This window comes from Haliotis cracherodii, unplaced genomic scaffold (assembly GCF_022045235.1).
Source record: "Haliotis cracherodii isolate W230 unplaced genomic scaffold, xgHalCrac1.p SCAF_14, whole genome shotgun sequence".
Lineage (NCBI taxonomy): Eukaryota > Metazoa > Mollusca > Gastropoda > Lepetellida > Haliotidae > Haliotis > Haliotis cracherodii.
The window spans coordinates 8,218,278-8,290,366 of record NW_027266269.1 but is presented as its reverse complement, the minus strand read 5'-3'; the positions used below and the strand labels follow the sequence as shown (position 1 = coordinate 8,290,366).

Below are 72,089 nucleotides of genomic sequence, written 5' to 3'. Positions count from 1 at the left end.
CTGTCTTCTGGACTCGTTGCCGTGTTGTATAACGATTTCCTTTCCATCCGCGGCTGTAACATTTTGACCGATTCCTTTTGTTTTATTGTATGCCACACTAAGCTTGTCCAAGTAAATTTTACAATGATACCTTTAGAAACGGTAGACTGAAAATGGTCCAACATAACCTCTTCATCAAGGTTGCAGTGGCACTCGCGTTAAAATGCTGATCGGAATTCTGTGAACATTCTTGACAACTTCATGCAAAGTTTTAGATTCATTGACCTTTTGCTTTTCGGGAGATAGAGGCTAACAGTAGACACATAAGAGAGCCAGAGTAACGTCCCTCAGGCCTGCTATGGTCCTATGTTCAAATCCCAGATTCGTACTGTGGTTTAATAGGTTTGTGAGTACCATGTCCGGGCTCGTGGGTTTCTTCTATGACCTGCACCACTGATCTGCCACATTAGCCGACAAGCTGTGACATGACTGAAATAATGTTCAAAGCAGCGCAAAATAGAAGTCTGTCAGTTTAACTGGAGAGGTCTGAGGTGACATTCAAGATTATTTCACTGCTATAGGTGAGGTGAAATGGGGTTTAACGTCGCGTCCAAGATTATTGCAATTATAAAGCGACGTGCATGTACGTGTGTGTGGCTGTTTGTACTAGTCCGGACTGATGCTGATTTATAGTGCTAGGTCACTGAGATACCACGCCGCAGTTTAACATCAATACCACACTCAGTCACAGTATACCGACTCCGAGCCGACCAGTCCTTGTGTTAGCCCCTTAATGCCGAGCCAGACGGCAACAACAAGTACCACCTTTTAACGTCTTATCGTAAGACGCGGCCGGGGATCGAACCCCGGACCTTACGTTCTACCACCAGACCACGGAGACGGTCACTGCTATAGCGACGTGTGTGTGTGTGTGTGTGTGTGTGTGTGTGTGTGTGTGTGTACGTGTACGTGTTTGCATATTGTATTATACATTTAAATACCATTTATCCAGACATCTGTCATCGCTGCTCAAATGCTGTTCTTTATTTGTTCCACAATATTGGGATCCATACGCATTCCAGCTATCATTCTCATCTCCCTGGGGAGTATACAACCCATGCTGCTTACAGTCGCTAGACGTAATTTACCTCCACCTGATATATCGGTTACTCATTCTCTGCTGGGTGAACAGAGGCACCCTTGAACTAACTAAGTCACTTGCCCAGGGTGACACCACGTCTTGACACTTGTGTTTCCGTGTTCATATTCATGTTTCCACCATCTGGTCATCTACCAATGGATGAGTGGGTTCTTTTGAGTTCACAGGGTGTGGGTACTGTTCTCTGTAACGACATGTTGGTCCATAGGCTGAACAACATTGGTTGGTTTGTTGTTTAACGCCGCACTCAGCAATATTCCAGCTATATGACGGCGGTCTGTAAATAATCGAGTCTGGACAAAACAATCCAGTGATTGATATCATGAGCATTGATCCACACAATTGGGGTCGATGACATGCATCAACCAAGTCAGCGAGCCTAACCACCCGATCCCGTAAGTCGCCTTTTACAACAAGCATAGTCACCTTTTACGGCAAGCATGGGTTGCTGAAGACCTATTCTACCCCGTATCTTCACGGATCCTGAACAACAACCCAGTTACTAGCAGAAACGATCTTAGCACCTGGTGCTTGCTTGTCTGGCAGTTAGCCTGCTCGCCCACTTCAGTGCCAGCCCACTGAGAAACTCTGATCCAACCAGTCCTGGGTTTATTATCCCCTTAATCCCGAGTGCCAAGAAGGTTAGCATTTGTATCATCTTCTAGTATAAAACAGTTTGGTTTCGAACCACCAACCTTCAACGTCCAGGTAGACGTTTCATCAACTCGACCACGAAAATCTTAAACACACATAGACTTCAGTTTACAACAGAGAGACAAGGTGCCAGGACACTGTGTTTGATGAAGGTGAGCTTAAACGTAAATCAGGTGAGCTACAATGTCAATCATGTGAGCTAAGACGCCAACCAGCTAAACATAAAACTGACATAATTTCTGCTGCTTCAAAGTTGTTTTATCATGCATGTAGAGCAGGGACAGAAAAGGTCAAAAGCAAGCAAAAATACTCATACAACAAAATCATTCTGAAATAGTTTTAAAAACAGATACGAATTCAAGAACACCATATGTATATATATCAATACATACATGGAAACATATTTTGATATTTATTAACTTAAGGTGCATCAATATTTCCACACCATATACAAATTCATAACATAAGTAATTTTTACCAATATATATTGGTACACAATACATAAAGAAACAAACAGAAAACCAGGAAAGGTTGGTCCTACATTCAACTCTCAATAAAAGGCTGCAGATAGAAAATATTCCACATCAAGCTGGTTTGGTTTAATGCTGTTCGTTTGTTTGTTGTTTAAAGCAACACTCAGCAATATCCTAGCTACATGACTGCAGTCTATAAATAATCACGTCTGAACCAGACAATCCAGTGACTGACATCATGTGCATGGATCTACCTTACTGGATACGATAACATGTACAACCAAGTCAGCGAGCCTGACCACCCGATTCCGTAAGTCGCCTCTTAAGACAAGCATAGTCACCTTTTAGGGCAAGCATGGGTTGCTGAAGGCCTAATCTACCCCGGATCTTCACGGGTCACATATCGTGGTATGTAGGCTTGAGGAAACCCAAAGTGATGCAGATCTCCGACCTTTACCACTATCATGAAACGTGAGAGCATGGGTATGGTGCTGACAAACCTAGAGCCCTAATCGGGGAGAACTGGGATTCGAATGCGTGACTTTAGGTTTCAGGCATGCCAAAGGGACTGAGTGAGTGAGTGAGTGAGTTGGGTTTTAACGCCGCTTTTAACAGTATTCCAGTTATATCGCGGCGTGTCAGTTAAATGTGTGAGGAAAGCCCGAAGTGATGCAGGTCTCAGACGTTTACCACTTCGGTGAAACCCACGAGCACGGGTATGGTGCTGACAAACCTTGAAACATAATCGGGGCGAACCGGGATTCGAACCCACAATCATAGGTTTCTGGCGTGCCCAAGGGACGCAACTCTGCATAGCGAATCGCGGCACCTTAGACGACTGGGCCACCCATGCCCCCCAAAGGGACTGAACTCTGCACAGTGAATTGTGGCGCCTTTAATGACTGGACCACCACTGATGATCATGATAGATCATGATAGTTTCTTATCAGCACTGGTAGTTTAAGATGGCTGAGTCATGGATCAAATGGAAGTCCTAGCGAGTTTTACGGCAGCCTTTTAGGACCGTTGGTCTTTTTCTTGAAATTTCTTGAAAAGTTTCAATTTCAAGAAGTCATGTTGAAATTTCAAGATATATTATAAGTTGAAATTTCAAGATAATAAGTTGAAATGTTAAGATTATAACTTGAAATTTCAAATTAGTATCTTAAAATTTCATCTTATAATCTTGAAATTTCAAGATACTACCGGTAAGTTGAAATTTTAGATGCTATGTTGAAAGATACTAAGTTGAAATTTCAAGATGTTAAGTTGAAATTTTGTGATGCATGCTATATTAAAAATGAAATTTCAAGATAATAACTTCAAATTTCAAATCAGCATCTTGAAATTTCAAGAAAAAACGAAAAAACCAAATGACCCTAAAATGCTTCCATACTTTTTAAAGGCGTCGGAAAAGTTAATGTCATTAAAATATAGTTTGTACAGGGACTGGAACTGTTCAATGTAGCACTTAATTCGTACCTTATATATACAGGTAATATGTCTCTGTATTAGTCACTATCAAACATGTCAAAACATAAACTGGACTCCTAATTCCACAAAGCAATCGTAGTCAAGTCTTTGTTAAAGTAAGGGAATTATGACAATGACAGTCATAGGTCAGCGTTAAAGGATGAGACTTGCGATCACCTTAGTGCAATGACAGTCGTAAGTCAGTGTTAAAGGATGGGACTTACGATCACCTTAGTGCAACGACAGTCGTAAGTCAGTGTTAAAGGATGGGACTTTTGATCACCTTAGTACAATAACAGTCATAAGTCAGCGTTAAAGGATGAGACTTGCGATCACCTTAGTGCAATGACAGTCGTAAGTCAGTGTTAAAGGATGGGACTTACGATCACCTTAGTGCAATGACAGTCGTAAGTCAGTGTTAAAGGATGAGATTTACGATCACCTCAATGCTACGACACCCATAAGTCTATGTTAAAGTATGGGAATTACGATCACCTTAGCGCTACGATAGTGGTAAGTCTGTGTTTATGCATGGCAGTTACGATCACCTTAGCACTAAGATTGTTTTGCGGGACAGGGCCCAGATTCTTTAGCATACACAATTTCCCTTTATGCAGCCTTGTGTGAGAGTTGACTGTATATCACACATGATAAAGAGATTTGGCACTTTGTATCAACAGACTAGAACAGTAAAATGGCAAAGAAATAAGGCAAAACAATAGAAAGAGCAAAACACTGTAAACATATACAACAAAAGTATTTGAACACTTAACAGTTCAACAATCTTCTAATATATTACGCAACATTTGCTGAGGACCACACCTTTGACTACAGATTCCACCTCTCTATTCTATCGGACTCACGTGAGATGTGCGCATGCGCTGATTCATCAGTTCGTGTGAGTTGATTCATCGGAGATGTAAATCAGGAGAGAGAAGACTTATCAATTTCTCCTACGGTTCCAGGACGTGTCATCAAGATTCTTTACATTCAGTGTGTCTATCGCCAAGATGGGACCCGATTGCTAACAACAATTCTTGAGTGGGTCTCTTCAAGAACTCTAGATCTACTTTTGAAGTTTTGACTGATACGGCTACTGGTCATGGTCAGCCAAGGTGGCGATGCCACTGGCAGAAGGGGTCAAGGGACCAAGTAGCACTACTGGTGACAGCGTGGCAAGAGAGACTATTGGCCTATTTGATTTTGATTTTGTTGAGAATCTCACTGAGATTTCGAACGATTAATTTGGTCCTTAGCAAATGTGGAGAAGTATATTGGGCATGAAACAGAAAAATACACTTCTATTTGATGGAACCGATTCAGAAAGAACTTATGGAGAGGGTTGAGGGAGTGACATGGCTGTTTTATCACTGTGTCCTGCAAATACCCTGAGCTAGTCAAACCAGTGGTCAATGTGATGAGCAACATGTCATGGGGATAACAGTCCTTCCTGTCACATTGCAAGTCTTATCTGTGGAGGACTAAAATGTGTTTGTTTCTATCCCTGGTTGGATAACATCAGTTCCTTCAAAACATTCACCCAACGGAAACCCAATCCATCGTCATGGATAATGTCTGCTGAGAACAGATTGCATGGTACGTTTCTGATTACATTATAAGGTGTTATTTATCACTGTCAAATAGTGATGATTGGTTTGTTGTTTAACGCCGCACTCAGCAATATTCGAGCTGTATGACGGCAGTCTGAAAATAATCGAGTCTGGACCAGACAATCCAGTGATTGACATCATGAGCATCAATCAACGCAATTGGGATCGATGACATGCATCAACCAAGTCACCGAGCCCGACCACCCGATCCCGTTTTTCGCTCCTACGACAAGCATAGTCGCCTTTTGCGGCAAGCATGGGTTGCTGAAGACCTATTCTACCCCAGATCTTCACGGGCCCAAATAGTGATGACACCAGGTGTTCGTGAAATGATGCGGGTCCTGCCACATCCCCCATTCTCTTCAAACAAACATTAGCCAAAGCATTAGGCAAATCAAAGACCAGTAAAAACAAAGACAATACAAGTCATGAGATGCAGTTACCGTATTCGACGTAATAAGCACCCAGGGCCCTCTCAAAATTAGAAATTGGGGGTTCTTATTAGAATATTATTTTGGTGAAAAAAACAGAGTTGAAAAATCGTAAATTTCGGGGTTTATGCTCACAGCCTGAAATGTTTACATACGCCATATATTTTTCCAGAATTTAATTGCCCATAATTGAGGATGCATATAACACACGAGTGCGCATTATACACGAATAAATAAGTCTTGTGTACATTGATCAGTCAGAAGGGGTCCTAACTGGGATCGTGCATTAGCCAATATATTAGCAAATATCGCCGTGGGCGCTTATTAGAGCGGGACGCTTATTACGTCAAATACGGTATATGAAGTGATCTATTTCTTGTCTCTTTGTTGTTAAACAGCAAACTCAGCAATATCATACCTCAAAGTGAGATTGACCAATCAGAGAGCAGAACTACTAACCCCACATGAGCCGTATACCGTCAGTAAAAATCCAGGATTGTTGTTACTGACCTAATATGAGACCCTATACCGTCAGTAACAGCCATTTTGGATTTTCCAACACCCACCTCACATCTTTCACATGAAAATTCTAGTACAGAAATTCGATATTCGACACTGTTCTGTTTTAATATAATTAATTTTGATGTGCAAGGACGTTAATGCTTTTTGGGATCACCTTCATGACTTTAAAAAAGATTATATAAAGTTAAAATTATCAACAGGGTCTGACCTCTGAGGTTTGAAGAGTAGTCTCCCTTTGACCCTTTACGTCTTAGGTTGTAAGTCTTAAGTTTGATTTTTGACAAACATACAAAATAGTGTAAACCTTTCGGCATAATAAAATCTTTAGTTGCAGTATACTGTGTGAAATAAGGTTAGCCGAAAAATAAAATAAGCTCAATATTTTTCGGCTAACCTAAAATTACACCATATATTTGGCAACGAAAGACACCATAAATAATAATAATAATATTCCAGCTACATGACAGGAGCCTGGAAATAATCAGGTCTGGACCAGACAATCCAGTGATTGAAATCAGTAACAACAATCCACGCCATCTGAGTACGATAACACACATCGAACCAGGTCACTGAGTCCGACTACCCAATTCCTTCTGTCCCTTGTAACACAGCACGGGTTGCTGGGGACGTACTCTAACTGGGACGGAGGATGAGGTAACGTAGCCCTATACTGCAGGTGACATAACAACAGGCACTTCTCTAGGTCACAAAACTGAAATGACTCAATCTCATTAAAATCAGACCGCTAAAAAAAGATCTGAAGACATCCCATTAGGGGTCACGTCAGAATGACCTTTCATCCGACCAATCAGAGCGTCGCTTACCAGATTATGAAAGTGACGTTCGGAATGTCATTTCTAATCATCCAACCTCGAAAACTTTAACAAGGGGTAATCCGAACGATAGTTACGGGTTTAACGACTGAATCCTTACAATCTAGACCATCTATTAGCCATTCCAGAATGTTCTTTTGTTTAGGTTTCAAATTTGTAATCGAGAATTTGTCAAAATATGTTAGGAAGCGTAGTCGCCAATTTAAAATTAGTGCCCTAAAGCACGAGAAAGCTTTCTTCTGATTCGTAATTCCATTGGTCGGTAAAAGTTCACGCAAGGTCAGTCTGAAGTGACTCGTAAAGGGATGTCCTCAGATTTTTGTTTAGTGGTAGCGAGAATTAAGATCTGATTTTAATGAGATTGGAAATGACTCAACAATGAACACATGCACTGGGACATTTGATAAGGTGAATACCGTATTTGACGTAAGAAGCACCCCCCTATAATAAGCGCCAATGTTGACATTTGCTCATATATTGGCTAGTGAACAATCCCAATTAGCACCTCTTCCAATTCATCAATGTACACAAGACTTATTTATTTGCATACAATACGCACTTGTGTGTTATATGCACCCTTAATTATGGGCATTTAATTTTGGAAAAAATATGTCTGTCGTACATAAACATTTCAGGCTGTCAGCATAAACTACGAAATTTATCCTTCAACTGTTTTTTTCACCAAAATAATATTTTAATAAGAGCCCCCTATTTCTAATTTTGAGAGCGCCGTGGGCGCTTATTACGTCGAATACGGTAATACGCACTCGTGTGTTACATGCACCCTTAATTATGGGCAATTAAATTCTTGAAAAATATATCTGTCATGCATAATACGCACAGACCTTTCTTTTGTATCATTTCAGGTACATAAACCTAAAAATTTATGAATTTTCAACTGTTTCTTTTCACCAAAATTATATTCTAATAAGAGACCCCTATTTCTAATTTTGAGACACCCTGGGCTCTTATTACGTGGAATATGGTTAACATTATTTGTTCTCAGATTATTAGTTTTATTTATTTATTATTGCATACTAAGCAGTATTATTTAGTCCATTCAGAACCGACTGTGTTCATCGACACTAACATTATCAGTCATCCTCTGAGGTACTCCTCTACATTTGTGAAGCCAATCTCATTAAAATCAGATATTAGTTCTCGCTACTGCTGAACAAAGATCAGAGGACATCTCATTACGGGTCACGTCAGACCGATCTTGGGCGAACTTTGACTGACCAATGAAATGACCAATCAGAAGGCAGCTTTCTCGTGCTTTATGGCACTAATTTCAAATTGGCGACTTCGCTTTGGAACATATTTTGACAAATTCCGATTAAAAATTTGAAACCTGAACAAAAGACATTCTGGAATGGCTAATAGATGATCTAGATTGTAAGGAATCAGTCGTTAAACCCATAACTATCGTTTGGTGTACCCTGTGTTAAAGTTTTCGAGGTTGTATGATTCAAAATCACATTCCAACTGTCACTTTCATAATCTGGTAAGCGACGCACTGATTGGTCGGATGAAAGGTCGGTCTGACATGATCCCTAATGGGATGTCTTCAGATCTTTTTAGCAGTAGCGAGAACTAAGGTCTGATTTTAATGAGATTGTTGTGAACCAGACATACTGTCACTCTGGAATGCTATGACGTCAAATGCTTTCGTGATAACTGAACTCGCCTAGTTACAAAATGCGAGAACTACATCAAAGTTTTTCTGATAAATATTCAAATATTATATTTAATAAACGTGACATTCATAACCTAATATCATGATTATTTTTCAAATTTGGGTTTGAGAAAAAATAAAGATACTTATAACGAAAATTATTCCTTAGTCAAAAATATGAAAGATTTCCAGACTTTGAATCCCATTTATCAATGTGTTTCAACGAATCAAATTGCAGCATACACTTCCATCTATTAATGGAGTCATAAGGCATTCATAAGTAAGGCTGTTTTATTGCTTTGTAAATCAACGGCCTTATTCCACTTGCAACTCAGCGGCCATATAGATTACCAATGTGTTCAAAATATATTATGGGTCAGTGGGTCCAAGGTATGATTTCAAACACCGACCCCAAATGCAACTTTTTGGAGTGTAGTTTTTTCAGGTTTGGGGAATAATGTTACCTTTTGTTTGTTTGTTTGTTTGTTGTTTAACGTGCACTCAGCAATATTCCAGCTATATGACGGCGGTCTGTAAATAATGGAGTCTGGACTAGACAATCCAGTGACTGATATCATGAGCATCGATCCACGCAATTGGGATCAATGACATGCATCAACCAAGTCAGCGAGCCTGACCACCCGATCCTGTTAGTCGCCTTTTACGACAAGCATAGTCACCTTAACTCATGTATGTGTGAATAACGGACATGAGGGTTTATCTACAATTTTCTTTCAATCTTAATCTAGGGACTGGCCAATTTTTTATGGGAGAGAGGAGGGGGAGAGGGATGTGAGTGAGATTCGGAGTGTGTGTGTGTGGGGGGGGGGGTGGGGGGTGGGGGGGGGGTGGGGGTGGGGGGGGGGTGGGGGTGGGGGGGGTGGGGTGCGGAATGTTGTTGTCTTGTTAAGACAACATGAAAGAGGAGGGGGGTCACCAAAATGAATCACAACTGAGAGGGGTGGGTAGGGTGGGGTGGGGTGACGATGGAGGGGGCAGGGAAAGTGAGGTCATGAAAAATTGTTTAAAATAGGTTGAAATCAATAAAATGTGTTACAGTCCTAAGAACAAATTTCACCCACACCCACCCCTCCTATAAGTTATGACTGCTCCCTTGATTGGGCTTTGTACTCTTTGAGGAAACTGACATCAGAAATCAAACTGTTCCTCAGGCACTTTACAGTGATACTTTGGTAGATTGCCCCTGCATGGGTGGGTACCGTATTCGACATAGTAAGCGCCCTGGGCTCTCAAAGCTAGAAATAGGGGCTCTTATCAGAGTTGAAAGATCGTAAATTTTGTGGTTCATGCTGACAGCATAAAATGTTTATAAACAAGAGATATATTTTTCCAGGATTTAATTGCCCATAATTAAGGGTGCATATAACACACGAATGCATATTATACACGAATAAATAAGCCTTGTGTACATATATCAATCGGAAGGGGTGCTAATTGAGATTGTTCACTAGCCAATATATTAGCAAATCTCGGCATGGGCGCTTATTACGTCGAATACGGTACCACCTTCCTGACAACTTTCCCATATTTGGGTATATGGCATAGACTGAGTATACATCTTTCCTGACAACTGACTCACACAAAAAAAACAGGTAGCATTCTGCATCATCCAGGATCTAGCTGAGGTTAAAAAAGCACCTGACAAAACATTGAAGACACAATACGTTAGAAACAAAACAGTTAAAAAATGTAAATAGATCCACTATGTAACAAATACAAGGATTACAAACGTATCCATGGTCTCATTCGTGAGATGTTCTTTATACAGAGCTCCAGATAACTTTTTTAGCAATTGAGTTTTTACTCGAAGGTTTCTATTTTAATTGGGTTATTACATTTTCTACTGGGTAACCAATATTTTTTCACTCATCTGTTCATCACTCTATTGGGTTTTTCCCAAAATGAGTAAGCATTTTGAGATTTACAAAAAAATGAAATAATGTTTTATATGTATATAACTTCTGAATATAGGCTTGACTCTGAAAGCAAATTAGCTCGTAATTGTGTTTTGGAAATTAGCTCCATTGTATGCAAGCTGAAAAAGCTTCATTGGGTATTTATGCCTGCTGTTTTCAAACAATTGAGTTTTTCATTTAATGCATGCCTTTCTGTACGCAAGTTAATTGAAAGTAATTGGGTTTTGAATAGTTTTGGGGGGTATTTTACTCAATTACACAGCTTATCTGTAGCTCTGTTTATAACATGAAACAAACACACACAGGAACATCCCATCTGTCATAGCAAGGAGTGTCAGGAAACTAACGGAATCTAGACACGTGATTTCAGAGATCACACAAAGTTCAAGTGTTTCAAGTCCAGGGGCAGTTTCCTTTAAGGCAAGGGAGGTAACAATGCATCAAGGGGAGGTAAGAAGCATCAAGGGAGATAAGTCAAGCTTGAATTAAAATAGGAGAAAAAAATATGTGACATAAAATATCTGTCACATCTAACTGATATGCAGTCTCAATACAAAGGTCAAGGGATATGCCACTCAACGATTGATAGGGATATGTTTATCTTTCCATAAAACACAAAACTGATTCTCCTTCCTTATAAACCTACTGGCTGTTTGTGTAACTCGATATGGAGTTTATGAAATTGGGGTAACACCTTGCAGGAGGGCTTACAATCATTGTAAACCCTTGATAGAACAAAAACTACGAACAGTCTACGAGACGCACGTGCAGATTTCGCCATTGCGAGACGTACATGCTGCGGTCACCAGTTTCATTGAACCGAGTTCACGACTGCAGGCGATATTTCATCTACCATACAGGTTATACATTTGAGAGTTTTTATTATAATTATTTAATTAAAAACGTTGTATTTGCGATATGTCAGTTTATAAGTTGGACAAACCATGTCTCCTCGAGATTACTAGAGATTGTAAACCCTCATGAGAGGGAACGTCCCTCATGTGAGGGTTAACAATCTCCAGTAATCCCTCAGAGACATGGTTTCTCCTACACATAAAACACAAAACTGATTCTCATGTGTCAAATATATATCCAAATAAAATGACTAATCTGCTTATCCCCATCAAAAGTAGTACATCATAAACTAGAATGTAGATACACTATATAATTGAGGATATTAAAGCACATATCTGAAATATTAACACAAATTAGCAAAAAAGATTATGTTCAGTATCGTGAAAGATTTTTTTTCGTTTAGTTATTTCTTCGCAAAAGAATAACATATGTTACTTGTTTCCCTGAATGTTAACTGGCCTTTAAGGGTAGGGAGACACGGAAATTGTATTTATGGGGGGAACTTCGATATAACGTAGCTGACAATTTGTCAATTTGCAACAATAAATCAAACTTTTCCTAATTTTTATATTTTCTGATGCTGCCAATAATTGTTTTTTCAAATGTTGACACCTGTAAAAAGCCAATGTCCAAATGTTAAGGTACGGAACATACTTATTACAACACATGACAATGTAACAGAATAAATCTCATCCACTAGGGACATAAAACAAATAAAATTGCAAAAAAGGTGATTTCTGACTTAGGCAATGTATTGCATGTCCTTATTTCATTGGGTACTCAGAGGACTAGTAATGACGACTTTTAAAGCGCGGCCTTACTTCACTGGGTACTCAAGAGAACTAGTAATGATGACTGTTAAAGCGCGGCCTTATTTCACTGTGTACTCAAGAGAACTAGTAATGATGACTGTTAAAGCGCGGGATTATTTCAGTGAGTACTCAAGAGGACCAATAATGATGACTGTTAAAGCGCGGCCTTATTTCAGTGAGAACTCAGAGGACTAGTAATGATGACTGTTAAAGCGTGGCATTATTTCACTGTGTACTCAGAGGACTAGTTATGATGACTGTTAAAGCGCGGCCTTATTTCACTGGGTACTCAGAGGACTAGTAATGATGACTGTTAAAGCGCGGGATTATTTCAGTGAGTACTCAAGAGGACCAATAATGATGACTGTTAAAGCGCGGCCTTATTTCAGTGAGAACTCAGAGGACTAGTTATGACGACTGTTAAAGCGCGGCCTTATTTCACTGGATACACAGAGGACTAGTAATGACGACTGTTAAAGCGCGGCCTTACTTCACTGGGTACTCAAGAGAACTAGTAATGATGACTGTTAAAGCGCGGGATTATTTCAGTGAGTACTCAAGAGGACCAATAATGATGACTGTTAAAGCGCAGCCTTATTTCAGTGAGTACTCAAGAGAACTAGTAATGATGACTGTTAAAGCGCGGCCTTATTTCACTGTGTACACAGAGGACTAGTAATGATGACTGTTAAAGCGCGGCCTTATTTCACTGTGTACACAGAGGACTAGTAATGATGACTGTTAAAGCGCGGCCTTATTTCACTGTGTACACAGAGGACTTGTTATGATGACTGTTAAAGCGCGGCCTTACTTCACTGGGTACACAGAGGACCAGTAATGACGACTGTTAAAGCGCGGCCTTATTTCACTGAGTACTCAGAGGACTAGTAATGACGACTGTTAAAACCACGGCCTTGTAAAGCAAAGCATTCCATCCTCACACTCTTCAGTCACCGCTTGGAGAAATATGAAAACCATAAACAGAAGTAATTGTCATTATGTACTTATCATTATCGTATTATTATTAATAATATGTATAGTGCACTTCCTAATCCATAACTGCTCAAATACGCTCAGATCATGATGTATCTTATTATTACCCCAGTGATTGGATCAGTGAGCTCTCGATTTCATTCTCAGCTCCCTAGGGAGCATACAACCCAAGCCGCCCATGTGGCACTAGGAGGTTAACAGTCACACTGCCATCTCATCCTACGGGGTACCCATTCACTGCTGGATTACCAGCAGAGTATTTCTTATCGGTTATGAATATACAGAGAATCTCTGCTGTGATTAACTATATCAACACTATCCAGAAAAGTTAAAAAACTATTGCCCAGGAGTATAAAGTATCAAATCTAAATGATGAGCGTTGGTAATTTGATATCAAATGATAAGGAGCGTGAGATTCTGATGATCATCCAAAATTATTATTCAAACATTTTCTGTTATTGCAACAGACGTATCCAGTGTCTGGTAAAAAGTACAGCTGACAAGCTTCAGAGGCGGAGAGATTAGTGATGTCACTTGACCGTGATTGTCATGGTATCCGATCAAATGCAAAGCATTGTGATGTAATTTGATTGTACTTTCAAGTCCCGTTAATCCGACACTCGTTAATCCGACAATCGGCTTTATCCGACACAAGCGATGGGAACCGATTAAATCAGAGCTATTCAGACCCGTTAATCCGACAGTCTCGCACTGCAACTCTGACACACCTAATTTGCAACGAATTGCTGAAATCACTCATTAGTCTGACACAATAATCCGACACAATGATCAGCATACTCCGTGTTCATCTGCCTGCGAATATACAGCCCTGTGTTTTTGATGCGAGACGAGTCGGCGAGTAGCTGCATATTACAACGGCTGCAGAGATAAACTTGCTTCATATACAATATACAATATACAATTACTGCTTTAACTAAAAGCAGCTTTCTTAAGCATTGCGGCACTAGTTTCAAATTAACGACTTCCATTCTAGACTATGCTTAAAAAAGTATTTTGAGTCAGTCATACAGTCCTTAACAGTAGTTTTGTTGATACTACCTAATTTTGTTTATCCGACATACTCGTTAATCCGACATAATCATATGCAACCAACAATGTCGGATTAACGGGACTTGACTGTATCTCCTAAGAGATATCGCTTGCAATTTCACTGTAGCTCCCGGAAGATATCTCACCCAAGCGATATCTCCATGGAGACTGGTTATAGATGATAAATTACGTTCCTCCATTACTCCAATCTCATTAAAATCAGATCTTAGTTCTCGCTAAGCTAAACAAAGATCTGAGGACATCCCATTAAGGGTCACGTCAGAACGACCTTTCATCCAACCAATCAGAGCGTTGCTTACCAGATCAGGAAAGTGACAGTTGGAATGTGTTTTCTAATCATGCAACCACGAAATATTTAACACAGGGTATTCCGAACGACAGTCATACAATCTAGGCCATCTATAAGCCATCAGAATGTTCTTGTCATCAGTTTTAATTTTTTTTAATCGAGAATACGTCAAAATGTGTTTCGAAGAGTGGTCGCGAGTTTGAAACTAGTGTTGTAAAGCTCGCGAAAGCTGCCTTCTGATTGGCAAACGTCGATTAGTTGTCAGTCATTTCATTGCTCGGTCAAAATTCGTGAAAGGTCGTTCTGACAAGACCCGTAATGGGATGTCCTCAGATCTTTGTTTAGCGGTAGCGAAAACTAAGATCTGATTTTAATAAATTGTCCATTACTCATGAATACAATTGGGCCGATATGCAGTGTAGTCGCTATACGTAACCAGCGAATCAGGTTCAAGATTTAAAAGTTCCTAGAATCAAATACTTACAAGTGAGTGAGTTTAACAGTATTCCAGTTATATCACGGCGTGTCAGCTTAATGTTGGAGGAAAGCCTGAAGTGATGCAGGTCTCAGACGTTTACCACTTCGGTTAAACCCACGAGCACGGGTATGGTGCTGACAAACCTAAAAACATAATCAGGGCGAACCGGGGTTCGAACCCACAATCATAGGTTTCTGGCGTGCCCAAGGGAGGCAACTCTGCACAGCGAATCATGGCGCCTTAGACAACTGGGCCACCCGTGCCCCCAAATACTTAGAAGACTATTATGACAAGGAATAGTAAAATATAGCATTTTGAGGTTATATGTACTTCTCATTGCCACCTAAACATAATCATATTAACAAAATATGTCTGCTTGTGACATTCCCTATGATGGTGGGAGTGTTGAGTATTAATGGTGGTATCACAACGAGGTAACAGCCCTAATAAGCACAGTAGCTGTGCTGTCTATAGACAAATATATAGCAAGAACTTGCAAAAACAAAGAAACAGTTGTCAAACATTAATAGGATGTAAACACTGGCCAGATTTCAGGCATATAGAAACAATCTCTAGCAGTAACGAGGCGATAAAACACATTTGCAGAGCTCCAGATAAGCTGCGTATCTGTGTAAAATGCGCATCAGAAATGCAGAAATACGCAGTAAAATAAAATCCAAGCACATCAAATACGCAACGAACATTACAGATACGCTACAAAAATAAAACTTGTGCGTATCATCGAAATATTGTGAAGTAACCCCGCATATTCGATTAGCAAATCACCAACTTATTTTGAAATTATAAACTGGCATTCCGTCAAACTTGCCAAACTCCACGATGACAGTTACATCATGATCATTTGCCATCACACTTTCTTGTGGAAGTATCGTGGTATTTGTGAGTCCTATAAAGCTCTTGAACCCACACGACACCAGTTTGCAGGGACTAGATGAATAGTGTTTTAAAATATTTAACATAAATACCCACATGTGTAAAAACTAGAGGGTAACAGAAATTTGAATACCTAGATAGAATTACTGATACCCAATGATTTTGAAATGCATGGGTAAAATACCCACAACACCAAAAGCTTATCTGGAGCTCTGGATTTGCTCTCACAAGAGCAATCGTCTTTAGGGCTGATCATTTGATTTTCTTGGAGAAATTGGGGCTGGGATTGGAGGGCTGGTAAATCCATAAATTAGAATAATTATTATGCTAATTAGGGCTGGGATGGGTAACTGGGGTACCCGGGTCGGGTGGGTACTGAGTAGGACCTGGGTACCCAGAGAACTACTCGGACATGGTAAGTGATTATATAATTGTTTAATTGCAAAAATTATCTAGAACACTATGGTTACACTATAAGTGACAAATGTTCACGTTTCTTTCTGACTTTGCACACATTCCTTCTGACTTTATATGTTTGCATAATGATAAAACATCAGTCAACATCAGTGTATGCATGACCAGATCGGATTATACGTGTATCTAAATTTATTTTGACAGGAATACGGTCAATCTATTCCCAATCGGACATGCATTAACTATCTCTTGAGACCAACAGTGGGTTCCCGGGTAGAGTCGGGTAGTATGGAGGTGGGTACCCGGGTAGGAGCGAGTAATATGGAGGCGGGTACCCGGGTAGGGTCGGGTATTATGGAGGGGGGTACCCGGGTAGTAAATTTGGACTCATCCCAGCCCTAATGCTAATATACTTATCCTGATGAGAAGGAGTGTGAGGGTTTAAAGGGAGGTAACTCCGATGGGTGACCCTGTGGAGATGCACGTTTTGGGTTTTGTTTTATGGGATCAATTAGGGAGAGGTAAATTTCCTATGTTGTATCAGAATCAGGGTAATGAAAATCAAGGTCGTGTGATTGAGACCGCAAGAACCACGAAATGGATCTAGTGGTTGGTGTAGTTTACAGAAAAGTGAGCCCGGGATATATAAACGATGCAGGATAAGACATAATTAATTTCCTCAGGTTTTCCCCCAAAATATTTTTCACTAGATATGATCGATGAAAACATGAAAAAAATTAATTTTCTCATCTCGCAGAAAAAAACACCTTAATGTTTTGAAAAAGTAACTGAACAAAATATCACGTCTCTTAAAAATACCCCTGGAACCCTCCTTCTCATCCCTCGATAGTATCAGGCATAGTAACAGTAGTTAGCATTAAAATCAGATCCTAGTTCTTGCTACTGCTAAATAAAGATCTGAGGACATCCCATTACGGGTCACGTCAGAACGACCCTTCATCTGACTAATCAGAGCATCGCTTACCGATCATCAACGTGACAGTCGGAATGTGATTTCTGATCATACATACAGCCTTGAAAGATTTAACACTGGGTATTCCGAACGACAGTTAAAGTCTTTATGACTGAACCCATACAACCAAGGCCATCTATAAGCCATTCCAATATATTTGTTTGTTCCGTTTTCAAACTTTTTATTGAGAATTTGTCAAAATATATTTCAAGGCTTAGTCGCCAGTTTGACACTAGTGCCATAAAGCAGGAGAAAGCTGGCTTCTGATTCGCTAATGTCGACTTCTTGTCAGTCATTCCATTGGTTGGTCAAAATCCTGATGTGACCCATGATGGGATGTCCTCTGATGTTTGTTTAGCAGTAGTGAGAACTAAGATCTGATTTTAATGAGAATGGCCCCTATCAACTTGATTTTACTTTCTGGCCAACGCTTGAGGCCCTTATACCTTTCATGTCTTTGATAAGAAGGGTTGTCTTAATTTAAGTAAACTAAAATAACACTGTATCCCATTTTGCCTGTGATGGGCACTTAGTTGAACATCCCAGTGTTAACACTGCCGATTCTCGGTCCTATATATATTCCAATATCATAAGAATTAATATAACAGATTAAATGACTGAAGTAGTCTTATGACTTTGAAATGTTTCATTGATTTTTTTGTGTGTGACTTACACCTGCACCTTATTGACATATCTCTATAACTTGTATAAAGCACTTGTTTGTTGCATGAAGTGATCTATCTGGAAGAGGTTGATGACACCGTCGATGATGTTGTGTCGGAGGAGGCATCGTCGATGCTGTAGCTCATGATGATGTCCTGAAGCTGTGACGACGCCCGATCCATGGACTCGGTACAGAGAGCGATTCTCTCGCGATGCCGAGCGTTCATCACATCGTAGGCGAGGTCCCGCACAGATCGACATGTCTGGACGTTGGCCGACACGATGCTCATACAAGCACCTGCAACAGAGGAACTTTTGCTATATGGCAGTGTAATTATTCTTAAACAAGAGTCATCAGAAAGATGACATATCCCCCCGGCAGCTGTCTGTAAAGTAACCACTAGTAAATGTGCAATTCTGTATGTAATGAGTCAACAGTTGAATGTTCTTTAAGAAGCATACATTGTTTACCCACTGAATGGTTTTCGAATTCTGGCCTGGAAACGAACCCGTTCCACAATGGAGTCTAGGTCCAACTTCTTTCCATAAAAATTCATACAAAAAAATATCAAAAGGCACCACTTCAGTATGTGCCTGATAGCTGTGGCAAGTTTCGATCAAATACACTGAATGGTTTTCGAATTCTGCCCCTGAAACGAACCCCATCCCCAATTGAGTGTATGTCCAACTTCATTCCATAAAAATTGAAAAAAATAAAAATTAGAAAAATTCTAAAATATCAAAAGGCACCACTTTAGTATGTGCCTGAAAGATTTGCCAAGTTTCGATCAAATACACTGAATGGTTTTCGAATTCTGCCCTGGAAAAGGAAATGATTACTGACAGACGGACAGACAGACTGGCTGATCGCAATATCCCCCCGCATTATATGGGGGGAGGGGGGATAACAATGATTGTAACTGTACTACATTGTTTCTGTTGAGATTCAGTAGAAGTTCACTGCATTGCAATGGATAATGATTAGTCGTCAGGAATGTAGTACTATTTAATATAAGTAGTGGTGAGGAAGTTATTATGTTTAGATGCTTGAATTATCTGTGAACTTCCGGAATAGCACGGATGGGTGTCAAGCGTGGAATATTCTGTGATGTTGAAGCGACACTGGAATAGTCTGGCACTGGGTAGAAAGTGCTGGATGCTGGTTAGATTATATAAGTGGAGCCGATGCATGCCTGTCTCATCTCACATTGCATCTCACATTGCATCAAGACCAGCTTTTGTGTGAAGATCACTTTTCACCCTGGTGTTCACCCGAGGCCTATCTCGGAAGCATGACCACTGTTGCGGCAAGTTGATTATTATTCTTGTCAATGTCATTTCCACTGCTCTCACTTTTTACTGACCACTGCTATCATATTATTTATTGCCATTGAATATTGTACTACGAATCTGTTGAGTACTGCCATTGTAAATGCTCTGCAGTAATTCGTATTAATTAGTAAACCTAGTAATCTTTTTAATACAGTTGTTAAATGTATATCATTCGTTGGTTGGTTTTTCATATAGACTTCTGGGCTAACATATTGTTTCAATTTGGGAATCGACAAATAACACTTTGCTTTCAAAATAATTGCTTTTGTATAGCGACATGCATGTGTGTGTCTGTGGCTCCTTGTACAAGTGACCCAGGAACTTTCCGGGGTAGAATAGGTCTTCAGCAACCCATACTTGCCGTAAAAGGCGACTAACGGGATCGGGTGGTCAGACTCGCTGACTTGGTTGATGCATGTCATCGATCCCAATTATAACTTATACTAGCTGGTGGCGCTACGATTGAGCCCAGAAATTCCAGTCTAGTTTGTCAAGGGTGAAAATTGGACTTTTACACTCAGTTAACCCCCTTGCCTTGGGAAGATGGACCACCCAATCTCGATAGTCGCCTCATACAGCAGGCATGGGTTGCTAGAGAACTTTTCTAACCCAGAGCTTCACAGGGAAGTTTTCTTGATGGCAAGATTAATATCAGAAACACAAACGGGTCTGTAGCAGTTGCTTGGAGTGTTATTACTGAACCTTGTTTACAAATCTATGGCTCTCCCATACACACATGCTTAACATATCTCCTACTCAACAAACACAGATTAGGGGTTCAAACATCTCACCCTCTTGCCCCTAACCAGCGTTTCCTATCAAGTGTTGACAGGTTCGAGATACACTGCTGTGATGTAAGTAATGTACACTGCCTTATCAACAACCTGGAGGAGCAGCGCCCTCTATGTCTGGGTCAGGGGTCAATGCCCGACTAACACGGTGCCATCCAATGCTAAAACAAAACGTCCAGCATAGAGTTTAAATTAAATTAAATTAAATTAAATTAAATTAAATTAAATTAAATTAAATTAAATTAAATTACATTAAGAATATGTATACCTCATTTTTGAATTAACAACTGCACAAATGCGCTTAGACTGTGATTGATCTAGTCAAAGGCTTTCTTTAACAGTGAGTGAGTGAGTTAAAATGTAACGTCGCATCGGCATTATTACAGCCATATAGCAACGAGACCAAGTTTAAGATGTTAACAACTGAGTCATTTAAGCAAAGGAATATTTAAAATCAATTCATGCATACCATATTTAAAAACAATTTATGAAACATATTTGAGCATAACAATATAATACATTTTTAAAACACGGGCTATAGGCCACCAGTGACAAAAGCTAGGCCACCCTGCTGGGGATCATGGGGACAGGTTTTGAGATTCTTTTTAAAGTTTGTCAGATTTTCTGTTTCTCACCTAAAGGTAATAGACAAATCACGTCGTTGAAGTAATGCAAACAATTACTTGTCAATCTACGAGGAACTGAATACATAAGTAGTCTTAAAATAATCTGCCAGGCAGTCGGTCAGGGGGAGGAAAATTTTACAGAGCCCAAGAGAAAAGTTACTAGCCACGGGCAGGTGGGCAGGCAGTTATTTCAGGCACTGTCTCTGGGCTCAGGTTTCAGAGAAACTAGCGGGCATTCTTCGTACAAAGTTTCAGCTTTCGAGTCCTAGTTTCAGAGATGTCGAAATTGCAAAAAGTAGAAATTTAGGTTTAAAACTGGATCAGAATTCTGTGAGAACTCTCCAGAGAAAATGCAATGTTTCCGCTTCATAGACCTTGTGATGAAGTCTGAGTGCGGTATTCATGTTAAACTGCAGCATGGTATCTCAGTGGGGTAGCACTATAAAATTGGCATTCATCCGGACTAGTACAAGCAACCACGCACGCACGCACTCACGCATGCACGCACGCACTTTGTAAGTGCAATAATCTTGAACACGACATGAAACCCCATTTCACCTCACCTCACCATTAAAAAATTCCTATTTTATGTTTATATGGTTTATATGATTAGCGTGATTGGTCAAGGTGATAGTATTTCCCTAAAAACTGGACCAAAAAGAGAACAAGGCCTGTTAAAATACCTGTGAAATTTAAGAAATTATGAACTTAAAAAAAAGAAAAAGTTTTGAACAAAACACTTTTTTCCCAGTCTGCCTGCTAAGGGCGATTAGTTTTTTGACTCCTAGATAAATCCATGGACAATGCAGTTCGAGATTTCCTCAATGACAACCCAGCTCTCACACAACAATTATACACCAAACAATACCGCTTTCCTCACCACACCTCCAGCTGTTATCAACACACAAAGTGTGCATTAAATATAATCATATCTCCGTAATCGTTAGATCTAGGTCACGGCGAGGAGCATATTGCGACCACACCCTTGTCATTAGCTGAGAAGCTTGATCAATAACAGGGATCTACTTCCTCCTAACTTGGAGAGGCGACCAGGGTCGACTTTGTAACTGTGGACTACACAAGTCAATTTCAGTTGTCTTTGAATGTCAGGGGGCCCTGGGGGCCTTGAGATTTGAATCTTTGAACCCCTAAATTTTATACTTTTTTATATATATATATTTTTTTATTGTTCTCAGAGTTGGAAATTAATACAGTATTCAGTCTTGAAGGCATATTTCAGGTTACAATGATACAAAAATACAATCCTTTAACTTATAAAGGTTATTGAAACAATTTTGTACTTTATCAAAATTAAAAACTTGGAACACAATCAGAAACATAGCATGTATCAAAAAGTTTGAATGTTTAGAATAAAAGTGAAATTTTAAACTATTTATGACAAGGAATTTGAACACTTCTAATGCAAAATCTTTTTTTTATTTTATAGTTTACAGATTTGGTGTTCACACATTATCTAAAAAAAAAAAAAAATTATTTGTTTTATAGATATTTTTTTATAAAAATTTGCATGAAGTTGTTGACTAGATCAGTAGGTATATTCATGGGAAAATAAATAAATAAATAAATATCTTCTTTAAATTAAATTATTTTGTAAAGTGGGAAGGGGGTACATGATCCAGGAATCATTTCTCTTCATGTCTTGTTTTATTAAGAATTAAACATTATTTTAACTGGAAAGAAAAAGGTGTTAAAAAATCTCATTGACCGTCGCACGGGACAAGTTAGTTTTCAGTTTGGGCAAGAAAGTTTGCTGTCACTACTTGTCAGTGGGTAAGCGGGTCATTTCAACTTGGAGGTCAACAAATCTGTACTAAAGTATGCACTTCGGCCCCTTTATTACACTACCTCATTATAAAGGGTTTCAGTTTAAGCATTGATTTGGTTTGTGTGTTGTTTAACGCCGCACTCAGCAATATTCCAGCTATATGACAGCGGTCTGTAAATAATTGTGTCTGGACCAGACAATCCAGTGATTGACATCATGAGCATCGATCCACGCAATTGGGATCAATGACATGCATCAACCAAGTCAGCGAGCCTGACCACCCAATCCCGTTAGTCGCCTCTTACAACAAGGATGGGTTTGCTGAAGACTTGTTCTTAACCGGATCTTCTAGGGCCATCCCCGTTATCCGACTTGATGCTTTTTATTAATTTTATTCAAAATTTCATTCAATATTGTTTACATTATTTTCAGCGAAATCCTGAGCGGAAGTGATTGGCAATGTTTTTCGGGCAACTAGAAATTCAGCCAGGGCATGTGGTTTTAGATTCCTCACTTGTTCTTCAGCAACTGGATTTGTTTGTTTGTTAAACGCCGCACTCAGCAATATTCCAGCTATATGACGGCGGTATGTAGTTATATAATTGAGTCTGGACCAGACAATCCAGTGATTGACATCATGCACATCGATCCACGCAATTGGGATCAATGACATGCATCAACCAAGTCAGCGATCCTGACCACCCGATCCCATTAGTCGCCTTTTACGGCAAGTATGGGTTGCTGAAGACCTATTCTACCCCGGAATCTGCACGGGTCTTCGGCAACTTGAATTTTTCTTTTTTTAAAAATTGAACCTCTAAAGAAAGCAATTTCTTCTGCAATAATTGGCTATCCCTATATTATTTTCCATGAGTATATATATGAAGTCCCAGATGTACAAGAATAACTGTACATTATGTCTACATCTGTTGTAGTCTATTGCTCCATGTGACAGATGTGCATTAAATTTGGATCACCAGATTTCACTGCCAGTCTAGTTGTAACTGTGTCAGCTGGTTGGTTGGTTGTTTAACGCTGTACTCAGCAATATTCCAGCTAAATGATGGCGGTCTGGAAATAATCGAGTCTGGACCAGACAATCCAGTGATTGACATCATGAGCATCGATCCACACAATTTGGATCGATGACATGCATCCACCAAGTCAGCGAGCCTGACCACCCGATCCTGTTAGTCGCCTCTTACAACAAGCATAGTCGCTTTAAGCATTGAGAAATGATTCAGAGCTACAGCCCTCAAAAGCTTCTAGTCAAAGAGGATAACCATCAATTGTTTTTCACTTGTCCTCAGCACAATTTAGTAGTCACTGGCCAGCGGACCAGCATGAATTTCAAAGGCTGATGAGGGAGGGACAGGATTTCATTCAGTGAGTGAGTGAGTGAGTGAGTGAGTGAGTGAGTGAGTGAGTGAGTGAGTGAGTATGGTATTACTCCAGCAATATCACGGCAGGGGACACCAAAAATGGGCTCCACACATTGTACCCATATCGGAAACTGAGCCCACGTCTTCGGCGTGACGAGCAGAGGCTTTAACCACTGGGCTACCCTGCGTCCCTCATTCAGTGATGGAAAGATGCTGGATACCTAGGTGCTCCTAAATCTCGTAGAATGGGGAGGGGAGGGGATGGGATTAGAGGGACAGGGAGAGTCTTGAATCGTGTTGAACACTTAGTCAGCAATATTACAGCTATGTCACGGTGATTTCTTAAATAATAAGACAAACTAGTGACTGATAGCATGAGCATTGTCCTCCACCATCAGGGCAAGGTGACACGCAATGAACCAAGTCGCAGAGCTTCACTGCCCCCTGAAGATCCAGGCTGGAATTGGAATTTTGATTTAATTCTAACCCTGATCTTCACAGGGGGAGATAAATATGGGTTGCTGAAGACCAATTCTGACCCCGATCTTCAAATGGGGGGGGAGAGATAAATATGGCTTGTTGAGGACCAATTCTAACCCCGATCTTCAAAGGGCAGAGATAAATATGGGTTGTTGAAGACCAATTCTAGCCCCGATTCTTCACAGGGGGAGATAAATATGGGTTGTTGAAGACCAATTCTAACCCCGATCTTCACTGGGGGGGGTGGATAAATATGACTTGTTGAGGACCAATTCTAACCCTGATCTTTCAGTGTTAAGATATATTCATTACTTTCAATTGACCAATTTTTTTTTAGTTTCCCGATTCCACTGACGAAGTACAGGTGCCACTAATACTCAATCTCATTAAAATCAGATCTTAGTTCTCGCTCCCGCTAATCAAAGATCTGAGGACATCCCATTATGAGTCACGTCAGAACGATCTTTCGCAAATTTTGACCGATCAATGATATGACTGACAAGAAATCGATATTAGTCAATCAGAAGGCAGCTTTCTCGAGCTTTACGACACTAGTTTCAAACTGGCGACTACGCTTCGAAACACATTTTGACGTATTCTCGATTAAAACAATTAAAACTGATGCGAAGAACACTCTGGAATGGCTTATAGATGGCCTAGATTGTATGGATATAATCATAAAACCCGTAACTGTCGTTCGGAATACCCGAAAAATATTTCGTGGTTGGATGATTAGAAAACAGATTTTGACTGTCACTTCCATGATCTGGTAAGCGACGCTCTGATTGGCCCGATGAAAGGTCGTTCTGACGCGGCCCCTAATGGGATGTCCTCAGATCTTTGTTTAGCGGTAGCGAGTACAAAGATATGATTTTTATGCGATTGCACTAATACTTTACCTAAAATTGACTTCTGGCTTTCCTTGGCATCAGCTGTGAGGTGTGCAGGCTTCCCGATAAACCCGTCTTCGGTTGTGAAAGTCACAAGGGCATGACTGGCCGTCATTACAGGATCACAGAAGGCAACAATTCGACCAAGGTGTCCAGAGTTGGGATGAGATTTAAAACACTTGATACTAGCAATCAGACAACTTGTACTAGACGTCACACTTTTCACACATAGCTTAAACTGTTCTTGGTCACTCGAGTCGGAGGCATTTTCACCAGCGGTACGACAAACATCCGTCATTATTGACAAAGCTTGCGATATATTTGAGCATATATCGACTAGAAACTGTGAATGAAGGTCGTGAAGTCTTGATCGTTTGAGTCGAGTGCAGCTTATTTTTATGTCTAGATTTGCTCGACAGATTTTATACCTGTCGATAATTCCTGCTTGAGATGGGAAACAATCGGGGTAGTCGATTGCAATGAGGTAAGCAATGTGACCGCAACATTCAACAAGTCTAATCACAAAATCTGACATATCTTGGATACAGTTGCTAATGTCGTGCCAGTGAACTGCGGCCACACTGCTGACTTGAGAAGCAACGTCTTTCATCAAATTGCTCAACCGACGTAAAATATCCAGGATTTCATCCCGACAACGCGAGTAGGATTTCGTGAAAGGTGAAAGATCTTCACTGGACACTGGTCGCGCGTCACATGATATCAACAACAGTTCTGCAATGGATTGCATCTTTGAGTGACACCTGTCACATGTCATTGCGACCCCCCTGGCGCTGTCCGTGGGCATTACCATTTGATGCATAGGATTCTGAGGAATCAGCTGATCTCCCGTTAACACTCTCCCTCCACCAATATCAACCAGCAAGTTACTGCATAGTGTCAACATATCCATGTGCATTATCCATCATGTGAAAAATAACATTTTCAATCTGTACGTGACTGGAACGTATTTCATGAAATCCACACGATGTGCAAGTTGATGCTTCTCTATCATTGCTTCTTCTGTGCCTGTCGTTCCTTTCCCGCCTGAAGCAAATTTAAAACAATAATTGCAATGAAACATCGTTTATGCTGGAGGGTCATCCCAAGCTGTCCTCCTGGTAAACGTCACGCATGACTGCTGTTCATCGTCAACACATTACTCAGCTGTCAAATCTTCCTCTGTTACTGTTCTCTGAAAGCACGTGTTGTATGCAAATGAGCAAAACAATGACGCAGCGATCCGCGGACCATTGCTGGGCCCCTCTTGTATTAGCTATTTCATCAACTTGCAAATAATTCGCGCTCCTAATAACAGCTTCACCCAGCTATTTTAAACATGCCCTAGCCCTGGCAAACAAAATCTGCTACTTCCCCAGTCTTGTATTTGGACTTTGGGTGTGGTCCACACATGGAAGAGTGCACTTCCGAAAGCTACATTTTCCTAACAACATATCACATTTCTCTTTGTGGTTAATGGATGTCTGTCGGACTTTTGACATGCATACAGAGTTGTGATATATGATTTTGTTGATATGTCATGGCCATATAATGTTTTTGGCTGATGGTGTAAATTCTTAGGTGTGTAAGGCAAAAATAGGACTTCTTCGCACGTAGACATTTATAGGTGATTTGTGTTGAAATGGGGTTTGATGTTGCGTCTGTCGAAGTGCGCGGAGTCGCCACACAGATGAAACCTACCTTGTCAGCTTGCTAACGGGATTGTCCTCTTTGGTCACGTGGACAGTTCGTCCGACCTCGGATCAGAAGATCCATTGTTCGAATCCCATCACAGGACTAGAAAATGTGATGGCCGCTACGCGTTTAAAATTATTGCACATATCTAGCGACGTACATGAATGTGTGTGCGTGTGTCTGCTTGTGCTAGCTCACTGAGATACCATGCTGCAGTTTAACATGAATACCCCGCTCAGACACAGTATCCAAGGCCGTAGTTAACTTATTTTGACAGGGGGTGCAAATATTTGCATAAGTATCACTTGTCCCCAACTTGTATTTTCATGATTCAAATAAAACTGTTTTCCAAAAAAAATCCAGGGGGCGTTGTCTGGTTAGGACCCGATTATTTGCAGACCGCCGTCATACAGCTGGAATATTGCTGAGTGCATAACATACAATGATCCCCTGACACTAAATGTTCCGTTGGATTGTGTAATGTGTACGAATAATTATGTCGTTTTCAATTTGTACAGTTGTATGTTGTTAATTTTTCCTTGGTTGATAAAAGTTTTGGAAAATAAACATTAATTGAAGAATACCGACACCAGGACACAAACCAACATTTCTTTTATTTGCAATCGATTAACTCATTTAAAAATATAATTTACAATAACAGCCAGCATTCGAAGAAAAAAGGGCGGTAGGTATTGTAGGGCGATATATAATTAAGATATTTCCGTCATTTATTCAGAAATATAGAGCTACAGTTACACATATAAAACCAACAAAAAAACGATTTACATTTATATCATTTCAGGTATGTGATATAAAATGTGTTGTAGTGAATATAGTTTCACGCACTCAAAGTTGGTCAATCTAATCAAAGCCCGCGCTGGGTCACATTCGGTTACAAAAAAAATGAGAGGGGGAATATAGTACGTGGTAACAAACGCATATAATACGGAGTAAACGCCTCCTCGTATTAGAAATAGAAATTGCAAATGCAGTACTGGTCCCAACTTTCCAATGCGTTCCCCGAATAACACATAGAGACATTATTACAACGCGGAGTAATCCACTATTTACGTCAGCAGCTTCCGGTTATACGCATCAAGCAAGCTACTTCCGGCAAAATAGCCGTGGAAGAAAATTACGAAGATTTAAGTGTTGCCCTTCGTTTCTGTTTAGGTAAAATATACATTTAAAGGTAGGATATTCCTTCGTCTTATATGTCTGGACTTTTGTCTGTGTGACTGTAGCGGAAGTGAAGTAGATGAACGTCCTTTTCCGTTCTGTCCACATGCAACTTCCGCTCATCTGATTAAAAATGGCGGATGTTGTTTCTCGTGTAAAATTGCACGTTCATTTCACATTCTTGATGATAAGATCGCTCTTGGAATGTATACTTTCTTGCATACAAATATCACTTGAAACAATAAACGCTTGTGCAAGGTTTGTATTGTCACAGTACACGCCATCTTAGATATTCGGACACTCGCTAATTTGTTTAGTTTCAATTAAAAAAGACATGATTCACCGATTGCGCGCTAACAGGATGAGATCTTTTCTTTCCGGGATCAGTCGAGAGTTTTATCAAGGCTTGTTTGTGGGTTTATCATCTCGTTTTCAATCTATTCATGCTGACATGACGCTTGTTAGCTGCTGTCGGTGACAAAGATTATAAAGATATTTTCGTTTGTTTGTCCGATAGGCTAGCCAACAAGAGGTAGCCTAAAGTTAAATGCAACTTCCATTTAGGTTATTTATGGGTACATCAGGGAATGAAAGCAGAAGTGTTGTATAACTACTCACTAAAATACAGTTGTGTTTTATTTGTTAGAGTCCCCTAATGTTGGGTAATTATGTCACGGTAGCTGGAGCGGTCACTATGGTCTGCCAAGCACTAACAGTAATTTAATACACAAATTATTGCTGAAGTCATGTCATATGTTAAGACTGAGCAAGTGAATTACATTTTGGCATTGCATCAACAACATCTCAGCCATATAGTGACAAGAAACTTTTACAGTGATTAAGTCGTATGTAAGATTTATGAGTTTGACATGGTTTGTTGTTTTACCAGCTATCTCATAGCGGTCTGTTAATAATTGATTCAGGACCAGACAATCCAGTGATTGACATTAAGAGCATCAATCCAGGCAATTGGGATATGATGAATGCATCAACCAAGTCGGCGAGCCTGACCACCCGATCCCGTTAATCGCCTCTTAAGACAAGCCTAATCACGTTTTACGGCAAGGATTGGTTGCTGAAGACCTATTCTACCCTGGATCTTCACATGTCTTTACGTTGATTAAGTCATATGTAAGAATTATGAGTTTGACATGTAGTATGACTGGACCCTCCTGTCACTCCAGGAGACCCTTAAAATTAAGCAAAGGTAAAAAGTTGCAGTGTTTATAAGATTAAGCCTGAAAATCAATGAATGTCATAATCCTAATTGTTAAAACAGGGATATCCCTAGGATTCCAAACTAAGCATCCTTAGGCAAATTGGGAAGAAGTCTTGATATTATACAAAATTCAATTTTGAATGTTCTTAATTTTGTAAATTCTGAGGAATTGGTAATTTTTTTTTTTTCAAATTGGAAATTTTTGTTGCTGATTTGGGGCAGAATATCGGACTCTATGCAGGCCGAGATAAGTTCCAGTTATAGTATAATTTTAGGGGCCCTGTAAGTGTGTCATACAGACCCTGAAACAAATATATCCAATACAGCCCTTGCAAGTCTATGATGTTTGGCAAGTGTAGATTACTGTAGTATGAGTATCTGAAAATGAAAATATGTTTTTACATTTCATAAGTATAATTTAACAACTGTTTTTTCTGTAAATTATTTTCATTTCTAGGGTTCCCTATGGCAGTAGACCTCAAGGATTTTGCTTAGTTTGGAACACTGCCCTGGGTAGATCTTAGTGATAATATTGTATTTGACGTAATAAGCGCCCAGGGTGCTCTCAGAATTAGAAATAGGGGGCTCTTATTAGAATATTAATTTGATGGAAAAAAACAGTTGAAAGACAAATTTCGTGGTTTATGGTGACAGCCTGAAATGTTTATGTACGACAGATATATTTTTTCAGAATTTAATTGCCCATAATTAAGGGTGCATATAACCATGATAACACACGAATAAATAAGTCTTGTGTACATTGATCAATTGGAAGGGGTGCTAATTAGGATTGCTTACTAGCCAATATATCAGTGCTTATTAGAGCGGGGTGCTTATTATGTCGAATACGGTATGTGGGTGAGTGAATTTTTATTACCCTGTGGGTATTCATGGTTAGAATAGGTCTATGCCAGTTACAAGAGGCGATCAACCTCCCAAGGCAAGGGAGTTAACTGACTCAAAATGTCCAGTATCCACCCTTGCCAAACTAGGCTGGAATTTATGAGTTCGACCAGTGACTATTACGAGTTATGTCCCTTCTATGTCCCTCCTAATGACCAATCAGATTCCACCTCTCATATCCCTTACACTTACATTACCAGCCTAGTTCAGCAAGGTTGGAAACTGGACTTTTAAAGTCGGTTAACTCTCTTGTCCGGGACGATGGCCGAGACCAGAATCAGGACAGGGGAAATATATGAAATAACAGCATGTTGAAAGATTTTATTCTAGATTCTAGATACAGACTGTGTAAGGTCACAGACTGAGTATACCACAGTTAATTAACTCCGCCTGTAAAAACTTGGAGACCCTGCTATTTCCTCAACACACACCCAAATTAGGATAATTTTTTTTATTCCAAACAGTTACAAATAAGCAATCTTTATTCACCCAAAGGATACCTTGTCAGGCCTCAAAGCTGCGACTAAAACGGTTGCCAATGCAACCTAAATTTCAATTTGTCTACTGTCTAAAATTCAGATGCATCAAATGACTACCTTGAAAATATCTTGTGGCGACATAATTCTATTGCTATTGCTACACATATGTTGACACAAATACGCGTCTGCTACTAATTGAACTCACAAACAATTCCTTCTAAAGTCAGCAATGAACCGAAAAAGGCGACTATGCTAGTCGTAAAAGGCGACTAACGGGATCGGGTGGTCAGGCTCGCTGACTTGGTTGAAGCATGCCATTGATCCCAAATGCGTGGATCGATGTTCATGATATCAATCACTGGATTGTCTGGTCCAGACTCGATTATTTACAGACTGCCGTCATATAGCTGGAATATTGCTGAGTGCGGCGTTATACAACAAACCAACCAACCAACTATATAATGACTCCCAATTATTTGTGTTAGATGCCAGTATTCCCAGATATTGCGTACTGAGTCAATTCAGGGTTAGCATCCCTTTTGCCTATATGGGTCATTCTCTAAAAAAGCAACATTTCCTGTCCAAATGAATTTTCTTGAAAACAACTCATAATCCTGTTTTCAGATTACTTGATAATGAAGATATTTATCAGATGTATGCAATATTCTGATCAAATTGCTGTTATAACCTTATGTTAGCCAGCAAAATACGTTAAATGTGCAGAAATGTGCAGAAACTTGTTGTCCACAAATAAAAAATCAAACTTTCTCAAATTATCTTAAGTCTCTGGGAACAAATACTTCCCAAAGCCCTGATGATTTATGTAGCATGACATCATGAAAGGCTGATAACAGCAGAAAAGCTGTTGGTTTTCCACTTGGATTCATTATTTTTGGAAACAGTGATCTTGTCCAGAGTAATAGTGTCTGTCCTGTCACCAGATAGTACAAATACAAATAATAATTGCTCCTTTGGTAAGCCAGAAGGCTATGGTCTTTGCAGGTCTCTTCCTTTCCAGTACTATCATGGCACCATATGCTCAAGCAATTTATATTGGTGCAGTGTCGTCAAAAGAACTGGTAAATGTTGTCTTTCGATGTGTACTTTTTGTAGGTGTCTGTGCTGTCACCATACATTTTGGGTTCCGAAATTGTTATTAACAAAATCAAATATAATGAGTATATTTGACTGTCAGAATGGAACTCAACCAGTGTGCTTTTATTATTGCAAGAGAAAAGTCATTGCCCTAAGCTGGCATTATGTCATAGTTTGTCTCTCCTGTCACTGTCTCTGCTGTCACCTAAAAAAAAATGACAGGACAGACATATTTAGGCAACAGCACAGACATACAGTGTTCAATAAATGTTTCAACATATATATATTAAAAGACAAAGAAAACATGAATGGTAATGTATTTTGTATGTTTGTTTGTTGCATGAAAATCTGAATATTATTAACATTTGGGTCAATAAACACTGATTACACTGCACAGTAGATCTTTGGTAACAGCACAGACTTTAAATAGTGACAGCACAGACACATTTCAGTGACAGCAAAGACATTTTAGGATTTTTTTTATCATGTTGACACAAATAATGAACAATTATTCATTTACTCGCATTACTGTTGTACATAATTAAGAAATGTAACATATTTAGCAAATTTAAAGGAAAGTAATGTTACATGATCACTTCAAACACCGTGTCTATGCGTGAGGGAAAGAGAGAAGTGGAGGTGTATGCTGACAGAATGGTGTGTATGAGTGGGAGAAAGAGAGAAGTGGAGGTGTGTGCTGACAGAATGGTGTGTATGAATGAGGGAAAGAGAGAAGTGGAGATGTGTGCTGACAGAATGGAGTGTATGAATGAGGGAAAGAGAGAAGTGGAGGTGTGTGCTGACAGATTGGAGCGTATGAATGGGGGAAAGAGAGAAGTGGAGGTGTGTGCTGACAGAATGGAGTGTATGAGTGGGGGAAAGAGAGAAGTGGAGGTGTGTGCTGACAGAATGGAGTGTATGAGTCGGGGAAAGAGAGAAGTGGAGGTGTATGCTGACAGATTGGAGTGTATGAATGGGGGAAAGAGAGAAGTGGAGGTGTGTGCTGACAGATTGGAGTGTATGAGTGGGGGAAAGAGAGAAGTGGAGGTGTGTGCTGACAGAATGGAGAGTATGAGTGGGGGAAAGAGAGAAGTGGAGGTGTGTGCTGACAGAATGGAGTGTATGAGTCGGGGAAAGAGAGAAGTTGAGGTGTGTGCTGACAGAATGGAGTGTATGAGTGGGGGAAAGAGAGAAGTGGAGGTGTGTGCTGACAGAATGGAGTGTATGAGTGGGGGAAAGAGAGAAGTGGAGGTGTGTGTTGACAGAATGGAGAGTCTGAATGATGATGAAATTCACCAAAAGACAAGTAAGGAAATGGTACAAAGATCAGACGATGATAAGATGTAAAGACAAAAGGAAGTACACCAGCCAGTTGATACAAATGAATGCCTGGGGAAATTCGTTGTCATTGTGTATAACGTATCATATCCTGGTTATGTTGAAGATATAGAGCTAGGTGAAGTTTTTGTGGAATATATGCATAAAGCGGGAAAGCACGTCAATGCAAATTGTTTCTTCTGGCCACACAAACTTAAAGACAAATGCTGGTACCAATTTGAGGACGTAGTTAGCTTTGTACCAGAGCCTTCCAGAATATCACTTTGACTATTGTGTTGAGTCTTCTTTGTGGGAAGATATGTTGGAAACAATTCATGGCAAACAATAACCTGTGTTTATATGTGCACATGAATGAGGTCAAGAATGATTTACTGAATGTTATCATATAATGCTATCATTTGGTAAAAGTGCAAATATGTTATCAGACTTTGTCTGTGCAGTTACTGTTGAAGTTTTGAAAGTTGACTATTCTCGTTTCCTTACAGCTTTTTGCTTGGAATAAGCAACAATAACCTCAAAAAGTGCCATTAAGGTTGTTGGTAGAGTTTCTGATCAAGTTCTATTTTTGAGATGAGCAATTCCACATAAGATTGGTTTATGATTTTTTGCTTGTCTGTGCTGTTACCAAACCTCACATTTTTATCTAATTAAGGTCACATACAAAATACACCTAACACTTTGATATGCACATTCATTGAGTTTCCCTTTTTTTGACTACCTTTACTTCTGAAACACAGAACACAGAAATAGTTATTATAGTTTTGGCAATTACAAAATATTTTGTCTTTCCTGTTACCATGTTGTCTGTCCTGTTACCGTGAATGTCTTTCCTGTCACCAGGTTTCTGCCATCTCAAAAGTTATAATTGGTTCAACTCTGCTGACAAAAATATATATAATTCATAAAATGAGTGTAATAACTATTATTACCTTATAGAATAATGGTAGTTCCATCTCAGTGTAAGCAGTAGACAAGTTTATCGTACATCTTTTTGCAAATAATTTCATTGTATGCATATGTTTACAGTCTAATAATTTAGTAAAGCCAATAAATGAAATTTTAATGTTGTTGGTATTTGAACTATGCCAAAATGCAACAACCATATCATAAATTTAATTCATTTTAGATTTATGTTCGGTGACAAAAACTGAATTTTATGCACGGTAACAGCACAGACATTTGGTACAGAGATGCCAAAAATAGTTTTCTGCAAAAAGGAAAATAAGACGTATTAAGCCTGCATACTTTACACTTGTATTCAGTAATTGTTATGTTGTTTATCTGCTCAACAAAAACATTTCAAAAATGAATTCTGATTCGTTGATTTTTCATAGGCCAAAATGTTACTTTTTTAGAGAATGACCCATATGTTAAAGTTTAGAGAAAATTACTTTCTAATATGCCAGTTTTTAATTACAGTCAGCACCGTGGCGACCAAAATTGTAAGCGAAGTCCCTGTCCAGATTATTAGTTCGAGGTCAGGTGGCATGTCGCTCGTTGACCTGGGAAAGAAGCTACTGGAGGCAGCCAAACGTGGAGACACCGATGCTGTCCGGGCGCTGATGTCCAATGGTGCACCCTTCACAACAGACTGGGTGAGTTACACATCCATACCCACCCTCTACTGCACTCTTACCAACCAACAGACTGGGTGAGTCACACATCCATATCCACCCTCTACTGCACCCTTCACAACAGACTGGGTGAGTCACACATCCATATCCACCCTCTACTGCACCCTTCACAACAGACTGGGTGAGTCACACATCTATATCCACCCTCTACTGCACTCTTACCAACAGACTGGGTGAGTCACACATCTATATCCACCCTCTACTGCACTCTTACCAACCAATAGACTTGGTGAGTCACACATCCATACCCACCCTCTACTGCACCCTTCACAACAGACTGGGTGAGTCACACATCCATATCCACCCTCTACTGCACCCTTCACAACAGACTGGGTGAGTCACACATCTATATCCACCCTCTACTGCACCCTTCACAACAGACTGGGTGAGTCACACATCCATACCCACCCTCTACTGCACCCTTCACAACAGACTGGGTGAGTCACAGATCCATATCCACCCTCTACTGCACCCTTCACAACAGACTGGGTGAGTCACAGATCCATATCCACCCTCTACTGCACTCTTACCAACCAACAGACTGGGTGAGTCACACATCCATACCCACCCTCTACTGCACCCTTCACAACAGACTGGGTGAGTCACACATCCATATCCACCCTCTACTGCACCCTTCACAACAGACTGGGTGAGTCACACATCCATATCAACCCTCTCGTGTTGTTACAGTTCACCTATGCATAACCAGTTTAGAGGTGAGGTGAAATTGGGTTTACGTCGCGTCGAAGATTATTGCACTTATATAGCGACGTGCATGTATGTGTGTGTGTTTGTGTGGCTGCTTCTACTAGTCCGGACTGATGCCGATTTATAGTGCTAGCTTATTGAGATACCATGCAGCAGTTTAAAATGAATACCCCACTCATGTATACTGACTCCGAGCCGACCAGTCCTTGTTTTAGCCCTTTAATGCCGAGCGCCAGACAGGGTAACAACAAGTACCATCTTTTAACGTCTAACCAGTTTAGAACATGCCTGACCATGTATCATGTTCTAGTTCTGTATCGATTTTCAAAAAGTAAAGGATTTTTCTCACTGAACTTTTTGAACTTTTAACACTGGAACATGAGAAAGTATGGCATAGAGTGTACATGGTCCAAACTGTGCAATGAGTGGTTAAATAGAATATATTTATTAATCTTTGCACGTTTGCACCTCTTCAGCTGGGAACTTCTCCACTTCACTTTGCCGCCCAGTTCGGCCACCAGCAGACGGCGGAAGTGCTGCTGCGAGCGGGCATCAGCCGGGATGCTCGCACCAAAGTGGACCGGACGCCCCTCCATGTGGCGGCGCAGGAAGGCCATGTGGAGATCGTGGAGCTGCTTCTGGACAACTCAGCAGACATTGATGCCAAGGATATGGTGAGATGAGTGAGTGAGTTGGGTTTAACGCCGCTTTTAACAGTATTCCAGTTATATCATGGCGTGTCAGCTTAATGTGGGAGGAGAGCCCGAAGTGATGCAGGTCTCAGACGTTTACCACTTCGGTGACCACGGGTATGGTGCTGACAAACCTAGAAACATAATCAGGGCAAACCAGGATTCGAACCCACAATCATAGGTTTCTGCTGTGCCCAAGGGACGCAACTCTGCACAGCGAATTGCGGCGCCTTAGATGACTGGGCCACCCGTGCCACCTATGGTGAGAGGAAACTCTGGCCCATATCAAGTTCAGCACAGGCTTCAAAACCCTTGCATGATCGTGCCAGGGGCATAGTTAGGATCACATTTGCAGGGTTAAATTGAGGTCTGGTGCTGAAGTGTACACGTAGAAGCTGATATCTATGTTTCTTGTAGTTGTAAAAAGCCAGGGATGAATGTACCTTCACGCAAATAAATAAGACAATTACAAAGAAATGAGCATTTGAACATTCTTAACTATAGTCTGGAAGGTAATTTAAGGTGCCGTTGTTTACTACAATATCTGAAAAACTATCGGACCTACTCCAGTCAAAGTTGGTATGAGATTATTAAAAAGTCATACATAACTGGATATTGCATTTAAAGACAATCGGTACATGAATAAAAAATCTGTCTATTTAGCTATCACTATATTTCATCAACAACCAGACCTGTTCGTCACGGGTGGAACGAGCATTCATTGTAACAGCCATCTGCATAATGCTACCCCTGCATCACAGGGCCATATGACACAGTTGAACCACTCAACTCAACTCAAAAGGTTGCACGGGAATCACGCACGCATGAATACGGTGTTAGCGTTGGGCGTCTCAACGTGCGTGATTCCCTTATTGGGACATGGGCACTTTTTGGGTCGAATAGGTAGGTCTGGTTAACCCTGAATTTGCAGAAGACACCCTGGGATTTAGAAACTGCGAAGGGTTATATTAAACTTGGTGAGAAGAAGTTGACAAACTTTTTAAATTACGTCTGCTTATTATTCAAGTTTGAGGATATCCAAAGTATTCTCCATGTCAGCATGCTTAGAATCTAAAGGGTGCACCTAAGTATATTTAAGAAGACCTGTGGCACACTTGAAAGAGATACATTTCTATCCATGCCACGCTGAGAGGTGCCATGTCGAAGGCGTTGCCAAGTCGAAAGTGTTGCCAAATCGAAGGCGTTGCCAAGTCGAAGGCGTTGCCAAGTCGAATGCATTGTGAAGTCTGTGATTGTAGGGTCAAAAATTTTCATTATGTTTTTTGGTTTGTCAGCACCTTACCTGATATTCATGCCCCAGATAAACATCTAAGACCTGCTCCACTGACACACTGTGATATAACTGAAATAATGTTCAGTTTGTTTGTTTGTTGGTTTGTTTGATGCCACACTCAGCAATATTCTGTCGGTCTGTAAATAATCAAATCTGGACCAGACAATTCAGTGATTGACATGAGCATCGATTCACGCAATTGGGATCGATGACATGCATCAACCAAGTCAGCGAGCCTGACCACCCGATCCCGTTAGTTGACTCTTACGACAAGCTTAGTCACCTTTTTCGGCAAGCATGGTTGCTGAAGACCTATTCTACCCGGATCTTCGCAGGGAGAAATGCTTCTCAAATCAGCAGTGAACCAAACTGTACAATTCTGGAAGAAAGTGACATTAAATGTCTGTTATTTCAGCTGAAGATGACACCACTACATTGGGCCACAGAGAAAGGACACATTCCAGTCGTCGAGATCCTCCTGAAACACTCGGCCGACACCAACTTTGAAAACAAGGTGAGATAACTCTGCGTTCACAAGTAGTGGCATGTCCTTGAAGGGCCCACTGTGACCTTGCTAAGTAACGGGTAGATTCTCATCCCATCAGCCTCTAGTTGGTCTGCACTTTGTGTGATTATGGTGTCTTTGTTTGTTGTTTGTTGTTTACCGCCACTCTCAGCAAGATTCCAGCAGTTGGACGGCAGTCTGTAAATAATCAAGTTTGGACTAAACAATCCAATGATTGACATCATGAGCATCGATCTACCCAGCTGGGATACACAATGGGATCCGTCAACCAAGTCAGTGAATCTGACCACTCGATCCTGTTAGTCACCTCTTATTACAAGCATGGGTCTTCACGAGGCCTTACAGTTGCAGCTAAGATACAGGACGATCTGAGGCCCGCTCCATGATAGAAGGCAGATGCTCTATCAACTATGGAACCGTATCCATTCATGAATTGAATTCATTATTGGTGGCTACTAGAATCGAATATTTATGAATATGCAATCATTTGCATTTACATACCCTGTACCTAAAAATATCCATAAGGACATATCATATGCATAGATGTCTTCAAAAGACAACACTCTCATAATATTTCATTTGACAGTATTGTGGTCACTGGTCATTGTCGCATTTGTGCAGGTTCTAGTTTACGGATAAGTGCAGTATATAGATGTATAATATATTAATAATTAATAAACCATGTCAAATAATTTATGTTGTTATTGTTTCACTGAATAGAACAAATAATACATCTGCTGCTGAATTGTTATTGTATTCGTAAATTGCTATTCATATTCGTTACTCTGTATTCGTGATAAGAATCGTATTCATCTCATAGTGTATTCGTTGCAGCCCTAGTATTTATACATGTTTTAATTCATTGAAAATTCCATGTTAAAACAGTTCAAATACAGATATGCCAGCCACTACGATTTTGTCGGAATCATATTTTGAATCAAATTTTGCCAAATTGATTAAGTGAATTACCAGTTTGTCCAGAAAACATTGCCTGTTATTTTAACATGAAATTGACCGTGCTAGTCATTGTCTCATTCACAATCAGTTAATAAGAAATTAGTAATCACAAATTTTAAAATGATTTTAAAATATAAATTGTAATGCAAAAGATTATATTTTTCATGAAAGCCATAAAATTCTTATGATTTCTAATGTTTTTTGAAAATTACTAGTTTTAGAAGCAGCAATCACCAAAGATATTCCTAATTGCCATAACTTTACGTTGACATCCCTGCAAAAAGTTTTGTAGCATGATTCAAGTAATGCGATGTGTATCAATACATAAGGTAGGCATGCCATGACCACTCTCAGGGAACGATTTAACCATATAAAACATGAGCCTATCATTGAAATGTGCAACGTAATATATAGTGCAACCTACTATTGAAATGTGCAACCTATTGTTGAAATGTGCAACCTACTATTTGGTGCAACCTATTTTTTGAAATGAGCAACCTATTATTGAAATGTGCAACCTACTATTGAAATGTGCAACCCACTATTGAAATGTGCAACCTATTATTGAAATGTGAAACCTACTATTGAAATGTGCAACCTACTATTGAAATGTGCAACTTAATATTCATGTCTGAAATCCCTCCTGACTCTCGTCTCTCTTGGTAACAGTTTGACCGGACACCTCTGGACATTGCCATCGCCAACGGGAGAACAGATATAGCCCAACTCTTGCAACTAGCACAGGTAGGAAGAAGGAATGGCTCAGCATGGAGAGTATTGTCTGGGGAATAAACTGGCTCCTTAATACTTTCCAATTACCATTTTGAACTTGGTGGAGCCAGTTATGTCTCATTCGAAATATCCTGAGGTTTGACCCTATCTGTGGCCTAGTGGTAGAGTGTCCACCTGGAGAGCGGAAGGTCCGGGGTTCGATCCCCGGCAACGGCATACTAAAAGATGTTAAAAGATGGTACTTGTTGTTACCCTGTCTGGCGCTCAGCATTAAGGGGCTAAATCAAGGACTGGTCGGCTCGGAGTCAGTATACTGTGTCTGAGTGGGGTATTGATGTTAAACTGCGGCATGGTATCTCTGAGCTAGCACTATAAATCGGCATCAGTCCGGACTAGTACAAGTAGCCACACAAACACACACGTGCATGCACGTCGCTACATAAGTACAATGATCTTGGATGCGACGTTAAACCCAGTTTCACCTCACCCACCTTGTTGGGTTTTGAGATTATTTCAAACACTGTGTTAAAGGTGACTCAACGGAACTTGTCCAGCTGTCTGTGTGTCATCATACTCAAACAGTGTGGGTGGTAGATCATAATGTCAATCACTTGATTGTCTGGACTTCATGATATAAACACGGTCTTCCCCCATAAAGATCCTGATTAGAATAGATCTTCAGCAACCCATGCTTGCCGTAAAAGGCGACTATGCTTGTCGTAAAAGGCGACTAACGGGATCGGGTGGTCAGACTCGCTGACTTAGTTGATGCATGTCATCGATCCCAATTGCGTGGATCCATGCTCATGATATTAATCACCGGATTGTCTGGTCCAGACTTGATTATTTACAGACCGCCGTCATATATCAACAAACCAACCATAAGAAGCAACTAACAGGATCAGATGGTCAGACTAGCTAACTTCGTTGATGCATGGCTTTGTATCCTAATTGGGTAGATCAATGTTCGTGATGTTAATCACTGGATTGTCTGCTCCAAACACACTTTGTGTTTCATCTCCTTGCAGCACACGGAAATCACCTGTACCGAGGGGGAGACTGTGACGGTGGAGACGACGTCGGACATGATCACCAACGTGCTCGCCGCGGGAGACAGGGACGGTGGGGCGGTGTTGCCTGTTGCTATTGTTCCTAACACTGCATCCGCCTCCAAATCCAAAAGTGAGAAATTGGTGCCTTACATAATGTGTAGAGCAAGGAGCTAGGGTTATCTTCCTTTCTCAGCAGGTGGCCCAGTCGTCTAAGGCGCCGCGATTCGCTGTGCAGAGTTGCATCCCTTGGGCATAGCAGAAACCTATGATTGTGGTTTTGAATCCTGGTTCGCCCCGAATATGTTTCTAGGTTTGTCAGCGCCATACCCGTGCTCGTGGGTTTCACCGAAGTGGTAAACGTCTGAGACCTGCATCACTTCGGGCTTTCCTCCCACATTAAGCTGACACGCTGCGATATAACTGGAATACTGTTAAAAGCGGCGTTAAACCCAACTCACTCAATCCTTTCTCAGCAGGCACAGACATGCAATTCATGTAGGACACTTTCTCAATTCCTTCAGAAGCACATATAAAACCTTCAACATAGCTCCAGAAGAGGTGCGTTTTGTGAAATAAGCACTATAATTTGATATTAATTGCCTGTGCACAAATATGCATCAGAAACTTGAAAAAAGAAACAGTAGGAGGGGCTTAAAAAATGAAAAACTGGTTCTCAGGCAATGACTCTTTAAAAAATGGGGCAGGCAGGCAATGGTGGTATGTTCGAGATGCGGAATATTTAAATTTTTAAGAAAATTTTTAAAAAATGGAAATAAAAAAAAAATGTGCGGCAGATGATGATGATGATGATGAGAGCGGTGCCTGAGAAGCAAAACTTTTTTTCTTTTTTAGCCATAGCAACATGACATAATTATGACTGATTGAATGCAGGCTTCACATACATAAACTTTGCCTCAGTAGATAATGCTTTAATGATACATTTCGCTTTTGTGGGCTTATGCAGAGCTCCAGATAAGCTGCGTATCTGCGTAAAATGCGCATCAGAAATGCACAAATATGCAGTAAAATAAAACCCCAGCGTATCAAATACGCAAAAAACATTACAGAAAACGCCACAAAAATAAAACTTGTGCGTATCATCAAAATATTGTGAAGTAACCCTGCGTATTTGATTAGCAACTTATTTTGAAAATGTAAACGGGCATTCCGTCAACCTAGCCAAACTCCACGATGACAGTTACATCTTGATCATTTGCCATCACACTTTCTTGTGGAAGTATCGTGGTATTTTTGAGTCCTATAAAGCTCTCGAAGTTTTTAAATATTTAACTTAAATACCCACATGTGTAAAAACTAGAGGGTAACAGAAATTTGATTACCCAGACAGAATTACTGATACCCAATGATTTTAAAATGCATGGGTAAAATACCCACAACACCAAAAGCTTATCTGGAGCTGGGGCGGTCGGGTAGCCTAGTGGTTAAAGCGTTCGCTCGTCACGCCAAAGACCCGGGTTCGATTCCTGACATGGGTACAATGTGTGAAGCCCATTTCTGGTGTCCCCTGCCGTGATATTGCTGGAATATTGCTAAAAGCGGTGTAAAACCATACTCACTCACTCACTTATCTGGAGCTCTTTAATGGGATATTGATACACTTGTGGCAGCGCATTAATGCAAAATAAAAATAACCTGGAATATCAATAAAAAAAATACCCAACCAACTGGACCCAAGGGAGTAACAGTGTTTGCACTGGTCTCCCAAATAATGGGGTTCCCTTGCATGAGTCAGGCGCAGGCACTAGCGAAGCTGTCTAGGGGGTTTTGGTGCATGCTCCCTTATGTAATTTTTTCAAATGTCGACCTAAAATGGTGTATTTTCAATCTCATTAAAATCAGATCTTAGTTCTGGCTATCGCTAAACAAAGATCTCAGGACATCCCATTGCGGGTCACGTCGGAATGACCTTTCATCCAACCAATCGGAGTGTCGCTTACCAGATCATGAAACTAACAGACGGAATGTGTTTTCTGATCATGCAACCTCGTAATATCTAACAGCGGGTGTTCCGAACGACAGTTACGCGTTTTATGATTATAACCATACAATCTAGGCCATCTATAAGACATTCCGGAATGTCCTTTTTATCAGTTTTAATTTTTTTATCGAAAATACGTCAAAATACATCGCCAGTTTGAAACTAGTGTCGCAAAACTCGAGAAAGTTGCCTTCTGATTGGCTAATGTCGATTTCATTGATAGGTCAAAGTTCGCGAAAGGTCATTCTGACGTGACCCGTGGTGGGATGTCCTCAGATCATTGTTTAGCGGTAGCGAAAACTAAGATCTGATTTTAATGAGATTGGTGTATTTTAAGCCATTCTGAGCACAAATGAAGGTTTTGAGTGTCTGTGTGTCATTGATTTTGGGAGGAGAGCAAAAGACGAAACAAGACAACGATAAATACGAGTAAAGTAAACTTTTAGGGGACACGTGTAGGTTGGCTTTTTTTTCACTTTTTTTTGTATATGGGAAACCGTAAATGCAAACACTGAGTAAAATATATGGAATTCACAAAGAAATATATAGATGCCCAATGAGATTGATACCATGTAAGTAACAATTCACATGTTGCATCTTTAAAAAACACTCACATATACCCACATTATGGTGAAATTGTGATGCTATTGGACCTCTGGCCTTAGACTAAAGATGGTCTTGTGTTGCACTTTGTTTTTGAATTATTTGTATTAACTCAATTAATTGAATTTTGAAAGCCTTATTGCACTGGCACCTAACAAGAAAGTAAGGATTGTATTTTTGCACAAGTTCTGAAACACTTTGGGTGTTTGTGAAGTTTTTGCACTTAATTTTAAGAATAGTTAATTGGTAATTATTATCATGATAAAAACATATGCTGATGAGAAAAGAGTGATCTTGTCTATCTTGATTTGTTAAACTTAGCTGGAATAGATGCTGAAGACCATGAATTCTGTAATAATTTCTCAGTGGAAACTATTGATTCTCATAAGAATCTGAACATTTTAATTTGAGGAAGATTCATCATCATAAATGTCAGCATGGTTAAAGAAACTGGACAACTTAGTCTCAACTTAATCATTGTTTGGCGGTTTATATGACAGGAATGTGGTAATTAGAAGATAAATACTGTATGTGTCTCTATTTCCGGGATTTTATCGAGTATTTGCATCTTGGAAATTCATCTCGAGATCCAAAAGCGTTAGCTTGAGGAGCTTGATTGAAAATTTCCAAGATGCAAATACTCGATAAAATCCCGGAAATAGACACACACATACTATTTATCGATATTGTAGACCTATTGTTTTATTTAGAAAAAAACAGGCGTGGTTGTGAGTGATTTGGTCGCTTGCGTCAGGGAATGCAAATCATATTTTCACCCTTTGACATTTGGGCATGTGACCCAAATTAGCCAATCACAACACAGAACACACTTTCTGTAGGTTTACAATTCTAATTATGTTATTGTGGCAGCAATGTCCTTCATGATAATCTGAATTTGCATTGCCTCAAATTGAGTTCCTTAATGAAGATTGTGTGGCCACAATGGCTGCTGTGTCAATATTGCCCTTGGAATACCCATCAGGGCAGACCAACACTAGATTGTGACCTGGCTGATGGTGTGTCATTGTACCCGGTCTGTGTGGGTCGATGGCTGCTGTGTCAGTATTGCACTTGGAATACCCATCAGGGCAGACCAGCACTATTAACTCAATTGTAGTCGACTGTACTGTACTGTACTGTACTGTACTGTACTGTACTGTACTGTATTGTATTGTATTGTACTGTACCGTATTGTATTGTACTGTACTGTATTGTACTGAACTGTATTGTATTGTATTGTACTGTACTGTATTGTACTGAACTGTATTGTACTGAACTGTATTGTATTGTATTGTACTGTACCGTATTGTACTGTACTGTATTGTACTGAACTGTATTGTATTGTATTGTACTGTACTGTATTGTACAATGTTGCAGTGTACTGTACTGCATTGTACTGTACTGGACTGTACTGTATTGTACTGTAGTGTATTGTACTGAACTGTATTGTACTGTACTGTATTGTACAATGTTGCAGTGTACTGTACTGCATTGTACTGTACTGGACTGGACTGTACTGTATTGTACTGTACTGTATTGTACTGAACTGTATTGTACTGTACTGTATTGTACAATGTTGCAGTGTACTGTACTGCATTGTACTGTACTGGACTGGACTGTATTGTACTGAACTGTACTGTATTGTACTGAACTGTACTGTATTGTACTGTTCTGTATTGTACAATGTTGCAGTGTACTGTACTGTATTGTACTGAACTGTACTGTATTGTACTGTTCTGTATTGTACAATGTTGCAGTGTACTGTACTGTATTGTACTAGACTGTAGTTTACAGTACTGTACTGTACTCTATTGTACTGTACTGTAGTGTACTGTACTGTAGTCGACTGGACTGTATTGTACTGTAGTAAATTGTACTGTAGTGTTGTGTATTGTACTGTATTGTGCTGTACTGTACTGTGTTGTGTTGAACTGGACTGTATTGTACTCGACTGGACTGTATTGTAGTGAACTATTCTGTACTGTACTGTTCTGTACTGTACTGTATTGTACTGTATGATATTGTATGAAACATTATGAGCATGATGAGTAATGAACTTGAAATGCTAATTTCAACACGTTTTGAGATATTTGACTGGCAAACACATTTGAGGTCATTAAGCAAGTCATTTATTTTAGGAAGTGTATCGATACAGTAGAAAATGTATCATGTATGGTATCGGCGGATGAAAACTCAAGATGCACCGATGTATTGTTTCCCCCTTATGATACATCAGTGTGTAGGCTGGGCATGCTTGCTGGTCAGGTTTAGCGAAATGGTGACAAATTAAAAACATATTTATTACATTTTTAAGTCAAAAGAAACAGGTGCTGATGATTGTTAGGATGTAATTGTTTATGGATATACAAAATAGGCATAATGCTTTGACATGTTTCCCCCTGTCAGGGTTCTGGGTTAGAATAGGTCCCCAGCAAGCGACACTTGAAAATTCAGGGGTAGAATAGGTCTTCCGCAACCCATGCTTGCTGTAAAAGATGACTATGCTTGTCGTAAAAGGCGACTAACGGGATCGGGTGGTCAGGCTCGCTGACTTGGTTGATGCATGTCATCGATCCCAATTGCGTGGATTGATGCTCATGATATCAATCACTGGATTGTCTGGTCCAGACTCAATTATTTTACAGACCGCCGTCATATAGCTGGAATATTGCTGAGTTCGGCGTTAAACAAAAAAACAACCAACCAACCCCAGCAAGCCATGCTGGTCGTAAGAGGCGAGCAAATTTAATGGGTGGTCAGGCTCGGTCACCTGGTTGGTAATGTGTCATCATAACCTGACGACACAATATCAGTCACTGGATTGTCTGGTCCAGATTTGATTGTTTACAGGCTGCCGTCATATAGCTGGAATATTGCTGATTGCGAGGTTAAGCACCAAACAAACAAACTTTGACATGATTTGAAATACTTATCTGTAACATGAGGGCAGTGAAAAATTTGCTGTGAAAATTGTGGCCATCTGATTAAATTGAACAGAACCTATAACGAAGTCTTGTATGACTGAAAGTTGGAAATGCAACCAGATCTGGGTTTTTTCTTTGTGGAAATGAATTATCTACAGCTATGTTTTAACACTTTGTCCACCATTGTTTCGGTCAGTGACTGAATCCTTCTGTTTAGCAATGTTTTCATGTATTGTTATGTCTAGAAGATGGGGAAATCTCGGACCAAAGCAGTACATCCGTCCTGGCCACCCTTGCTGCCCTTGCTGAGGCCACGGCGCCCATCAACACACAAAGTAAGCTAGCATTGCAAGCTAGGGTAACGAGGCAGAATAGGTCTCCAGTACCCCTTGATGTCTTCCTCTGGTGTGACGAGGCAGAATAGGTCTCCAGTACCCCTTGTTGTCTTCCTCTGGAGAAACAAGGCAGAATAGGTCCCCAGTACCCCTTGTTGTCTTCCTCAGGAGAAACGATGCAGAATAGGTCTCCAGTACCCCTTGCTGTCTTCCTCTGGAGAAACAAGGCAGAATAGGTCTCCAGTATCCCTTGTTGTCTTCCTCTGGAGATATTAGGCAGAATAGGTCCCCAGTACCCCTTGGTGTCTTCCTCAGGAGAAACGAGGCAGAATAGGTCCCAAATACCTCTTGTTGTCTTCCTCAGGAGAAACGAGGCAGAATAGGTCCCACATACCTCTTGTTGTCTTCCTCTAGAGAAATGACGCAGAATAGGTCCCCAGTACCCCTTTTTGTCTTCCTCTGGGGTAACGATGCAGAATAGGTCCCCAGTACCTCTTGTTGTCTTCCTCCTGAGATATAAGCAGAATAGGTCCCCAGTACCTCTTGTTGTCTTCCTCTGGTGTGACGATGCAGAATAGGTCTCCAGTACCTCTTGTTGTCTTCCTCTGGAGAAACAAGGCAGAATAGGTCCTCAGTACCTCTTGTTGTCTTCCTCAGGAGTGACGATGCAGAATAGGTCTCCAGTACCTCTTGTTGTCTTCCTCTGGAGAAACAAGGCAGAATAGGTCCTCAGTACCTCTTGTTGTCTTCCTCAGGAGTGACGATGCAGAATAGGTCTCCAGTACCTCTTGTTGTCTTCCTCTGGAGAAACAAGGCAGAATAGGTCCTCAGTACCTCTTGTTGTCTTCCTCTGGAGAAACAAGGCAAAATAGGTCCTCAGTACCTCTTGTTGTCTTCCTCTGGAGAAACAAGGCAGAATAGGTCCTCAGTACCTCTTGTTGTCTTCCTCTGGAGAAACAAGGCAAAATAGGTCCCCAGTATCCCTTGTTGTCTTCCTCTGATGTGACGTGGCAGAATAGGTCCCCAGTACCTCTTTTTGTCTTCCTCTGATGTGACGTGGCAGAATAGGTCCCCAGTACCTCTTTTTGTCTTCCTCTAGGGTAACGATGCAGAATAGGTCCCCAGTATCCCTCCTGTCTTCCTCTGGGGTAACGAGGCAGAATAGGCCCCCCAGTACCCCTTGTTGTCTTCCTCTGGAGATACGAGGCAGAATAGGTCCCCACCTAAGCAAAAAAACTACTAATGATGAAGTGTGGTATTATGTTTGACTTGATAACCCACATGAAAATATGTGTTACCTACATTTTAGAAGTTGAAATGAGCAAATGCTGGATTTGTATTCAGTTTATTTGATGACTGTACTTAAAGTCAGTGATAACATTGGCTGTGCAGCCGGCACAAGGTGGAACCAATACACAGAGGCCCTAGTGGTCTGATTAGAGTAGTGTCCCTTTGTAGTGCCAGGATTCACTATTGGTGTGTGTTGATTGGTACAGTCAGCTTATTCGTCTAAGCAGGGGAATAGGTACAGGAGATTAAAATGTATAAAGCAAACATGTTACCGTCAGTTTTGTTCTCAAATGCTTAGAACACTTACCATCTTCACGAGGCAAGAGAGTTAACTGACTTTAAAAGTCCAGTTTCCACCGTTGTCGAACTAGACTGTAATTCCTGGGCTCGATCGTAGCGCCACCAGTGGCTATTACCAGTGATGTCCCTTCTAAGCCTCTCCTATGGACCAATGAGATTCCACCTCTCGTATCACTTGCGTTTGCGTCACACAAAATGGTGGCGCCCAGTCAGGAGGATCTGATCGATAATCAAGATCTATATTGTGATAAAACAGGTCTTACATCGCGAAATCATCAAATCACGTGAGCACCATCATTGAAAACATGAAAAGATTTGGAATATATCGGTTGACAACGAGTTTGCAGTGCACATGCTTTGCAAATCTTGCAATCGACCGAAATCTGCACGACAGTTTACTAACCGGATTTTGATTTCGTTGCGCGATTTTGATTGGACTATGCAAAGTCTCGTTGGTCCAGCCAAAATGTAACTCCATAATACCAGCCTAGTTCGGCAAGGGTGGAAACTGGACATTTAAAGTCAGTTAGCTCTCTTGCCTCGGGAAGATAAACACTTACATGCCGAACTCAAGCAGACCTGTACAATATATCTGGAACAAAGAAAACACAAAGATATCCCAACCACGTTCTGGACATGAGACATACGTTGTTTCAACAGTTTGACCGTTGTGGTCAAACCAGATACCCTCAAAAGCTTACGCAGATGGGGGCACGGGTGGCCCATTCGGCTTAGGCATCGCGATTCGCAGTGCAGAGTTGCGTCCCTTGGGCACGCCAGAAACCTATGATTGTTGGTTCGAATCTCGGTTCACTCCGATTATGTTTCTAGGTTTGTCAGCACCATACCCGTACTCGTGGGCTTCACTGTGGTAAACGTCTGAGACCGGCATCACTTCGGGCTTTCCTCCCACATCAAGCTGCCACGCTGTGATATAACTGGAATACTGTTAAAAGCGCATTAAACTCAACTCACTCACTCACTCACTAATACAGCAAAGAACAATATCGAACCAACTCGTCACAATTTTCACAATTTTCACAATGGGAGTTTAACCAACCTCCAGGTTGACCAAAGATTTTGTAACTATAACAATAGACTGCCCGAACACTCTAAGGACTTTATCTTATTTGATACTTGTAACTATTTTATTTAGTACTTGTAACCATTTCAAAGAGTAAGCCCTCGCTTTATTGGCTGCATTCTGAAGTAGCTATGCCACTGCTGTACTGCAATGAATAGTGCGGAGTTGCGTCCCCTACACATGCCAGGATCCACACATCCCAGATTATGACCCATTATACCAGCACCATACCTGTACTTGTTGGTTTGTCTACCACCACCCCGTGTCACCTTTGCTAAACTTCAATATTACGGGAGTGGTCGGGTAGCCTTGTGGGTAAAGCGTTTGCTCATCGCTCCGAAGGACCTGGTTTGATTCCCTACATGGGTACAATGTGTGAAGCCCATTTCTGGTGTCCCCTGCCGTGATATTGCTGGAATATTGCTAAAAGCGGCGTAAAACATACTCACTCGCTCACTCACTACATCCTGTGAGACCGCCTCCGTAGTCTAGTGGTAGAGCGTCCGCCTGGAGAGCGAAAGGTCTGGGGTTTGATTCCCGACTGCGTCATACCAAAAGACGTTAAAAGATGGTACTTGTTGTTACCCTGCCTGGCGCTTGGCATTAAGGGGATAACACAAGGACTGGTCGGCTCGGAGTCAGTATACTGTGTCTGAGTGGGGTATTCATGTTAAACTGCGGCATGGTATCTCAGTGTGCTAGCACTATAAATCAGCATCAGTCCGGACTAGTACAAGCAGCCACACACACACACACGTGTGCATGCACGTCGCTATATAAGTGCAAGAATCTTGGACGCGACGTTAAACCCCATTTCACCTCACCAACCCTTACATCCTGTGAGGTAATAGCAGTTCTTCAAAACTGAACTTACATAAACACAAAACTGACAAAAAATAATTGAATTTAAGGGGTACCATGTAAGAATATGTGAACCCTGTATGGAATTAGTCAACTGGAAATGTTCATCCTTTTTTTAGTGGAGTCACTCTTTGCATGTTTAAATGTATGTTGAAAAATGAGTCCGAGTGTGAAGTTTTGAACTGTTGATGTCGTGTGTTCCAGACGTGAGCTCATCAGAAGCGATGAACTGGTTGGAGAGTCAAGGCATCACAATGATCTCAACAGCAGATGGCGGCATCATCACCTCGGCCGTGGAGAGTGGCCAGACGATCTCACTCACAGGTTGGTGATGGGAACACATGGTGCCACAGGGGTAGAAACTAACAGTTTCAGTCCACTAGTCCTCGGGCCCGTGAAGATCCGGGGTAGAATAGGTCTTCAGCAACCCATGCTTGCCGTAAAAGGCAACTTTGCTTCTCGGGATCGGGTGGTCAGGCTCGCTGACTTGGTTGATGCATGTCATCGGTGCAAATTGCGTGGATCGATGCTCATGATGTCAATCACTGGATTGTCTGGTCCAGACTCGATTATGTACAGACCGCCGTCATGTAGCTGGAATATTGCTGAGTGCGGCGTTAAACAACAAACCAAACCAAACCTTAAAATCATAACGTATAGCAAAAGCTCTAAAAATGGCAAATTTCTACTAGCCCTTATGATACTTTTACCGTTGGGCAGTTTGGCAAGGACTACAGGACTAATGCCAATTACTAACGTTGTCCCATGGTCAATATTTGTACGGAAGACAGTTTATTTTAAGGGGAATATATAGGAACTGATTTAGTCTGTTCGATCGGGTAGCCTAGTGGTTAAAGTGTTTGATCATCACGCCGAAAACCTAGGTTCGATTCCCGACATGGGCACAATGTGTGAGCCCATTGCTGGTGTCCCCCGCCGTGATATTGCTGGAATATTACTAATAGTGTTGTGAAATCCAACTCACTCACTCACTCACTCACTCAATGGGGATAAATTTTCTTTAAAAGTGTTTAAGTTGAAAAATGAAATTTTACACATTGATGTTACTTGTCATTATCTAAAATGAGTTCAAAAACTGGTATCTTAAATACATTTTTTACAGTTTTACAGAGTTAAGATTCTTGCTCCATGCTTTTCAACTTAGTGCATACTGTGTGAAAGTTTTCTCAGAAACCATTGAAGTCAATAAATTGTATTATTTTCCTACATGTTTCCTAAAAGGTCAGCAGTCCTACCAAGGTTCTGTCCATCCGTCCGTTCGTCCGTCCGAAAACTTTGTCCGCGCTATTTCTCTTAAACTATTCAGTGGATTCATCTCAAACTTAGTACATATAATCTGTGTCATATGGAGGGGTGCAGTCAAAAGAAAAAAAATGTTTTTATTAATTTTCCATTTTTTTATGAATTTTTCAAACCCTAACCCTATCCATTATTTAATTTGTAACTACTGACACACTAGGCGGGTCGGGGGTATTAGTGAGGCAGGTTGGGGGTATTAGTGAACCACGCTCACTTTTGCCCTTGTTTACATTCTGTCTTTAAATGGGACACGTTTCTTGAGAAACCACATTAAAGTTTGCTTGGTTATAAGAGATACTTGTCAAGACTGAGCTGAAATATATTTGTGTGTATCAATTTTACATTTAATCAGATATGACCGCCTCCGTGGTCTAGTGGTAGAGGGTGTTCGAACCCCAGTGTCATCATATCACTAGACGTTAAGGGATGTTACTTGTTGTCAGTCAAAAGCGTTATATGGCCATGACTTATCAACAAAATCATATATCACAGGTCAGCTCGGAGGCTCGGAGTCACTAGTTGTAGACCAGTTAGTTTGGAGAAGGGCCAGTGACTTTTAAAAGGAGTAAGCCCAGTTGGCTACGAACAAATTGATTGTTAAATCTACAGTGTGCAACTAGTCATAAGCCTGACCAGAAACAAGTTTAAGTCTATTTTTCCGAGCTAACAATAGTCCAATGTTAAATTAAATCTACCGGTGAAATCACCTTCAGACAAGTTCAGAGGAACAGAGTCTGTCAAATTAACAAGATGTTCTCAGTAATTAATCCTCGATTAATGAGTGTCAACTCAGTTTATTGCCTATTACAGTGATTGACCTCTTGGACTATCATGTAGGTACGATGTATTTACAGCAATCTTCATTGTGTTACAACTGCACACAGAAACTGCTCAGGCCTAACTGTTGATCAAGTCCGGTCAAAATTTTAAGAATGTCCGGACAATACTTTTTAAAATGTCCTGACAGAAAAATTTAAATGTCCGGTAAGCAATATTTTAAACTGGACATTTGAGATTCCCAATCGGACATGTCCGGCGCATATGACGGTCTCGGATCCCTGGAACAGACACATGTTTTATGGCACAGGCTGTTCTGATGGTAAATCTGTGAAAATCGTGTTTCAGAGGCCGGCAAGATCGCGCTGAACCTGATCCGGCAGCAGGGCCTCGGTCAGGCAGTGTCTCAAGAGGGGGAGGTGGAGAGTGCTATAGAGAACGTGGTGGGCGCGGACGAAGAGGAGGAACAGGTACGTACCACACGTGGGGCGTGTGTACATTTGAGCATGTCTCATAGCATCTTCCCGAGGCAAGAGAGTTTACTGACTTTACAAGTCAAGTTTCCACCCTTGCCGCACTAGGCTGGAATTCCTGGGCTCGATCGCAGCGCCACCAGTGGTTGTTACAGATTATGTCCCTTCTAAGCCTCTCCTATGGATCAATCCCATTCCATCATTTGCATTTGTTTCAAACAAAATGGCAGTGCCCAGTCAAGACGATGTGATCATTCATCAAGATCTCTATCGCGAAATTGATCAAATCACACGAGCACCTTGATTAAAGACATGAAAAGATTTGGAAAATATTTGTTGACAACGAGTTGGCAGTGCACATGCCTTGCAAATCCTGCAATCGACCGAAATCTGCACGACAGTTTACGAACCGGATTTCGATTTAGTTGCATGATTTTGATTGGACTATGCATCGTCTCGTTAAGCCAAAATGTAACTCCATAATACCAGCCTAGTTCGGCAAGGGTGGAAACTGGACTTTTATAGTCAGTTAACTCCCTTGCCTCGGGAAGATGGTTTCATAGTTTTCACAGCATTTTTTCCATATACACTGGAAGCAGTCAAATTCGGACTCAGTTAGGACAGTAAAGTTGTCCATTTTAAGACAAGGCCCGGATTACGCAGATTACAAAAAGTTGAACTGAAGACAAGACGAAAAGCAACAATCATTCATCTTTATTTGCATGCACATACATTGTATATGAAATATTGACATATTATACACATTAAAACCTTATTTACTTGCGAACGTCATTGAGAACAGTGTTGATCTTTCTGAAGATTGTTTTTCAAAGTCGTGTCCTCAGTCACATTTTTGAGAGGAAGTCCTGAAAAGTGGTTCGCTTATGATATGCTATGTTTACCATTATTTATGTCACTGAGTTAATCTAATTAAGCTGAGTTTCTCATTAACAGGTGACTAAATTCTTATCAGCTAAGGGGGCGGTCGGGTAGCCTAGTGGTTAAAGCGTTTGCTCGTCACGCCGAAGACCCGGGTTCGATTCCCAACATGGGTTCAATGTGTGAAGCCCATTTCTGGTGTCCCCCGCCGTGATATTGCTGGAATATTGCTAAAAGCGGCGTAAAACCACACTCACTCACTCACTCACTCACTCACTCACTCAATAGATCAATAGGATTACGTGCAGGATCAGAGAGGCGACTAACGGGATCGGGTGGTCAGACTCGCTGACTTGGTTGATACATGTCATTAATCACAATTATGTGGTTTGATGCTCATGATGTCAATCAGTGGATTGTCTGGTCCAGACTCGATTATTTACAGACCGCCATCATATAGCTGGAATATTGCTGAGAGCGGCGTTAAACAACAACAAAAAAAAAACATGCAGTATTAGCATTGTTATTTTAGCTGACGATGACTGAGCTTACATCAATGTGAGAGAACATCCGGTCCATTCCGGTTCAGTCTGATTTAGACAGCTTTTCAATAGTAAATTAGTTGTTGGAACCAGAAGTTTAGTCCGTGGTGAAAAAAATAATTTGAGAGGTGCAGTGTTCCAGCTGGCTTTTGAAACTGCCAATCAACAATTAAAATTACCAGTCCCTCCTAATTTTTGCCAGGTCCCAACATTCAACAAATAAAAAACCGCATGGAAATTATTTGGTTTCAATTCTCTCAACATCTTGTTCAGTGCAAAGATGTCATCTCTGAAGTAACTTAGTTTGATTTATACATCATTCACACAAACTTCTGTCATAATTTTCTCTTCGTTTTTTAATATTTTGAGACGAAGTTGCTACAAATGGATATTTATCTTAGAAATAGGGGGCGGTCGGGTAGCCTAGTGGTTAAAGCGTTCGCTCGTCACGCCGAAGACCCGGGTTCGATTCCCGACATGGGTACAATGAGTGAAGCCCATTTCTGGTGTCCCCCGCCGTGATATTGCTGGAATATTGCTAAAAGCGGTATAAAACCATACTCACTCACTCACTCACTCCTAGAAATAGACAACAGGAAACCCTGATGGTAACAGACGAGCTGACTTTGTTTGAAAAATATACTTATATGAATATCACTGTTGTTTTGTTCAACAACAAAGATTTATAAGGTACTTCATTTGCTGGTCCACAGGGACTGGCAGTCACATGAATAACCGGTCCAAGCCTAATTTTACCGGTAAAAAACTGGTAATTAGCAGTAAACGTGAACACTGAGTTGTAGGTCAGTTTGAGTAATGATAGTATATTAGGGAACTTAGGGGACCTAAGAAAACGTCCGATGTTCACTGAAATCTGAATTTGACAGATTCCACTGTGTTTCTAGTTTGATATTTCCAGTCAGCTGAAAAGGCTCTTATACCTCGTACTCGTGAAGATCCGGGGTAGAATAGGTCTTCAGCAACCCATGCTTGCCGTAAAACGCAACTATGCTTGTCGTAAGAGCTGACTAACGGGATCGGGTGGTCAGGCTCGCTGACTTGGTTGAAGCATGTCATCGTATCCCTCATTGCGAGGATCGATGCTGATGATATCAATCACTGGATTGTCTGGTCTAGACTTGATTATTTACAGACCGCCGTCATATAGCTGGAGTATTGCTGAGAGCGGTGTTAAACAACAAACCAAATCTTATACCTCGTCCTTGCATTTAGAATTGAACAGAGATGAAGGACCACAACTTGTTTGTTTTGCTTCCAGAAAGTTATAACCATTGTAGCCAACCAGGGAGACACCGAGATCCCCAGCAACAACGGCGGCACGGTGCTGGTGGCCGTCAACCCTGACGGCACCACCACGGAGATCCCCATGGAGGCACAGATGGTGGAGGAGTCACAAGGTCAGGATGAAGTTGTTTTTTGTTGTTTTTTTTGGGTTTTTTTTATCAAACCATGTGAATTCCAAGAATTGGTTCCCAGCTGATCATAAGAGGTGATGGATTGGTATCCGACTTAAGGCCGAACTTTTGGTATTCGGGTAGTGGGGCTGGGATCTCATCGAAAAAAATGAATTGTCCTTAAAAATTCTTGAAAAAAATAACTATGCTAAATATTGTTGGGGAAAAAAAAAATTTGCCTGCTGCAATAATTACAATGTTGCAATGTGTTTTTTAGGAAACAATGTTTTAGCTTGTTTTGATTAATAGAATATCTGGTTTTGCAGCTGTAGCTATTCTAGCAGTGAATCAGTTTGTAATAATATTATAAAAATGCCTGCGACAAGTGCAAAACTACGAAGTTCACGAAAAACTAAGCTCAAAAGTTTGCAGAATTGTGTGCAGGATTATCAAAATTTGACATGCATCAACCAAGTCAGTGAGCCTGACCACCCGATCCTGTTAGTCGTCTCTTACGACAAGCATAGTTGCCTTTTAGGGCAAGCATTGGTTGCTGAAGACCTATTCCACCTCAGATCTTCACGGGTAAAAAGCAATATTAACCAAGACATGGTCTGTATAAACAGGTACTGACCTCATATAAGGCTAAACAAAATAATAATCTTGGTTCTCAGGCACTGCCCACATTATCATAAAGTTCATTGCACGTTTCATTTTTGTTTCCAATTCCAATTTTATTTTGTGCATTGTGAATTAGGATTTTTATTAAAAAAAATTAACATGGAAATAAAAACAAAATGTGCTGCACACTTTATGATGATGCGGGTGGTACCTGAGAACCAAGACTATTATTTTGTTTAGCCGAAGGTTCATAATTATTTTAATCTAAGATCAGGAGAAAAAAACAGATTCAACATGTCCATCAATTGTTAGCTGCAATAACGTTAGCAGGTTCCAACAGTCAGACCGCCTCCGTGGTCTAGTGGAAGAGCGTCCGCCCGGAGAGCAGAAGGTCCGGGGTTCGATCCCTGGCCGTGTCATACCAAAAGACATTTAAAGATGGTACTTGTTGTTACCCTGTCTGGCGCTCTGCATTAAGGTGCTAAAACAAGGACTGGTCGGCTCGGAGTCAGTATACTGTGTCTGAGTGGGGTATTCATGTTAAACTGCGGCATGGTATCTCAGTGGGCTAGCTCTATAAATCGGCCTCAGTCCGGACTAGTACAAGCAGCCACACAAACACATACACGTACATGCACATCGCTATATATAAGTGCAATAATCTTGGACGCGATGTTAACCCAATTTCACCTCACCTCCAACAGTCAGATTGGCTCAGGTTTGGGGAATACCATTCTGGGTAATTCCCATTCTAATTTTAGTAACTTATAATACCTTACGTTAGCAGACCTGTCTTGGAGTCAATATGCGTGTCTGTCGAATGACACACTTCAGCTTCTAGGCCAATGAATATGGCGGAAAACTTCATATAATTTTCGGTACCCATGTTTTCTACTCACGTCAGACTTCGACTTAGAGGGTTATGGGTAACACTTGCTGATAATCATATCTCCCTTGCTTCCTTTTAGTTGATGAGACAGAAATCACAGAGCCCCTGTTGAAAAAAATCAAAACGGAGGATGGTCAAGGGGAGGTAATCCTGGAGGAGGTCGCTCTAACAGAAACAGATGCTCTACCCACGGAGGAAACGCCACTAGTTATGGCTGAGGATGTAAGAATGAGTGCAGTGACATTGTATCGTAGAAATATACCGTATTCGACCCAATAAGCGCCCAGGGCGCTTAAATTAAAGACAGAAGGGGTGGGCGCTTATTGGGACCAATTCAGAGTCAAATTGGCGTAAATTCATCAGTAAGCCTTAAGTCACAAATATCTTAAATAAACAGAATACAGTCATGCCCTGCTTATACCGACTTCAAATATCCGGAAACCTCGGTTGCCGGACGATTTTCATTTAAAACGAAAAATAATTACTATATAAATTTCCGGAAGGGGGGGGGAACTCAGGAAGTAAATTAGCTCGTAATTGTATTTCCGAAATTAGCTTTATTGTACGCATGCTGAAAAAGCTTCATTGAGTATTTACGCATGCTGTTTTTATCGTTTTCGTTTTCCATTTAATGCATGCGCTTCTCTACGCAAGTTAATTAATAATACAGTAGAACATGGATATAACGAACTACAAGGGACCAGAGAAATCAGTTGGTTATATCCGTTGTTCGTTATACACGTTTTCGCTCGGAAACGTCCGCCATCTTGGATAAGTCAAAACACAATACACATAACTGCAGCATTGACTTGTATTAGCAGTGATCATTCAATTGATAATAATTTATAACATTCATTTAATAACATTAAATTCATAACATTTTCCGAAGATTGTTATCAAATAACAAATTTTCATTTTACAATTTACATACGAGATGTGTAGTCGGTGGTTTTGCTTTAGCCTCGTTTCATATTACATGTACAGGTAAGATTAACACAATGCAAATTTAACAAGGTTGATCCGTCACCGCTGATTGTATTGATTCGCCGCTGATTGCTTACAGCCAGTTGTCAGTGACACTTGACACTGAGTGAGATTTCTCATTTCGCTATACACGTCACTAATTAGTGATAGTTGGGCTTGTCGGTGATCAGATATCAGTTCGCTGTATCCGTTAGTTCGCTGTAGAGAGTTCGTTATATACGTAAATTTTATATCATATTATATAGGAGATTTTTTAACAGTCCATTGTATCTGTTTGTTCGCTATATCCATGTTCATTATATCCGTGTTCTACTGTAATTAGGTTTTGAATATGTTTGGAGGGTGTTTTATATATTTTAGTTTTCATTTAATGCATGCGTTTCTGTAGGCAAGTTAATTCATAGTAATTGGGTTTTGAATATTTTGGGGAGGTATTTTACGCAAATACGCAGCTTATCTGTAGCTCTGGTAAAAGATTTGATTTTAATGAGATGTTTGTTTCCATGGTAACAGGCTGATGAAAACGACCCCGGCCAGGATCGGTTGCGGAGGCAGCTGGAGGAGGTACAGAAGCAGGCGGAGGAATACAAGCGCCAGCTGCAGCAGAAGCAGGAGGAGGCGGACGGATACAAGAAGAAGCTCAACGAAATCGTCAAAACACCCGAGAAATCCTCTGGGGAATGAACTTTAAGGAATCCCCCTCCCCATCATTGTCTCTTCGTCTTCGAGGCTTTACCTGGTGTTGCCTCCCAGCATCCAGCTTCTCAGTGAAAACAATCACTTCGCTGGTTCTTACAAGCATTTCAGTGTGTTGGCCAAAGGAACACTGTCTATTAAAGCAGTGTGAACTTTTGCATGAACACAAAGGATATGGGGCTGGGACGAGTCTACATTTACTACCCGACCCCCTATTGCTGGAGTTGGGTACAAAATGTCTGAATTGTTTTAGTAGAGCCCTGCAGAAACAATTGAGATGACATATAAAACGTTCTGATCATGCATACACATGTACAAGTCAGAGAAATGTGTGCATGGTTGGAAAGAAATGCAAACATTAGGGATTGCATTGTAAGCATGAAATTTTATGGTTATTATCATTATATCATGTGACTCAGGACAGGTCAAGATAGTACGGTGAGCACTCGGTCCTACTCACGAGTACCTGAGTTACCTATTGCTGAGTGCAGAGTCAAACAAAAAACAAACAAACAACAAGCAAACAAACAAACAAACAAACAAACCTGAGTTACCCGTCCTGGCCATACAAGGGTTCCTTGCCAAGCCCTAATATCAACAAGGAAATATTTATGGGGTCACATGATTCAAATAATATAGCAGCAGACGTCAAGGGAAGCCGTAATATTTAACATGGAGCAAGTCTGAGTGTGGCAGACTGATAGTCCTGGCACTGTGACAGTCAGAAGGACTGCTTGTCTTCTCCCAAATCTTGTAATTTTACTTGAATCACTTGTCCTGAAATAAACTGAGGACTAGATGAAATGAACTCATGGATAAAGATTGTCAGTGTGTCCATGCATTAAACCTAGTATTAATTCTTGTCAAGGCCAGTATCGAGGGCAATATCGCTAAGACTGTCGACATTTTGTTTCTTTATCCTAATCAACTGCTTCGCTCATAGACCCAGTCCATCAATGCATCTGTATCACTGAACACCACCTGCTCTTGTAGATCCGGGGTAGAACATGTTTTCAGCAACCCATGTTTACCTTAAGAGGCAACTATGCTTGTCGTAAGAGGCCACTAACGGGATCGGGTGGTCAGGCTCGCTGACTTGGTTGGTGCATGTCACCATATCCCAATTGCGTGAATCGATGCTCATGATATCAATCACTGGATTGTCTGGTCCAGACTCGATTATTTACAGACCGCCGTCATATAGCTGGAATATTGCTGAGTGCGGCGTTAAACAACAAACAAACCAATGCATCTGTATCAGTGAACACCACCTGCTCTGGATAAAAATTTGTTAGCTTCCCATATCATCTAAAACCTGTAGTTGTTCATCTTCCTCTTGACTGGGTGCCGCCATTTTATTTGAAGCCAAAGCAGTGATGTGAGAGGTGGAATCGGGTTGGTCAGTAGGAGATACATACAAGGGACATAACTCGTAATAACCACTGGAGGCGCTACAATCCCGCCCTGAAATTCCAACCTCGTTCGGCAAGGCTGGAAACTGGACTTACTAAGTCAGCCAACTCCCTTGCCTAGGGAAGATGACAGTTGTTTCATGTGATGAATATTTGAAGAAGGGAAGTAAATCTGTATATGACCTCAGATAATGTTATTCTCATGCTCTCTGCCTATTCAGTCTAAGGTCTCAACACTGATAAAACCTCTGTAAGAAAAACTAACAATGCTGTGAGCGAATGTTGAAAGAAGGATCGCTTTAGGTGAACTTGTGGATATGAATGGGGGAGAGTGGTGTAACAATGAGTTGCCTTGTAAACACCAAGGGCTCTTCGGCTATACAATGCACATGTACAAGTCTTCAAGTGATTATTGAAAGAAAGTGGAAGAAGAATTTCAGTTTGGAGTAGGTTGAATTATTTTTGTCAGACTGCTTAACAGATTACTGAAAAGTTTGGTTGGAAGGGAAAAAATTACAATTCTTTCAACCCTCTTGAAGATTTGTTTTGATCAGCGGTAGAAGTATCTCTGAGGCTTCACTGGTTCAAAGCCTCACATAATACAATTTATATTCCTTCAGCAACCCATACTTGCCGTAAAAGGCGACTATGCTTGTCGTAAAAGGCGAGTAACAGGATCGGGTGGTCAGGCTCGCTGACTTGGTTGATGCATGTCACTGATCCCAATTGCATGAATCGATGCTCATTGTCTCAATCACTGGATTGTCTGGTCCAGACTCGATTATTTCCAGACCGCCGTCATATAGCTGGAATATTGCTGAGTGTGTTAAACAACAAACCAACCAACTATTCCTGATCTATGATATTTATGACACAAAAACACAAAATCCCAATTTTAAGTAATTTGAAGGGCAGCCGATCTGTAAGACACGCATCCAAGACAGAATGTAAGGCGTGAGTGATAGAGGAGCTTGTTGGAGGTCAGTCCCACCATCTCATCACAGCTCCGTTCCACATACAATCGTAACTCACCCTAGTGCTAAGATGACTTTGTGGAACAGGCCCCGAGAAAGAATTTGATGTCACTCTCCCCAAACATTACATTGTCTCCATCATTGCCTCAAATCCATGGACTCAGCATAGAGTTTGAGTTTTGTCTCGTTCCATGAAGCAGTCACAGTGTTCCGGCAGATCCTTGATGGTAGTGCTACTATTGACCAATCAGATTGTTGCAACCAGTCAAGGATTTTCTCACTTGGTCAAGTTTCCTGATGATTCTTTTGGGGATTTCGATTAGCACAATGTGATGGATCCAATTTGGGTTGACATCTTGAAGGGGGCACAGGTGGCCCAGTTGTCTAAGGTGCTGCGATTCGCTATGCAGAATTGCGTCCCTTGGCACGCTAGAAACCTATGATTGTGGGTTCGAATCTCGGTTCACCCCGATTAGGTTTCTAGGTTTGTCAGCACCATACCCGTGCTCGTGGGTTTCACCGAAGTGGTAAACGTCTGAGGCCTGCATCACTTCGGGCTTTCCTCCAACATTAAGCTGACACGCCGTGATATAACTGGAATACTGTTAAAAGCGGCGTTAAACCCAACTCACTCACTGACATCTTAAAGCTAAAACTAAGGTTACTCTAATCAGCCAAATAATTAAGTTACCAAGTTATCAGTTACAATTTATTACCTTCATGTGCATGCACAGTATCCATTTTTCTGTCGAACTAGGATTACTTTGTCATGAGATTGAACATAGCCAGCCCATACCCTAACTCACAACTGAGACTGAGGATCGTAAAGGTGTACCCAACACTAAGGATTGAGAAGGGGTGTTAGATCAGAATGGTAAACAGTGCTTGAATGGATACAAGGGCTAAGTATAGAGTTGGGGGTAACCTACCCTAACACAACTAACCCAAAGGATTGAAGAGGCTTGCGTGATCAGTGAATTGAGAGCTGCTGCCTGAGGCAAATGCTGTGTAATCTGGGCCCAGACAATCTCATTAAAATCAAATCTTAGTTCTCGCTACTGCTAAACAAAGATCTGAGGACATATCATTACGGGGCACGTCAGACCAACCTTGCGCGAACTTTAACCGACCAATTGAATGACCAATCAGAAGGCAGTTGTCTCGTGCTTTACGGCACTATTTTCAAATTGGCAACAACGCTTCGAAACATATTTTGACAAATTCTCAATTAAAAATTTGAGACCTGAACAAAAGAACATTCTGGAATCGCTAATAGATGATCTAGATTGTAACTATCGTTCGGAACACCCCGTGTTGAAGTTTTCGAGGATGCATGATTAGAAATCACATTCCGACTGTCACTTTCATGATGTGGTAAGCGACGCTCTGATTGGTCGGATGAAAGGTTGTTCTGATGTGACCTCTACTGGGATGTCCTCAGATCTTTGTTTAGTGGTAGCGAGAACTAAGGTCTGATTTTAGTGAGATTGGGCCCAGAAAGCTGCTGTCTTTCCTTTCATATAATTTGAATATTGACTTGTATCCATTTTCACCAACTGATTATGTGGTCTTATGGATTTGCTTCTCTTGTCCTACAGGATATCATGTTATCTTTGTAACAGATTTCTTTCCATATTTAACTCCAATTTGTACATGAATCTGGCTTTATTCTTCTGTACATCATGTCGACCTATTTATGCAATCTGTTTCAGTAAAGCCTCCAAGATGTTGTAACCATGACAACTGGCTCTAAGAGGAGTTGTCATGGAAACATTTCATATTATCATCCTGTAATGGTTCGTTGTTGAACCTACATCCTGATGTATATAGTTTTGTATAGGATAACGTGAAATAAATTTTACTATTTTCATCAGGATTTGTTTCGTTGTCGCTAACAGCAGTAACTTCTGATTGCATATATCTAGGAAGTGACCGCCTCCGTGGTCTAGTGGTAGAGCGTCTGCCCGGAGAGCAGAAGGTGCGGGGTTCGATCCCTGGCCGCGCCATACCAAAAGACGTTAAAAGATGGTACTTGTTGTTATCCTGTCTGGCGCTCGGCATTAAGGGGCTAAAACAAGGACTGGTCGGCTCTGAGGCAGTATACTCTGTCTGTGTGGGGGTATTCATGTTAAACTGTGGCATGGTATCTCATTAAGCTAGCACTATAAATCGGCATCAACCACACACACACACACACACGTACATGCACGTCGCTATATAAGTGCAATAATCTTGGACGCGACGTTAAATCCCATTTCACCATCACAATAACTAGGAAGTACAGACTGCCTTGTAATCTACAGCTGCAATTTGTTGTGCAGAGTTGCATCCCTTACATATCTCACTACTTAACAAGTTTAACAGTACAGACATCCTTGGATTTTGCAGTGCTGCAATTACTTGAATGATTACCTCCCTTGGTTGTGTGAGGATGTTCTATTTGTGGATTTAGATTGTATAATCGCCTTAAGGTCGTGGTCTGCAGCATTCCAGGGCTTAAAGTGGTGCGTCACTTCCTCCCAGTACACATAAACGCTGTGATTTGACTGATACCAGCCAAGTCGCATATTAAGTGATCGCCTCCATGGTCTAGGGGATAGAGTCTGTCCAGGGAGTTATGTACAAAAAGAGGTCGCCAATGAAACACCACACCACACCACGCCCCACCCCACCCCACCCCACGCCACGCCACGCCCCACCCCACACCACACAACACAGTACCACCACACCACACAGTACCACCACACCACACCACACCACACCACACGCCGCCACGCCACGCCACGCCACACCACACGCCACGCCACGCCACACCACACTGACCCACACCACACTGACCCACACCACGCCACGCCCCACCCCACCACCACACCACACCACACCACACCACACCACACCACACCACACCACACCACACCACACTGACCCGTGAAGATTCCGGGGTAGAATAGGTCTTCAGCAACCCATGCTTGTCGTAAAAGGCGACTAACGGGATCGGGTGGACAGGCTCGCTGACTTGGTTGATGCATGTCATCGTATCCCAATTGCGTGGATCGATGTCATGTTACCAATTACTGGCTTGTGTGGTCCAGACTCGATTATTTACAGACCGCCGTCATATAGCTGGAATATTGCTGAGTGTGGCGTTAAACAAAAAACAAACCAACCAACCAACAAGTTCAGAAGCCTGATGTTGAGGATGTTGCGGATGTTGAGGATGTTGCGGATGTTGAGGATGATGAGGATGAGGAGGCACCAATGAACACCACTTTTTTTGGTAAGGCTTTATTTCTATAAAGAATACATGAATTGTTTAATATAAAAAGAAACAAGACAAAAAAAATGTTGATCAAACACAAAGATCATAATTCTCCAACCAAGCATACCCAGGGTGGGTTAAAAAAGATTCCTATCAACAAGAAAACTGGCAAGAAAACCAGTAAAACAGTTTGCAAGATGAAGGGGGAAATCTAGCTACCATGGTTTGGTATTCCCGGGGCCATTTCAAAATGTAACATGTGGCCAAGCTTATACTGGCTTGGGACATTCCAACCCTGCCATATTTCCGCCCAGTGGACATTGGCGCCACAGGGCCGTGATTCTAAAAATCCCCCTGGATATCAAGGTATAAATATGGGATGTGAGAAATTAACGCGAAACAACAATAAAAAAAAAGAAACCATCTCTAAATAATATGCATAGATGAAAATTCAAAGAAAATATCTCTGGATGGACAGATACAAAGAATTGTTTACACAGGTAATAAAGCTATTTGTACACAACCTTATATAGATATACATGTATATTCATTAACACACAGTTTTACACAACATCAAGCCATGCACAAGAACAAAGCCTTTAGAACGCCTAAGCACCTCCAGGATGAGAATTAACATCTGATGTTAAGAAAGTTTTGATTTCAATTCAAGACAATTCTAATAACGACTTTGCAATAAGGGACTGGTCATTTATTATAGGGGTTTGGGGATGATATCATGTTTTGCCGACCCCCCCCATTTCATGAAACATATTGTCCCCACCCCTCACAATCTCACCCCCATCCCTTGCAATCTCGTCCCCACCGCTCGCAATCTCGCCCCCACCGCTCGTAATCTCACCCCCACCGCTTGCAATCTCGCTCCCACCCCTCACAAATTCACCCCACCCCTCACAATTTCATCCCGCCCCTCACAATCTCACCCCCACCGCTCGCAATCTCACCCCCACCCCTCACAATCTCACCCCCTTCCCAATAAGAAATAACCAGTCGGTAAGCATTCGAAACAATACCTTATACAAACATCAAATCATTTTTCAATATGGCATTTAATTTGTCTTATTAAGCAGAATAAACCAGTACAAATCTCAGAAAATATCTACTGCCATATACAAAATCACAATTGTCAAAGATGGTCTGCTTAAAAAAAAGCAAGACACTGTCTAAAAATAAGAAAACTTGGACAAAAATAGGCATAACCTTCCTTTGGTACTACAACTACACTTGTCTTCTGTAGCCAACAGCGCTGGGTGTTACACAAAAATCACTTCTCACAGAAAATTGATAATAAATCTGCAAAACATCTAAACAAACATTTAAACAATTTCATATTTAAGATTCAAAATTTATTACATTGTGTACGGAGAATGAAATTTCATATTTTCCACAAGCCAGCTTGACAACCATTACAAAACATTTGGCCCTGTTAAATGTTTACTGGCATTGGTCTTGCAGACCAGCATATTTGTCAAACCATGTTCAACTTTGTGAGTGAATGTTGTTCTGTGCCACAATTACCGTATTCGACGTAATAAGCGCCCCGCTCTAATAAGCGCCCACGGCGATATTTGCTAATATATTGGCAAGTGAACAATCCCAGTTAGCACTCCTTCCGATTGATCAACGTACACATGACTTAATTATTCGCGTAAAATACGCACTCTGTGTTATATGCATTCTTAATTATGGGCAATCAAATTCTGGAAAAATGTATCTGTCGCATATAAACATTTCAGGCTGTCAGCAGAAACCATGAAATTTATCTTTCAAATCTCTTTTTTCCTACAAAATAATATTCTAATAAGAGCCCCCTATTTCTAATTTCGAGAGCGCCCTGGACGCTTATTACATCGAATACGGTAGCCATAATTCAGCCATCCCATGGCAGTGAGAGCCAACCAATCCCCGCTGTAGACCTAGTGGTTGATAACTTGATCGACAACCCAAACCCTCACACAATGACACACTTCAGCCAGGTCACGCATGGGCAAATATAAGGTCTTGTAATAGAAAATAACAGAAAAAGATGGAAATCTTTCATTTCCACTGCTAGATTCAATCAAAAAATTCTATAAAAATTAATTTTCATAATACTGAGAGAAAAAATTGAAATGTACAAAATATTTCTCGAGAGTGATACAAGGCAAGTTTTTATAAATATTTTCTCACACTATAAAGAGTAATGAGTCAAAATATTTAATTCAAAGAAAATATAAGCAAGCACATACATCATAACGTCAGGTCAATCAATTATTATGATGCACAGACTGTGTAGACTGACCTTCCACACAAATAGAAATCAAGAAATAGTTCTTTATATTTATATTTTTGGTTAATATTTTTTTCACAATTTCTTTTGAGAAATTAACCTCAAATCAAACCGATAGTTTCAGTTTTTTCTTTCTTTCTATATGTTCTTGGACAAGAAAATTAGAATTAAAATTGGTATGTCTTATCACAAAGAAGGCTGTATAATTTGTTTTACCCGTACCCTGCTTGGCAAAGAAAAAATGCAGTCGAGTCTAAGGGATTATATGGAATCATTGAAGGTTTGGCAGCGCGTCACATTTACCAGCGTCGTGAAACAATGGGTACGGGTATGGTGCTTACAAACCTGGGATTCAAACCCACGAACATAAAACCCAGAGGTTCAGCTCTGCACAACGAATAGCCACATCGTATTTTTTCGTTACATACACAATGAGTTATACAGCTGTATGTTTATGAAACAAGTCTTCACGGACAAATAATAAATGAATCTCAAATCTCAAATTATACATTTTATAACACAATGTCAGTCGACAAAAATAAGCCAGACACCACAATTAATGCATAAAAACACGTTGGCAACAAGGACGATGATGGTATTAAGAAGATGAGTATTATAATACAGAGGAGAACAGATATTTAGTCTGCCAATACTTTGGCAAATCATGGCTGTCAAGTTCAGATTATAATTACACAGAGTGAGTGAGTGAGTATGTTTTCATGCAATTTTTAGCAAGATCCCAGCAATATCATGGCAAGGGACACTAGAATCAATACACACACTGAAAAGCGACGATGTGACAAAATATACTCCCCCTTACAAATATTTCCTCCGTTTTAAACGTAAATTTTTCTCAAAATTACTAAAAATGAGACATTTAAACATCATCTCAAATATAAAAATCATCTGCAGCTATCCTACAACCTGAAATATGGTTTGTTTCAAATATTTTGTTCCTTACCAACTTCATACTTCTAACTTCATATACCGTATTCGACGTAATAAGCGCCCCGCTCTAATAAGCGCCCACGGCGATATTTGCTAATATATTGGCTAGTGAACTATCCCAATTAGCACCCCTTCCGATTGATCAATGTACACAAGACTTATTTATTTGTGTATAATATGCACTTGTTATGGGCAATTAAATTCTGGAAAAATACATCTGTCGTATATAAACATTTCAGGATGTCAGCATAAACCATGAAATTTATCCCTTAACTCTTTTTTTTTCACCAAAATAACATTCTAATAAGAGACCCTTTTTCTAATTTTGAGATCGCCCTGTGCGCTTATCACGTCGAATACGGTAATCATTTTATATCTTCTGTCATGTTTTCAAATCCCCAAACTTGAAAATATTTTTTCCAAATTGTTTTCAGGAAATGAAACGTTTACAGTATCAGTCAAGTTCTTATCATGGAGAGGCAAAAATAATTGTCAACAAGATCTTCAGTTGTCATCTTTTCCAAATACCAGAGGGTCCTGATAGGTTTTAATGCTTAACGTAAAACACACTTCAAACACTATCGTAAACGTAAAAGTCATCTTTTTTTATATCATAAATGCTTATAGTAACATACCAAAAAAAAACCGCTTAACGTAAATAAACAATTTACTGCTTATCGTAAAATTATTAAAATGGTCAAAAACAGTCTGTCTTCAAGACACAAATGCTTCACCACAGAAAGCAGGCTGCGTAACTGACGCAGGGGACCAGTCTAGAATGTTTAGCGATTTGAGATTTTACCAGGTATTAAAAATATGAATTGTCAGGATGAAACGAAAGCAGAATTAAAAGTCCCATGTCCCTCCATGGCCGATTAAGAATTTTTCGCAACTATTTTATTGAAAAAGGAGAAAAATTACTGCTTAATGAAAAAGTACCCTAAATTTTCCTGCTTACTGCTTATGGGACCCACCCATCAGGACCCTCTTACCTGCTTGAGGAGCCTTGAAGTGGGATGGAGATGCAAAAATCTGGCAAGATGCTCACAATACTCCATCCCCCCCAAAATATGCAAGAGTATGTACAAGAAACACAGAGACTATATTTATTATATATCAGGGACATATTCGCAAACAATCCTAAATACCATAAACTTTGTTTGTTTGTTGTTTAACGCCGCTCTCAGCAATATTCCAGTTATATGAAGGCAGTCTGTAAATAATAGAGTCTGGATCAGACAATCCAGTGATTGACCTCATGAGCATCGATCCACGCAATTGGGATCGATGACATGCATCAACCAAGTCAGTGAGCCTGACCACCCGATCCCGTTAGTCGCCTCTTACGACAAGCATAGTCGCCTTTTACGGCAGGCATATAATCATAATACATTATAACAAGTGATTGCAAAGTCATATACCACACAACTGTTGATAGGGATATATTATTTCATCATCATCATCATCATCATCATCATCATCAACAGCTGAGCAGTATATCGGAATCCTATCCATGGAAGGATTCAGATCTGTGGCAGATGTTCGACAGATTATTCAGCTATGGCAGACCTTGGACCACCCATTGAACATCTAAGGGGACTGTGAATTTTGTTAGCAAGAGAATATTTTGCATCAAGACATACAATTCTGTTCTCTGATAGGTGGGACCAAAATGTCCTCTCTTCAGGATACTCGTCATCTTCAGCGAACAATATTGTTTTAGTTTGTAAAATCTGAAGCAAAATGACTGTTTTTGAGCATTTTCTGGAACAAGTTAATTTCTTTCAAAATATTCAGGACTCCCTCAGATCAAATACAATCTCATTAAAATCAGATCTTAGTTTTCCTACGCTAAACAAAGATCTGAGGACATCCCATTACAGGTCATGTCAGAACCACCTTACGTGAACTTTGACCGACCAATGAAATGACTGACAAGATATCAACATTAGCCAATCAGAAGGCAGCTTTCTCGAGCTTTACAACACTAGTTTCAAACTGGCGACTGTGCTTCCAAATATATTTTGACGTATTCTCGATTAAATTTTTTAAAATTCTGTAATGGCTTATAGTTGGCTTAGATTGTATGGATATAATCATAAAACCTGTAACTGTTGTTCGGAATACCTGCTGTTTAATATTTCGAGGTTTCATGATTAGAAAACACATTCCGACAGTCACTTTCATGATCTGGTAAGCAACGCTCTGATTGGTTGGATGAGAGGTCGTTTTGACGTGACCTGTAATGGGATGTCCTCAGATCTTTGTTTAGTGACAGCGAGAACAAAGATCTGATTTTAATGAGATTCGATCAAATAATACATAATGGTTCAGCAGATCGTAAAAAAATGGAGTAATGATTCAAGATGAATATATGCCAAGAGGACGTACATGGTAACGAGATTCTGAGGGGAATGAGTGAGTGAGTTTGGTTTAACGCCGCTTTTAACAGTATTCCAGTTATATCGCAGCATGTCAGCTTAATATGGGAGGAAAGCCCGAAGTGATGCAGGTCTCGGACGTTTACCACTTAGGTGAAACCCACGAGCACGGGTATGGTGCTGACAAACATAGAAACATAATCGGGGCGAACCGGGATTCGAACCCACAATCATAGGTTTCTGGCGTGCCCAGGGGACGCAACTCTGCACAGCGAATCGCGGCGCCTTAGACGACTGGGCCACCCGTGCTTTAGCATTGACACAAGATAAGATGGTTCGGCAGATCATAGAAAACTGGCACAATGATGGCACGTGAGTGTAGCAAGGTACTGGATACAATACTAAAAGTAGCACATACATTCTTCTGTCAGTATCAAGTTCCGAGATCAATTTCTGGGATAAGTTTAAGAATATATATGATAGGGCTGGGACGAGTCCTGATTTACTACCCGGGTACCCACACCCCTATTACCCAACCCTACCCGGGTACCCGCTGTTGGTTTCAAGAGATAGGTACTTGACCCTACCCCGGTACCCGCTGTTGGTTTCAAGAGATAGGTACTCGACCCTACCTGGGTACCCGCTGTTGGTTTTCAGAGATAGGTACTCGACCCTACCCCGGTACCCGCTGTTGGTTTCAAGAGATAGGTACTCGACCCTACCCGGATACCCGCTGTTGGTTTCAAGAGATAGGTACTCGACCCTATCCGGATACCCGCTGTTGGTTTCAAGAGATAGGTACTCGACCCTACCCGGATACCCGCTGTTGGTTTCAAGAGATAGGTACTCGACCCTACCTGGGTACCCGCTGTTGGTATCAAGAGATAGGTACTCGACCCTACCTGGGTACCCGCTGTTGGTTTCAAGAGGAGTTACCCGTCCCAGCCCTAACATATAATGTTGAGCCCTGGTAGGGGCGTTTGTAAAGATTACATACAGATTGGTCAAGGAGTTGGTCATGGGTCGCTTACCAGATCAGGGCGCTAAGCATGGGGAATACGGGACTAACATCTGGTAGAAGTCTCAAGTATTCCCTTAATCTCTAACACAGGAAACACGGATGTATGTGACAGTTCAGTTGAATTGCTGACAAATGTACATTAGAGTTAGACAAGCAATTCCACAGCTGGTGAAATTCAAGTCATGTTTACAGTGAGAGAGACTGACATTTTTATTGTGTAAATAACAGCTCCAACTACAGTTGAATCATCTCCACGGAGCTGTTTAACTGGTTGTTAAAGGAGTAATCAGTCGAGTAATCTGTCGAGTAATCAGGCAATAATCAGTCGAGTAATTAGGTAAATAATAAGTCAAGTAATCTGGCAAGTAATATGTCGAGTAATCTGTCTAGTAATCAGGCAATAATCAGTCGAGTAATCAGGCAAATAATAAGTCAAGTAATCTGGCAAGTAATATGTAGAGTAATCTGTCTAGTAATCAGGCAATAATCAGTTGAGTAATCAGGCAAAAAATCAGTCGAGTAATCAGGTTAGTAATCAATCCAGTAATCAGGCAAGTAATCAGTCGAGTAATCAGGTTAGTAATCTGTCGAGTAATCAGGTTAGTAATCAATCAAGTAATCAGGCAAATAATCAGTCGAGTAATCAGGCAAATAATCAGTCCAGTAATCAGGTAAGTAATCAGTCCAGTAATCAGTCGAGTAATCAGGTTAGTAATCAATCAAGTAATCAGGCAAATCATCAGTCGAGTAATCAGGAAAACAATCAGTCGAGTAATCAGTCAAGTAATCGATTATTGATCTCCTATCCTGCCTTATCGTATTAGAACAAAATGTTAAGGA

The 72,089-nt window shown here is 40.6% G+C and overlaps 2 protein-coding genes across 5 annotated transcripts; one reads left to right on the top strand and one right to left on the bottom strand.

Moving 5' to 3' along the window:
- Nucleotides 1–17,507: 17,507 nt before the first annotated feature.
- Nucleotides 17,508–26,877, bottom strand: LOC139460506 (talin rod domain-containing protein 1-like). Its single transcript, XM_071241979.1, has 2 exons — nucleotides 25,485–26,877; nucleotides 17,508–18,486 (listed from the first exon to the last, which is right to left on the bottom strand). The coding sequence occupies exons 1-2, from the start codon at nucleotides 26,389–26,391 to the stop codon at nucleotides 18,263–18,265; spliced, it is 1,131 nt and encodes a 376-aa protein (XP_071098080.1). The 5' UTR covers nucleotides 26,392–26,877; the 3' UTR covers nucleotides 17,508–18,262.
- Nucleotides 26,878–28,264: 1,387 nt separating this feature from the next.
- Nucleotides 28,265–59,987, top strand: LOC139461000 (GA-binding protein subunit beta-1-like). Of its 4 annotated transcripts, none has more exons than XM_071242467.1 (12): nucleotides 28,265–28,359; nucleotides 34,800–34,975; nucleotides 36,199–36,396; nucleotides 38,124–38,222; nucleotides 39,861–39,935; nucleotides 40,952–41,045; nucleotides 46,750–46,836; nucleotides 50,576–50,695; nucleotides 52,817–52,938; nucleotides 55,642–55,780; nucleotides 57,367–57,509; nucleotides 58,785–59,987. In XM_071242467.1, exons 2-12 carry the CDS (start codon nucleotides 34,868–34,870, stop codon nucleotides 58,953–58,955), a joined length of 1,356 nt encoding a protein of 451 aa, XP_071098568.1. In that variant the 5' UTR covers nucleotides 28,265–28,359; nucleotides 34,800–34,867; the 3' UTR covers nucleotides 58,956–59,987. The 4 variants fall into 4 exon arrangements, with proteins under 4 accessions (XP_071098568.1, XP_071098567.1, XP_071098566.1 ...); XM_071242466.1 differs by having other exon boundaries at nucleotides 40,952–41,105; XM_071242465.1 differs by having other exon boundaries at nucleotides 40,952–41,105; nucleotides 46,747–46,836.
- The last annotated feature ends 12,102 nt before the right edge of the window (nucleotides 59,988–72,089 follow it).

Excerpts from the sequence above, each read along its gene's own strand:
- LOC139460506 (XM_071241979.1), bottom strand. The coding sequence starts at position 26,391 with ATGCACATGGATATGTTGACACTATGCAGTAACTTGCTGGTTGATATT. Across the intron at positions 18,487-25,484 it reads AAGCCAGAAGTCAATTTTAG|GTGCTTGTATGAGCATCGTG; the intron begins GTAAAGTATTAG and ends CCTCTGTTGCAG.
- LOC139461000 (XM_071242465.1), top strand. The coding sequence starts at position 34,868 with ATGTCGCTCGTTGACCTGGGAAAGAAGCTACTGGAGGCAGCCAAACGT. Across the intron at positions 34,976-36,198 it reads CACCCTTCACAACAGACTGG|CTGGGAACTTCTCCACTTCA; the intron begins GTGAGTTACACA and ends GCACCTCTTCAG. Across the intron at positions 36,397-38,123 it reads ACATTGATGCCAAGGATATG|CTGAAGATGACACCACTACA; the intron begins GTGAGATGAGTG and ends CTGTTATTTCAG.